Source organism: Copadichromis virginalis, linkage group LG10 (genome assembly GCF_057382275.1).
Source record: "Copadichromis virginalis isolate Kocher_CV1m ecotype Utaka linkage group LG10, C_Virginalis_male_GT1.1, whole genome shotgun sequence".
Taxonomy (NCBI): Eukaryota; Metazoa; Chordata; class Actinopteri; order Cichliformes; family Cichlidae; genus Copadichromis; species Copadichromis virginalis.
In genome coordinates this window covers 31,611,823-31,682,223 of record NC_140627.1, presented here as the reverse complement: position 1 = coordinate 31,682,223, position 70,401 = coordinate 31,611,823, and the positions used below count along the sequence as shown (strand labels likewise).

Below are 70,401 nucleotides of genomic sequence, written 5' to 3'. Positions count from 1 at the left end.
CACAAGACTTAAAAGTATTTAACAAGAGCATTTTTCCCTGGTTTTACTACCACACTGGGGCACATGTTCACCAAAACGCAGCAAACCTTTGCCATCTTATCCAGGAAGGTCACCTTTTTACCCTCACATGGAAGAAGTAATCTGATTGGCATGGTGGTATGTAGCATGTAGTTTGAAGCAGGGATTTCGTAGTGCCCCATGTGTAGTGTTGGAACCCAGTCAGGATTTGTTTCATTCATTTCATAGGCTGGTTTGTTGCAATAATGCCAAATAATTAGCAACTCTATAAATAGAAGGTAGTTCTGCATGTTTGTTCTAAGTTTGTGCTATTGAAAATAAAATTAACAGGCTATAAATAATAATATGAACTTATTTAGAACTTACCTGAATGAAAATACTGGAGCACACCAACAGATATCTGTGGCTGGTAGAGAACTGAATATCAGCTCGTCTCGCAGCTGCTATCCAGGCTAGACGCCTTCTTTTGGTAACATCCAACACATAAGCTCCCTCATGATGTTTCCAGGTGAGGAAACAATGAAAAGAGAGCCTGTTTTCAAGCTTATTCCTTTGTCGGTAGTGCAATCTAACATTACAACCGACCACACAGCAAGCATTTGTTTGGCCTGCTAATATGGTGCCTTGACCAAAAATCCTGGCTACGCCCCATCCCGTAAGATCACGCTCCAGAGCCCTATTAACGTACGGATCTAGAAAGAAGACGCTGCATTTTTAACTCTGAGGGAGATGGAGAATGAGCCTATTTCCAAAACAGTGGAGTGTGTTCCTTTAAGTACTAAATTGTATATATTGTCAAAAACTAAAGTGTACATAGCAGTTGTTGTATCTTGTTTACTGTATCACTGACAGATAATTTCAAAGTCAATGAACGCTACATTATAGTGAGATATTGTGTAATGTGAAATACTGTAAGCAAATGAATAAACAACCTAATTCGTGATAGACCTTTGACTCTGTTTTGTTTGAATCCAACTGTTTTTTGCAGATGTGCATAAAACATGTTACTTTTAGTATTGTTATCATTATCATCATTATTGCACTAAATATATTTTAAATAAAGGATACTTTGATATACATTCTACTGTAAGGTTGGAAATGTATTTTCTTCACCCTAAAATATGTTTTGAAATGTATTTTGGTTTGAAAGAAATATATTTTCAATTTCAAAAATATATTTTTTTGGAGCATCACAAATACAAAATATATTTACCATATATTTGAAATATATTTTGGCCAGGAAAAATGTATTTTATAGCCCGAGCTGCTCAGCGTATCTTTCACAATAACCACAAATTACCACTTTGGATGAAGCTGAATCTCACTGCTTGTATCTGCTGTCTTAATTAGACAACAGTATTGTCTTGTTAACTGAATCTTTAGTCACGTGGGTCTAGAGCAGGGGTGCCCAATCCCGGTCCTCGAGAGCTACCGTCCTGCAGCTTTTAGATGCATCCTTGTTCCCACACACCTGAATCAAATGAATGGCTTGTTATCAGGCCTTTGCCAAACATGATGGCATGCTGAAGAGATCAAACCATTTGATTCAGCTGTGTTGGAGTAGGGATGCATCTAAAAGCTGCAGGATAGTAGCTCTCAAGGACCGGGATTGGGCAGCCCTGGTCTAGAGACTGGCCAGTGAGCCCTGAGGCAACCACCAGGTGCAAAGTCAAACTGTGTATTCTCCAACTGGTCGACAAGTGTCGCTGGGTGAAATCAATCCACCAAACAGGCTGCTGCAAAAAAATCTCCTTGTGATTACTTTGATAAATAGCAAACTGCCACAGTTCAGTTATTAGTTTGTAGGTTGTATAGAAGCAGGTGAATGCTTGCAGGCAAACTTGCACTTTCTATGCAAAATACAATCTGCTAAAAAACAAAACCATACTAAGGAGGTTTTCAGTGCAGCACCTCAGTAGGTTGTGGTCAAGGTCAAGCATCCAGCTAGCACTACTGAAGAGTGTACATTGTTAGGGTTGGCTGTGTGGCCCCAAAATGCAAAACTAGAAAGATGAGAAACAAAAATGAAAAGCAGCTTTATTGCTGAGCTCTTACAAAATACAAAGAAAAGAGGGTTAAGAGCAAATAATCAAACAACTGAGAGTCTTTTAGGAAAACATACTATGAGGATGGACACAGCCATGAGGGAGAATGCAACAATACACACACACACACAAGACAACGAGCGAACAGGCAACAGGTGGGAGGACAGTTGAAACCAATCGCAGATAATGAGACAGAGGAAGCGGAATTTAATACAAAGCACAAGAGACTATCAAAATAAAACAGCAAATTACTAACACTGAGACCAGGATGAGGACATATGCACTTGACACAGAGACAGAAGATAAACAAACACAGAGACAAGGTTGGAGGACAGAAGAGGAATACAAAAGAGAAAAATAAAACATCCATGCAACTAAAGGCACAGATAACAGGAACAGAACCATTACACCAGGCCATCTGAAAACCAAAAGCACAGACTAAACCTAAAGAACTTCAGAGCAGGAGCACAGAGCAGCATTAAATTACACCAGAGGGAACTTGTATAAGATAAGGGGGGGACAAGACATGTAAACCCTAAGAAATAACACAAAGACAAATATGCAGAATGCAGAACCATAATACAGATGTCAAAATAAAAATTAGCAAGTTAGAGAAAATGTAAACATCCTAAAACTCAAAGCCATGGGAACCATGACCTAAACATAGTAATGTTTTTCTTTATTTTAATTTTATTTCTTCTGGAGGGGGTTAAGTGGCAGGTGATTTCAAAAGAAGCAAAGAACAAGAAACAAAGATGCACTGCTTGTATCTGCTGTCTTAATTCTTTGTTCACTAGGAACAGTTTAAAGCTTAGGTGAGAGAATAAGAACGTAGGTGGGCTTGTAAATCCACAGTTCTGCCTTGGTGCTCAGCTTTCTCTTTGCCAGAGCAGATCAGCACAGCGTCCACATTACTGCACCAGTTCATCTTTCAAATTCCTGAATTACTCTTGTTACTCTTGTTCCCAAGACCCACAGATATTTCACCTTCTACACTTTGGAGGGACAGCAACTCATCCATAGCCCAGAGTGGGCACTCCACCCTTTTTCAGCTGAGAACCATGGCCTCAGACTTAAAGGTGCTAATTCTGATTCCTGCCGCTTCAGCTTGTGCTGCACACTATTGAGGTATGAGTTGGAGGATATCACTCAATCAAGCCAGAAATGTGCAGACTACTTCCTTGCACCATCCTCTGATCTTTGGCTGTGTCTCCAAATTCTGTCCTCATAAAAATTATGAGCAGAACTGGTGACAAAGTGCAGCTTTGGTGAAGTTCAAAAACAAGTCTGACTTATTACCAGATGCTCTGAGCACAGTCTGAATAGTACATGGTCTGAATAGCATTTAACAAAAGGCTCAATGCCAAATACCCCATACTCTGAAAGCATCTTCCATTGGACACTGCATATGAATATTCCAATACACAAAACACATCATGTAGATGGGAAAACTCCCACATATCATGAAGTCTCCTCAAGAGGGTAAAGAATCTGCAATATTCCCAGACCAGGATCTATCCAATAAGAGGAAAAATGAGAACCAGTAGCAGACATGCAAATTTCTCCTTCTGTTTGTGACAGTGTTGATGAATTGCCTGTTGCTGTGGAAATACCTTCTTAGACAAGGGTAGATTGGAAGAAAAAGTAAACACATTATGACTCACCACCACGCGTTTATAGCGTTATTATTTTCCACAAGCATTAATTATAGTTTCTGAGACATGTTTCCAAAAGCTCTATCACCAAGATTTCAAATAAATACTGTCATGTTCTGGGGGTCTGTAAATAATCAAACCACTGCATTCCTGTTGTCACCCAGGGACCTCCTGCAAATGACTTGTTTTCATTCCCTTCCATCAGCTATCAAAGCACAGAAAGACAGAAAACACAGCAGATGCACACTTTGACTGTTCTCCTGTAGAGAAAGTCAAATGTTACAAAAAAAACCCCAGCAGAACGACTTCTCATCACATTTTTGCACCAACATTTGACAGATAATTAACACGTTTCACAAGTACAATAGAAAAAGATACAAAAACTGACTGTCGTGCATTAAATGAATCAACAACACTGTGCGTGCATGCCAAGTTCTTGCATGTGGAAATACATGCGAGTTTCTGTTCAGTAAAGGAGAAAACAATGAACTGTAGAGCATCTGTGTGGACATTTGATTAAGTATTGTGGAGCTGTAATGAAATCTTCCAATGCACATGCACACTATTTGAATTACCTCAAGTCAATTTTACTGTAACAGTCTTTAATAGTATGTTCTCTGTCTCTGCCTGATGCTCATCGTCTCTGTATTATACCACTTTGTGCTGAGAGCTGCAGCACGGGTGACAAATTGAAATATTGAAATTCATCTTGATGAATTGAAAGACATGCGGTGCGTACACCCAGTAGGATTCTGTCAGATTGGTTTCTGTGTGTCGCTCGGTGGGTGTGTCATGTGGGATGCGATCGCTCGAAGAAGCCTGAAAACACACGGAGGGAAGCTGTCCTCTGCCCCATGTGAAGCGTGACTCTCAGGCCTTGAGTTGCAATATGCAGGTGAAGTCAGTCATGATGCAACAGTGACACCCAGTGCAAGGAAAATACTGGAGGAAACACATCAAGTATTTACTGATCATTGTGGATTATGGAAATTATTGATAATGTTAAAGTTATCTCATGTTTTAAATCATATAGTAATTTAAACATCCAATGCTTGAGCACTTTAAGCATGAGGGGGGGTGACTAGATTTTATAATGAAAATAAAAAGTGGGCCATACCTTTTATCACCATAATGAATCATTGTAGGGTTATTTTAAAGGGCCGGCTAGCAGAGGGGTTACTTATGTTGGGCCGACTAGGTGTTTAATGATATTCAAACAGTAGATCACTGACACTGTGGACAAAGTTAGAAATCGATGTGATCACTTCTAAAACACTTAAAGAAAAGAGAGGACTGCAATATAGCTCTCATTTGCTGTTCCTTTGCATCATGTGTAAAAACAAATACCTTTGAATAGCCAGAGTGCTTATGCTGAAGGCAGATATAATATGATTTAAACTGGGATCAGACTCATAATAATCCAAATACACATGCTGGCTCAATGGGAGAATAAAGGAGGAAATAGTGATATAGAATAGAACGGGAATGAAGTTTTTGACTGTCCCTGACTCAGGAACACACTGTACTCCCACATCTGCATTATATACTAAACTATTCTATATAGTTCACTATACTGCCAAACTGTTAATATTTCATTTCTCAAAAGCAACAAGTATTGAAGTATTGCAATGACCTCATAATTCATCAGCACAAAATCACTTTATTTAGTACTGTGAACTCAAGTGAGGCACATTTTCCCTGACAAGTGCAAAGACTGAATATAAATGTGTAAGATGAGAAATGTTATGCTGGTTATTTTAGTTATGGAGCCTTTAGCCCAGGGGTGGCCAATCTCAGTCCACGAGGGCCGGTGTCCCTGCAGGTTTTAGATGTGTCCTCGAACCAACACAGCTGATTTAAATGGCTAAATTAGCTCCTCAACATGTCCTGAAGTTCTCCAGAGGCCTGGTAACAAACTAATCATGTGATTCAGGTGTGTTGACCCAAGGTGAGATCTAAAACCTGCAGGGACACCGGCCCTCGTGGACTGAGATTGCCTACTGCTGCTTTAGACCATGATTGCTGTTGGTGTGTGATATGGTTTTATACAGTTTAGCCTGTATGACATTGCAACCACAGATGCATAAGTGCGCTAAACTTGTATTCTCTCCAAGGGTCAGTAGGACAAGACGCAGATATCTGTATAACCAGCAACAGGACAGCTGATTGTACGTATACTAAAATGCCTTCCCTGCAATGTGTTAATTGCAATTAGCAATTTTCCTGCTGACATTATGAGCTTATTCGCTAGTCTCAAGTAACATTGAACATAACACATATTCATTTCGTAAATCATGGTACATTTTAAATGTATAAAACCAGGATATGCTCTACTGTGCAACTGACAAGTCGCTAGCCTTTGATTGTGCATGCTAGCCTTTCACTATTTCACACCTGCCATGTGGTTGTGATGTCTCTCACTGCCATCATTTACATACAGTCTGTGGTACTTATTAAGTAAATCTGTTCACCGTTTATCTTCCACATGGCTGTGAAATGACAAACTCAGAGGCATCACCAATATTATTTTTGTGGATGCAGATTTAATGTATTTCATGTGTTTTTAGAGTAAAAAAGTCTACAGGAACATAAAAAAAACTACAATTAGAAAAAAATGATGGCAGTATACTTTTTCAACGGTGGAAAACACCAGAGTGCGCTCTAGCTGACAAGGATTCAAGGTGACCACACTCACGGTGCAGTTTTTCAGCCCGCTGCTAACCTGCTGGGAATATTTAATGTTCAAAAGATCATAAGATTGTAAGTAGAGTATCCCTCATGTTATTTACCATTCATGTTGAAGAGTGAGGAGACTGTGTTGGTAGCTTCCTATTCATTCCAAAAACAAATAAGCTGTAACAACAGAACAGATGAGGACTTAAGTACTTCACTTTCTGCTTCCTCTCTTTACTCTAAGAACAGATGCGTCCCTGTCACAGAATCACAAAGATAAAGACTATAAGGTAAGGATGTTGTTGCTGTTTTTGTCTTCTTCTTCTAGGGGAAAAGAGGTGAACGTCATTTCATTGGAGGCTGTCCAGAGAGCTAACAAAGTGTTCCATGTCTGGATTTGTTTCTCAAGGGCAAAGCATCCAGCGCCGGCCAGCAGGCAGCCTGCTCTGCCGCTTTTATGCCGAAGATTTCATTTGGGAGCTAACACTATTTTGCGGCTGTCGTTCTCTGCACACTGCCACCGCAGAGAGGCTGGAAAAAAAACATAAAATGGAAAAGTTAAAAGGAAATGAATAACACCCTCAGGCACTCCCCACACAACTGGCTTCTGATTTCTATTTGTTTCTCAATCCGAGCCTCTGCTGAGCCGCCCAGCACACTGACCGACAACAGACATTAAAAACAAATGAAAGAAAGCATCATGGCATCTCATTCTTTCATCAAGGTGTGTGTGTGTGTGTGTGTGTGTGTGTGTGTGTGTGTGTGTGTGTGTGTGTGTGTGTGTGTGTGTGTGTGTGTGAGGTGGTCTGGGTTGTGTAGCGCATATGCCTGTGTACAGAAGTGTTTTCAATGCACAATTTCACCCGTCATGAATAATGAACTCCAGACAACTTAAATCTCTCCTCAACTTAATTCTCAGTGCTGGCAGCACGTTTGCTTGTCTTGTTGCAGGATGAGTTCATGCTTGGAAAGATATGATACATAATTCACCCCATGTAACCACCGAACTCCAACATGGCATCCCTGTGGAGGGGTGACGGGAGAGGTGTTGCTGTATGGAATCATAGTTCCTCATTTTTGATCATTTATTTATGTGACGTGTGAAAACCACAGCACACAAAAAAACCCTCATAAATATTTCATCATATCAGTCACTTTGGACAAAAGGTATTAGGATTCTGGAAACCGTGCATAACTTTTGCATTGACTTACCCTGCGTGCTGTTGTGGTTATTGGAGACTAGTCTGAACTGATTCACATGCAGTTTAGTTCAAACATTATTTAAATCACCAAACCAAGCAGAGTCCACTCACTGCTGTTACTGATGAGCCTGGTATGCTGCGTAATCCTGCACCACCACCTTTCCACACGTTAGTCTTCACGATCATAAATACTGATTAGAAGTTTATTTCTGGGAGCTAGGGGAAGAAATTCTGTCATGCTCGTGGGGAATCTGAAAACTCTATCAGGAATGGGGGGAAAAAAACCCCAAAAAGAAAGACAAACTAAGGCAAACTTCCTGGTTCAATAAAAAAGCTCATTTTTGTATCTTAGCATTTCCTTAATCTCAATCCTACTTGCACATTGACATCAGTAAGATGAATTTTTTATTTCATTTATTTTTTACTTTTTATTTGTATTTTTTGATGACCCTCGCAGTAACATACGCATTTCCCCAGCGTGGGATTAAAAGTCTTTGTCTGTTGGTTTATTTACCCATAGTCTAAATCTAATGTATGTATGGAAGTGTGTATGTTGGAATGAATGTAAGACTGTACGTGTGGCTCATGTGTTTTAAAATCCACCCCAACAATATGGGGGGGGGGGACATTGAAGCTCAAGATTTAACAGTGAGGTAATGGAGCAGATAAAAAATGGCCTGGTTAAATGTGTTTTGTTTTACTGAGTGGTAGAAGCAAATAGCAGTGCCTCACAAATCCTGAAAGAAGTCCACTGCCTGTGCAAACCATTGGTGCAAACACAGTCAGTGGACCAAACCACTGTGAGGTACATGAGAGGGGTGCGGTGCCACCCCAGCTGCACTTTTAGCTCCACCCCTGCAAAGATGTAGCTTTTTATATGTTTTTTTTAAACAGATCTACATTTATATACTATGACTTTGACATAGTGGAAGAAGTATCGTCCCCAGCATCCATTTCCAGAATGTTTAACAGTAACAGAAACAGGATCAGCTGATTCAGTTCTGGTTCACAGGGACCCCAGACAGGTCACCAGTCTGCTGCAAGGCCAACACACAGAAACAGACAAGCATTCCCACTCATATAATAATTATAAGTGATGATATTGCTAAATCCACTTGTTTGTCATGCAAATGAAAGTCACCGGTTGTTACCTGTTACCTCTAATGAGGGATTTATGGTCTACTGTTTGTGTCTGTTTGACTAAGCAAACAGAGGAATTGTGGGAATTCAACAAATCTCCAGAGTCCTGACACCCAACAGCTACTGCATGTAGCTCTGGCCAAGGCACTACCGCACCAGGACACTGAGAAAGCTCAGAAGAACCAGAGGATCTTCTTCGGGTCACCAGGCGAAATCTTATCAAATATTTTGTACTCCTGAAGCGACTCTAATGATCACTGCTTAATTAACTGACTGTGTGGATAAATTCAATTCACCGAACTTTCTTCAGTGTATTTAAAACATAATCATTAAAACAACTCCTTGCTTAGATGGTACTTCTGTTTTGACTCTTTACATTCATGCACTGCTCAGAGGACCAGCTTCTCCAGAGACTGTGATCTGCTCTCCACGCTTTGCATCATCCTTCTGGGTCATTAAAGCCCTCACGTCTCCTCCTCAAATGAAACAGCTTAGCCTCTTTTATGTACTGCTGACCTGGGCTGTAGAACACCTCGCTGGCCTCCTACTTGCAAATGGACAGGTGAATTCCTGAGAGCTAAAATGAGAGCTGCTGATACTGGGAGGTGCTGAAAGGTCTTTGCGGGGCAGTAAATGGTAAACAATGTATTTATCAGCTTATCTAAGAAATGCAAATTTGATTATAACATGTTTAGATGCATTGATGCTGTCTGGGTGTTTGCCACCACCTGGAATAGGCTCCTGTAACCTGTCATAAGATGCATCAGCAGTAAGGTTTATTGATGGATGGATAATGTCATTGATTAGTGTCAAAAATGAATATTGTCTGATATTGTAAAAAATCAAAGATGAATGTTGGTTTCCATCACAAAAACTCAGTATGACTATATTGATAGACTTAAACTAGATGCCTACTTGTTCTAAACTGTAAATAAAATCCAAACATGTATTTCTTGTCTCTCTGTGTGTGTGTGTGTGTGTGTGTGTGTGTGTGTGTGTGTGTGTGTGTGTGTGTGTGTACACTGTAAAAAAAGAACATTCAGGTTGTAACCTCAGCTGAGAGAGAATGAAGAGAAAAAAAAGGAGATAAAGCCTGTTGCTGTTTGCTGAAGTCAGTGCTTTTGTGTATGTGTGCTGTGGGACCAAGACAGCCTCCAACCTGAGATTGAGGGCACTTGTCTGCTGAAATTGGGGCCAGCAAATGGCATTTTATTTGAAAATGTACTCAGAACTGCTCAGACCTGATGTGGGCTTTGGAGGGACGGTGACAGGCAAATACACAAACTCACATCACGGACAGGAACATAAAAGCCAATTAGGAACAGCAGAGACCAAGGCTCTGGGCTTCGACAAAACACTGCGACCTTTCGAAAGTACAAATTCCCAATGAGGAAACACTTTGATGTCTCCTCCTGAGCGTCATTTCCAACGCATTCAATTCAATTTATTTTGGAGAATAACAGACATTAATGACGAGCGTGTCTGAGAAATCCAAAAGAAAAAGGCAAGCAATAAATAGATGAACACATGAAAGACACCGCATTAAGCAAACATAATTGCATTCCTTGGGAGCTTTAGATAAGAAAGCAAAGGCAGCGGAGGAGTGGATTCAAGTAGCAAATTGAGGTTGAACAGTTAACAACGAGGCCGAGCTTTATAAAGACACCTGTTGCTACCTGTGAAATCTCATTGTAAACACTGAATATTTTTCCTCCATTCTTCAGACGAGGCTTCCCAGCCAAGCAACTCACTTTCAGCTTATGGATTCCTGCAGCTCTGATAGTGTCTGCGAGTCAGACTCTCACAGAGCTGGCATCGAAGTGAAGGGATGAAAACCAGCAATGCTGGCAGATTTGCTTCAGGGGAGGAGCCGTAGCAACTGCTGTCACCCAAACATGCTTACCACATACAGAGGAGGAAGGCTGTGACAGGGTGACACTTGGGGTCTGTTTTCACCTGGGCATGCACTGCAGGAACTATGAGATTTTCTTGAGGTGCTGTAGGATGCTTTTTCCACACATGCAGCCATTTTGTGGCAGCAGTGGGATGAAAGGCACAGCTGAGGGAGTGTCACTGCTACATCAGAGGCAAATTGCAGTGTTCATGTCAGACGTTGCTGTGGTGTGTGCAAAGCTGTTAAAAGTAAAAAATCCTCTTTTTTTTTTTCTTACATCTGCTCACAAACTTCCAGGAATGTGCAACTTTTAAATTGGCTGCACAGCTGGTTTTCAGCTCTAGATGGCTACAGCACCAACAGATTATTTCTAACAGATGCTGTGGCACAACACTGCCCCCAACAAACACTGTGAAATCTAAAGCAATATATTTGATGTAGAGCTAACTGCTTCATTATAAAGTAATAATTAGAATATTTAATTTATCCTGTTCAGGGTTGTGGGGTTGGTGAGAGCTAAGTACACTCTGATCAGGTGACCAGCCCAGGGTTAACACACACACACACACACACCCATTTACACTTAAATTTAGAGTCAGCAGTTAATGTAACATGCATGTCTTTGGACTGTGGGAGGAAACCAAACTTCTCAAAGAGAACCCACTCAGGACCAGAGACAACATGCAAACCCCACACTGAAAGGCAATTTCTATAAAATAATAGAAAATAATTCTATAGAAATGATCATATGTGCATCGCTGACAAGCTTCTGATATTTTGTTTTTAAATGTTATTGTGGCATCCTGCAAAACTGCATTTGTATGTCTCCCAGCAGCAAACCTTTAATTCTAAAACAGAGTTTTTATTTATTATGAGGTTGCAGGTGTGGACGAAAAGAAGGTCAATCAAAAACGCACAAAACTTAGTTTGAAATGCGTGTTCAGCTCAGCACAGTTACAGCCGAAACCAATACGAGCACTGGAGTTGGTACTAGCCCTCAAACTGATGTTGATTTGAATTAGCATTTTAATACAGAATATACATTAAAATATATTATTTGGGATGCATATTTGTCATAAGAACGAGACACAAAAATACTTTTATTTACATAAAATATTTGGGGTTAATCAGGTATTTTAGTAATTTAAACCCTACTGGAATATATCATCAATATGTTTGATGTTATATTGAAACTTCTGACTGTATCAGCCCACATTTCACTGAACTCTTTGACTTTATAAGCAGATGTTGAAGAAGTGGGAATTCTTAATGTGTAATGGCAGGAACTGAAATGTACTCCCCTTCAGTTATATAATACACACTTGTATAAATTCAGCCCTTTCTTTCTACAAAATAAAAGCTTGTTTTTCCTGATAATACACTTGATTACTTTAGGCAGATTATGAAACATAATAAAAAAATAAATAATTTAAGTCTTTTCTTATTTCTGCACGCTAATTGTATTTTTCATAAAAAATATTGTTGTAAAAATAAGGCTCAGAAATTCTCATGTATTTATTTACAGAAAAAAATGATACATACACATAAAAATGGTTACAGTGAGATTGAAATGGTGTCAGATGTCTGCTCTACAGACTGTGGATGATGGTTCGGTTCTTCAGGGACTGGACGTACTCTTTGGCCTGGTCAAAGCTAGTCTTCTTCTCAATTTTGGGTGGTGCGCCCTCCACCAGCTTGACGAAGTAGTGGCAATAAACTTTGTCCATTATGCCAAACATACCCCTGCCGTGGTAACGGATCCGTTTCAGGTACTTCCCTTTGCCAGAATACGACTCGGCTGCAGGAGCAAAGAAAGGATGGGAACAGAGTGAAGTTGAAAGAGGGCAAAAGATTTGGAGGAAGAGAAAGAGAAGGGATAAGTTTTAATTTGGAAGAGTGCCCCGCGACGAAAACAGGCCAAAGTAATGAAGGCTGTGCCGGTGGACTTCAGGCTGTTTGCAACTCCACATGAATTACTCTGCACAGCATCTCATCTTAAACAAGGCAACAAGCTACCTGCTTTCCATTACTAAAGGTCATTTGCACACTTTTAAAGGCATCTTCTTGCCTTTGGTGAGAGTGTGTGAATTGATTTGACATTTTCAAGTAGTTTCAGAAAAAAAAAAAAAAAATTTGAAAAATGTCCCAAAAATAATAATAAAATATTTAAACAATATTGCATCTTTAACTTAAAAGCATGCATATTTAGTGCATGTTTTTATTCTTGACAACTTTATGTTAAGACACAAGAGCCTCATAGAGGTTAGCACACTGCATTTACACAGCAGACCATCTACCTAGAGGCTTTGCTCTGGTACTAATGTGCAGATGTTCACACTCACCTACAAACAGGTTGGATTTGTACTCTACATTGTGATTCTTCACTGCCATCTCCTGAGCTTCAAGAAGGACCTGAAACACACAGGCAAACATTTATTCATAAACTTCAAGCTCATAAAGGATGATGTTAGAATGGTGTGTGAACACAGCTCAAACATCTGTAGCATAAGCAGTGAAACCAGGAACGCTTTAATCCAACAGGAATTTGATTAATCTTCACTCTGAGATTGTGTGCACACAAACACACGGTAACAACCAGTTAAAAGGGTGACCATGCAGCTCCAAACCTCTTTCATTATTTTTGCTCCTTTCTTGTCATTAAACTCCAGCTGTGCAATGGCCTCATCGATGCTCATCCCTCTGATCTGGGAAAAAAAAATTAAAAAGAGGCTGGACTAAATAATCAAATCAAAGTTTCTGAACAGCTGTTAGGACGGCAAGATGCTGGACTGCTTTTTAACTCTGGCATTGAGCTTAAGCCTACAAACCAGAGCAAGTCTATGAGAACATGTGCCACAAACACAGTGGAATGTGTGCACATACACAGTCTAGCGTTTTGAGATAGAACATATTTAAAAGAATCCAATTGTCTTGGACTAATGTGAAGTATGAAGAACAAACTGAATATATGATGATCATGACACAAGAAAAGTGATTTTTCAAAATTACAGTGTTTTAAATAAAGAAGCTGAAATAGCTCCTTGAGCATTTCTGATCAGATGACAACTTTAAAATATGATGCTAACTCTAAGTTCACGTCATTACTTATGGCTGTACACTACAGATCAGGATGGAGCTGTTGAATGATTTGAATATATAGTATGTCTTACCATTTTGGCCAAATACCACATTTTGTCTTTGCTGTACTTAATCTGCCTCCTACTGTGGTGAATCTCCTGTGGGAAGAAAAGACTTCTATCAGCTCCTGTTCAGGACATCTTTTCACTCTGCATCACACACTGGCAGAAAGACTCACTGCTGGTCTGCGAGGCTCATCAGGCAGCTGAGGTGGATACACTTTTAGGTTCCTCCTCTCCCAGGTTTTGGATTCCAGGGATGCGCTGGTGTGGAGACATGAGATCTGCTGGGAGCCACCTAGAATCTGTAACCTGGGAACGTGGAGAAAATGTTTCTGAGGTGGGTTCAGTCCAGTAGTGTGAGGCAGGTGTACACCACATCTGTCCATCTGTTATTTTCCACTTATTTAAAGTCAAGTCATTGTGGCAGCAGGCCAAGCAGGGTAGTCCTGACATCATTCTCCCCAGGAAGAGAGATGAGGAGGATAGGAGAGGGGGAAGGAACACTCCACTTATCACTTACTCCCCTGGAGGAACTGGAAAGTGATGCTTTGTAATAAAGACTTTCTGGTGTTGTTAATATTGTTTCCACTATTGAGCCGGTAAGAGATGGATCCTGTCTTTGGTGCTTTGGGGTTTTCTTTTATTAAACTTATGTATGCTATTTACTTTTCTCCCCCCCTTTCCTTCCCTTTGGTAACTGCACTCAACTTCACTCAGATCAAATCCCAGTCAGACAATTATGGAGGCTTAAGAATGGATTTTTTTTTTTTTTTTAAATAAAATAGCCTGCAGTTCATTAGCCTTCACAGTAATTTTTTAACCTCTCCCCGTCTAAGTGCATTATTCCGACATGCTTCAGAAAGACAATAATAGTCCCTGTTCCTAAGAAACCCCAGCCCAGCTGCTTAAATGACTTTTGCCCCATAGCACTGATGTCTGTGGTCATGAAAGGTGCTTAGAAACTGATCATAACTTCCATCACTTCTTCCCTGGCTGCCACTCTGGACCCTCTAAAATATGCACAGATCTGATGTCAAAGAATGACTGCCAGGATGAGATTAACCACCTGTTGACTGCTGTAAGGAGAACAATCTCAAGATTAATGCCGGTAAGACCAATGAGATGATAGTGGACATTAGAGCAGGGTGATATAACCAAAAATATTTATCACGATATACATCTGAAAATACTTTACAACTCAACAACTTTATTAGTGCAAAAAACCCCCAAAAAACAAACCCATCAATGTATTTTTACTTAAACTAGCAGCTTTTTTTTTTTATGTGCATCAAAGTTATATAAAAATGTAACAGTGCAAATGCAAATTCCTCGCTGACAGTTTAACCAAAAGGCATTTCCAGTGGAAACTGGCCGACACATCCTCAGCATAACCATGTATAATATGCACAAAACTTAAAAAGAGGTTATACACACACAATACAGTAATATTATGTTGAAGCACAGTACGTATCACTCCGCCAGGCTCCTGACTACGATAGCCGTAATGCTCCGACAATCCATCAAGCGGTTCAGCTTTGTAGCTTAGCAAAGTCGTACTAAATATTTGACAGATTTTCGAGCACCGTGTACATAAAATAGTTTCGAGGTCAGTAAACACAACTACAATTCATACATAAGGCACACGGGATTATACAGGGCACTGTTGATTTTCAGAAAAATCAAAGGATTGATTGTAAGTGTGCCGTATTTTCCAAAAAACACTGTAACGACAACGGCCCGCTAGCATGCTCTACCAAAAATAGTGCTTTGTTGTGTGTCTGACGGACGAAAGCTAAACCAGTTCCACACCACTGAAGTTGCAGCATTTTTACAAACTGGTTCATCCGTTTCATTCAACGATGCACTTTCGCCCTTCTCATTCTCTGTCGCCGCCATGCGTGTATGAAAACAAAGGCACTGCGCATGCGCATTTTACCCATATTCTATCGCAATATTTCATTTTCTTATCGTTGCCCAACATTACACCGGTATTACCGTGAACGGTATGATATGGCCCAGCCCCAGTGGACATTAACATGAAACAGCAGAAAAGTTTCTACCCTCTAAGCATTAAAGGAGCCCTGGTGGATAACTGGATAACTTCAAATACCTTGATGTTTACATGGTAAATGGTAAATGGCCTGCATTTGTATAGCGCTTTTCTAGTCCATAGGACCCCAAAGCGCTTTACACTACATTCAGTCATTCACCCATTCACACACACATTCACACACTGGCGATAGCAAGCTACATTGTAGCCACAGCTGCCCTGGGGCGCACTGACAGAGGCGAGGCTGCCGGACACAGGTGCCACCGGGCCCTCTGACCACCACCAGTAGTATCTTGCCCAAGGACATTTGGCATGCAGCCAGGATGCAGCCTGGGATCGAACCACCGACCTTCTGATTAGTGGCTGACCTGCTCTGCCACCTGAGCTACAGCCACCCCACATCATCCTAGACACCCCACTGGTAAAGAAAGCCCATCAATGCCTCTACCAACTCAGATGATTAAAGAACTTCAAACTTCCACCCAGGAAAAACTTCAATAGAGAGAATCATTCCCAAGATAGGGAGGTGCACCGAACGGGACATATACATCAAATGCTGCAGATCTGAGCCAATAGGATCTCACCAGATCCCGGCGACCCGAAAAGACTGTCCACTAAACTTGAGATGAGATGCTACCATGTGCTGCTGCCAGGACAGAAGAAACTGAGGTGCTGCTTTAACCCTGAAGCTGAACCATGTTGGGGGGGGGGGGGGGGGGGGTTACCACTATGGAATTCCAAAAAAAAAAATGCAATAATTTATCTATGACTATCAAATATACAATAAACATAACAACATAAAATATAAAATATTAGAAAATATCAGGAGAAAGTAACGGACCCCTGGAGTTGTGTCACTGGTGTTACACTGTAAGAATTTCCTAAAGTTCTATAAGGAATTGCTCGTGAGAAGAACAGAGTCTCTTCATTCATCAGAATTCTTCTTTGTTTCATAATTTCATATGAAGGTTTTAGCTGAACTCGATGGTGTTGCTGTGTGTTTGCCATATTCAGCTTGTTAATAATTTTACATCCATCAAATTTCCAACAAATATTTTAACTGTTAAGCAAATAAATTGTGGCACAAATATCATACAATCACAATTACAACAAACCTGACTGAAAATAATACGTCATAATGAATCCTAATAAAAGATCCTTATTTGTTGCATCATTATTATTATTATTATTATTATTATTATTATTATTATTATTATTATTAATAAGTCAGCACATGCAGTCTGTAAGCAAATGTACAAAAACATTTTTTTTTTCAAATCATTAAGCTGACATTTTTGAACATATAAATTCAATACGCTAATTAAAGGTTTAAAGGTTATTAAGATTTGTTTTCCATATCCTATAAATCAGACATTTCAGTTTAATGACCCTGTTCCACATTAACTGCATTATATTGCACGCTAGAGTTGACTGGGGAGTAAATAGTAAGGGTGTTGCTGGTTCTGAAGAGCACTGGGATGTCCTATTTGTAGAAAATATTTGTGACTTTCTCTGAGACAAAAACTGGTTTATCTCAACTGTCACACAAGCTAAGCCACATAGTGCATGCAGTACAGCAAGGAGTGCTCAGATCTGCACACAGGAGAAACCCAACAGTCGGTTCACAACAGGACAAGACCCAACTGTACATGTGCACCAAAAGCATGAAGGTCACTCTTTCAGTGATGCCAGTGTTCACATAATAGTCATGGTCTCATGATGGGTGATCAAAAATAGATCAACGACCCTCAGGACTACCTTCAAAGGATATAAACCCACCTAGAAAATTAAATAAGCGGGACTATACATCATTTCTTTTCTTTTTTTTTTTTTTTTATAAACTGAAGCAACATCTTGGATGAGAGATGAAACGTCTTTACAAACCTAAAGAAATCCAATAGCCTTCTTTTTCTCCCAAGACTAACTATGCTGAGTTTCTTGGTTACCTAAACTTGAAGAAATAGCGGCTGTAAAATTAAGATAACTTCCTACACTGTCTTCAATTGATACCCGGAATTCCCACTCTAATGATGCAGGTCTGGGTAACATAAAAAGCCAATCTGAGCTGGATTTGTCCTTCTGCAGAGAGCGTTAGCGGTACAGCTAACCTGCCACTCGTATTGATGCACTTACCGTGAGAGTAACACCGAAGGTATACTCCTAATAAAAGAGACACCTGAAAACGAGAAGACATCACTTTACTTAAACTGTAGACGAGGTTTATTATAAATACAACGAAACGGTCAACTATTGGCTAATATATCTGCATTTCTCTCACCACGTCCTGTCATTGCAGCCGCCATGTTGGTTTTTTACGACATTCATGCCTTCGCTTTATGGCAGTGTCAATATTAGTCTATTGCGTTTTCACAACGCATGTAATTCCTTTACTTTAGTTATTTATCGTCATTTAAATGTCGTGTTAAAAGGGAAATTAATAAATAGCTTTTGTTTTTGTTCAAAATAAATTTTGGAAATTATTGCTTTTAACTCGACAACCTGGGATTTTAGATTGTCCCAGCTAGGCTTCCGTCGTAAGCACCGGTAGGATTTACGACACCACGCTGTGTGTACGGTCATAAGTGTTGTAGCTACGATAGTGCAGGTAACATGTGAGAAGTTTGGATTAGGTTTCTAGGACTTTATTAAAGAAAAAAAAATATTTTTAAAGTATCCAGGGCGTCATGCGGGAACGGTCGCTTCCCGCCTCTCCCAACTGGTACTGCTCGCGCTGCAGTGATGTCAGCAGCAGCGGTTTGCTGGGCGTCGGGGCCAAAAACATCATCTACTTGATAGATGTGTCTGTATCTTCGTGCAGAGTGGCAGGTGAGTGAGCAGTCACCGCTGGACACCACACATAGCACAGACTTGATCGTGGCATTCATGTTTTAGTCCCCGCAGCCAGAAACACCGCGTTAAACTCAGGTACAACGTATCTGCCTGACCAAATCGGAGAGATTAGAGGATCTCGGGCTTTGATGGGCTGCAGTAACCAATGAAAGGATTTTACAACATTCGATGGAAATAAAAATGATGAACTTACCAAAAACACCACAAAAGTCAGTGTGAAAAAATGCAGTGACAGGCTAATCGATTGTGGTAGTTTGTATGGCCCTCATGTGCTTGTATTAATTTCTGAGAATGTCAGGGCATGCTCCTAATGAGACGATGGATATCCTTTGGGATCTTTTCTGTGATCTGTACCAGGAGCTTGTCCTGGTGCTAGTCTGTACACCCAGGTGGCGTCAGGTTGAAGAAAACACAATGGCAAAAATGTGTTTTATTGGATTTAGGTGCGGGCCAGTCAGTGTGGTTTCTTCATTCTCCAGGAACTGCCTGTATACTCTTACCACAAGAGGCCGAGCATTGTGTCCAGCTCTCCTACAGTATCTTTGTGTGTCCTATAATCTCCTCCACGTTCTTGAGACTGTGCTGGGAGACACTACAAACCTCCTGGCAGTGAAACTTAGTGATGTGCCATCCTGGAGAAGTTGGAGTACTTGCCCAGGTTCTATAGGGTCCACTGTTTTCTACTGACACTGACCCCAGCCAAATGCAATGCTAGTAAAAAAAAAAAAAAAACCAAAACAGTCAAAAAAGATGAAGCGGGAAAAATGTAATTGGCCTCCACTTGTACAACCACTCCTGTTTTGAGTTTGTCTCATTGTTGCCTCACCTTTTGTTGTTGTTAAATGAGGGTGGGCAGGATGATGAAGGACACAGGGTGGTCAGGCAGGCTCAGAATACTGGCTGTTTTTCACCACAAAGCCCTCACTAAAATAGACCTATTGTATATTTTATTTTCTTATTGAAATACCAGTAAAAGTCCTTCATCAAATCATCTATTTGGATCACTTAAATGTGAAGAAAATCAATCTTTTCCACTTCTCCCACTCACCACTGATTTACGAAAGTGCCTGCACAACTAAATTAAGAAGAAGCCAAAAATAAAGGCACGTGTATGCAGATGGACTGTTTATTTAGATTGGCACTTTAAATCCAGCACAAGTCTGTGCTCTCTTTCTAGCAGTGATACTTTTAGCATGCAGGGGTGAGTCTAAAGGGGGCACAGAGGGCATCAAGTTCAGAGCTTTAGTAGCTGTACTCTATTTTATACATTTCTAATGTAAAGTTTGTATCTAGTAAAACCTCATGATTTACTATTATAGATTAAGTTAGAAGCTGAAAGCAAAAAAGTAATAATTATTAGTATATTTTCTCCAGTTTGTCTTGGGTTTATAACTGTTGGAAGCTAAAATCATAATTGAAATTAAACAGATTAATCCTCCAGTCGCAGTGAAATCAGTGTCCTTTTCTGTGTGTTTTTTCAGGTGAGCTCGTGGGCCATAAGGACTTGGTGTCCGGCTTCTCGTTTTGCCAGCATGCAGGGCAGAGTCACATCTGTGTCAGCTCCTCCAGCGATGGCAGTGTCCGTTTCTGGGACTCCAGCAGCAAGACTCTTATTAGGGAGCACACAGCTCATCAGGTGAGTGTCGTGTCCTGTCCTGTGTCCACTAACACAGAAAGAGGTTTTGTGTCGTGCTTGCGCCCCCTACAGGATGTTGTGTGCTCTACACCAACTTGGAAGCAGCTTGTATGTGTGTTGTGCCGTCTCACGTTGTTTTTTTCACATTTATATGAAATGGTCCAATCTCCTTGATGAGACTGGACCCCTGACCAGGTCTGGAGAAAGAAAGTTAAGCATCAGAGCTCGACAGGACTCAGTGGGATGCGCAGCAAAAACATCGTCTGCAGCAGCTCTGTGATTCTCTCTCGAGGGCATTTTTAAAACAGTCGTCAAGGTTACTGAGGGCATTGCATATTTATTTTCCATTCTTTGCTTGAGCAGATGCCTTAAAGCAGTATTTTGTCTGTGGATTCATCTGAATAATAAACTGCATGTAATGACATGTTGGTTAAATATCATTGGGAAGATGTTTAAACCCAGAAAGGATATTTATTTGACAAATCATGAAACGCATAAAAAAACATTAGTATATTGATTCATCATGCCAAAATGTTAACAAAGGGTTTTACATTTAGATAATAGTATCTGGTGTTTAGTATTTGCTATAAATGTCTTTGGAAGCAGCTCACTGCCCGTCAGCACACACCTGACTAAGAAGAACTTGTGACACGCACTCACTCGGGTCTCTTTTTGTCCACAGAGCTCCGTATCAGCGCTGCACTGGTCCCCTGTGGATAAAAACCTGGTGGTGTCCGGGGATGAGAAAGGCGTGGTGGTCTGTCACTGGTACCACACGGGTGACACGACCAGCTTCTTCCCTGAGCCCAGAACCATCTTCTGCCTCACCTGCTCTCCTCATACCTGGAACTATGTGGCTGTTGGGTAAGGATACCAAGAAAGACGACCGCTGGACAGATTAGTCTGCTGGATCATGAACATTAAAGCACTTTGCATGAACGAGGGTAGTTTTTCTGCATTTTACCAAACTGACTGTCAAAGGTTACATTAACATTATAAAGTGAGTGAAGTGGGTCTACTACTAAGTGTTTCAAAGTAGTTTTTATCCATAAAAGAGAGAACTCGCTTTAAATTTTACTCGTGTGAAGGGCAACTTTCTGAGCTCAGGTTTGTTTGAGGAAAAAAATGTCTGAAGAAACATTTTTGATCAGTCGAGCATCTAGATTACAGTTCTTTTAAAGTCTTTCACAAAGCTGTAGGTAACAGACAAAAATCTCAATAAACATGTTTTCATGATCATTTGAAGTCTTGATTGTAAATGAATCAAAATTTAAATTCAGTGAACATGATGTCGGTAACTGTGACAATGCTGCTGTAGGTACAAAGATGGGATGATCGTGCTGATTGATGTGAGTAAGAAAGGCGAGGTGATTCACCGTCTCCGTGGACACGACGATGAGATCCATGCGCTGGCGTGGTCACCTTTGGCCCATGAAGATGCCCTCTACACCAGACCTGAAGACGGTGAAGGTAACGTTGTGTTTCTTTGTATTATTGTCGGGTCTTTAGCTTACAATATAAAGCACCCTGAGGCAACCGCTGTTGTGATTTGGGCAGTATTTAAATTATCCTCTTTATTTTTCTTTTTAAAATATGTTCGTTGTGCACGAAGAAGCCAATTCAACACAAGTATATGAGACTTTTTTTTTTCCTCTCATGTAATAGCAACCAATGGAGTGTCTGGAGGAGGTGGCTGCTATCTCGCATCTGGGAGCAAAGACCAGACTGTAAGGCTCTGGAGTACAGCCAAGGGAAAAGGTGGATTCATGTTCATTTTTAAGATTTATTTTTTAATTGATGCTGCAGAAATCAGCCTTGAAGAAGAAAATGTTTCATTCACTATGAGTGTTTAAAATTTCACTTAAACACGAGGGTTAGAGTTTAGGAAAAAAAGCACAGTGTATACAAATTCTGATCACCTCTGAAGCTCGTGTTAGATTTTATTTCCCTCCCCACACGCAGCATAAAAAGCTTTTTTTTTTTTTTTTTTTGATAACTCCATGATATGACAAAGGTTTACCGCAGGTGATTAGATCATACCTGGTGTAAGACGTAATCCTTTTAGCATCTTCACCTTCACCTTGCAGGTGTCATGACTCTGAAGCTGCCCTACCTGAAGAGGAGAGGCACCGCAGTCGACCCCGGGGTGAAAGAGCGTCTCTGGCTCAGCGTTCATTGGCCGAAGGGACGGCCGACGCAGCTCGTGTCCAGTTGCTTCAGGTACAGTGTGTGTGCAATCAGTCAAACGGTTTAAAGAAGATTTTTTTGGTTGTTGACTGAGTAACAAAATGATCACGACAAGAAGTGATTGTAAAACTGTGGCCCGTTTTGAATTTTTCCTCATCACTTTAACATTTACATAACTTGCCTGCTTTAATATTTTTTCCTTCAGTATAAAAAACACAGACTTTTTTTTTCTCTCTGTTTCAATGAAACTGTGATGTAGCTGCAAGCAGCAGAAATTGAAGATTGTTATTTCAGGATTGTAACAATTGGGAGCAAAATCACTTGTAATTGCTTTTTAGACCTTTTTATTTGGCCTCTAATTTTCAGGATATTGTCTGGAGGTGTGTTTGTCGAAAGTCTCTTGGCAAAATGTCAGGAACAAAGCAAAATAGAACATAAAACAGACCCATTAAAATGTAAAACGGTAAAGTGCTTTGTCAATGCTGGATTTAGTTTCCTTTTTTTGGGCTTCTTCATTAGCTGTATCCAAGAGCTTGGCTGATAATTGAGTTGATAGGCTTAATTTGGTGTCTCCCCAGTGGTGAGTTGGTCATGTGGGATTTAACCAAGACAGGGAAGCAGAGGTGGACCCTGTTCGGCACATCCTCAGAGGGTCAGAACCACAGCAGGATCGTCTTTAACATGAGTTCGGTTCACCTGCAGGATGGCAGAGAGCTGCTCATCAGCACCTCCATGGACAGAGAGGTGAGTGACCTTTGAACTTACAGTACATGGCCTGTGCCAGTATGGAATTCAGTACAGGCCAGTGGGTGTTTTTTAACTGTAAAGCTCTTGCGAGGACAGCTGTTGCTGCCAGCCCGTATCCTCCTCTGTGGAAAGTAATCGAGCAACAAAACCCAATTGGCAGTGGGCTCACGCGAATCAGGAGACCTCCTTGGTGGCCAGAGGGAGAACGAAAGCCAAAGGCAACAACCGTCTGACACCACGGTCTGATTAATCTCCCAGCACTAGTTAAGATTCACTCGAAGAAGCTTTTTTAGCCATGAGTGCACTGCTGTGTTCCAGCGTTCATCTGGCCTGTTTTTTAAAGTGGGAATTTTGCATGAAAGCAAATAAGGATTTCTGTCATTTATTATTAAACTGCCTTTAAAGAGGGAAGTTCATTGAAAGCTGGTTCATTCTTCCAGGTTAAGTGCTGGGACCTGGCCTCTCTGGAGTGCTGCTGGACTCTGCCCACCCTGGGCGGTTTCGTCTACGCCCTGACCTTCTCCCCCGTGGGTACTGGATGTCTGGCGCTCGGTGTCGGTGACAACATGATCCGGGTGTGGAACACGCTGACCACTCAGAACAAGTACGACGTCAGGTCCTTCTGGCAGGGGATCAAGTCCAAAGTCACAGCGGTAAGGAGTTTCTTTTTGCAAAGCACAGCTGATTTATGGTTAACTATTAGGGACAATAAGAGACATGATCAGTTTATACCCAGGAAGAATATAAATGGTTTACTTCACTTTAAAGTCTGTGTGTGTGAGGAAGTTTTCTGAAAGACGTTAAAGGATGAGATCTCAGATCAGTAAAGAAACAACTTCTCGGATGAAAAAACAATTTGTCGGCTGTCCGAGTGTCTGCTTTAAAAAATGATCCAGCGGAGCTGCTGATGAGACTTTGAGAGGACATTAAAGTCAGACTTATGTTATCGGCTTTAAGCAGCCTTTAAATTTTATTTTGTTCTTCAAGCTTCCATCATGATAGTGGCTAAATTATTACAAGCTTGTTGCTGTTCGCTGACACAAAAGATGAAGTGCATAAAAAAAGGGTTTCATTTGTTGTAGCTGGCGTGGCATCCGACAAAAGAGGGATCTTTGTCTTTTGGAACAGATGATGGGAAAGTTGGTATCTATGACGTCTTCTCCAACAAGTAAGGTTCATTTCTCTAAGATTAGCTGTCTGACCCCGCCCCATGCTTATCGTGTTTATTGCTTGTGCTTGTTTCATGCTGTTGCCTTGATAGACGATCGGTGACAGCACGTACAGAAGCATATATCAGTGTGTGTCGGTGGTATTCAAAACACTTTCATTGTTTATGAAGAAGCGTATGTGTTAAACTTTGGTGATCCATGCTGTGTTTTTCCACAGAGGATCATTTATGTTCATTTGTAAAATATGATCTTTGCTTGATTCCCTTTTCAAAACATCATTATGTATCTCACTTTCTTTTAATTGGCTGCCCCTCGTCTGGCTTCCACAACCGGAACTGAGGGCTTGTATGGAACACCACCTCCCCTTCCCTTTTCCGAGATTCCCAAAACAAACTTCAAGCCTTTCCTTTGAAAGCAAAACAAAATAAAACTGATACTGTGATCTACAAACTGCATCAGACTTGCCTAATTGTTAATCAAATTTGCACATATTAAAGAGCTTATACTCCTAAGAAGTAATTTCAGAAGTGTTTTGATTTTGGCACTGGTACCAATCTTTGGGGCATCATTTAGTGGATTACAGGGCTTTACCAGTGTCTGAAATGACCATACAGTGAAATCCCATCAACCAAAAGACCCAAAGCATAAGTAAAACACCTATTTAAAATGTGGCAGCTGTAGTTCAGGAGGTACAGCAGGTTGTCTGCTGATCCGAAGGTCAGTCTGGCTCCTCCGACCTGCATCTCAGAGTGTCTGCGGGCAAAAAGCCGAACTCCAAACGTTTCCTGTGATGCATCTCTCCAAGAGCAAGTGCATGAATGCTATGCTTAGAAAAAAGCACCTGTAAAAATGAATGTGAAAGAGGTTTGTGGTGATCTCATTATTTGAATCTGTGGTGTTGCTAACTTTCATCCACCAGTATTATACCAGCATTTGACAGAAAAAAAAGGAAATGCAGAATAAATCAACTTGAAGAAACAAACAGAACTTTAAATAATTTGTAAGAAAATTGCTTTCTTATTTATTTATTTTTATGCAAAACGTCAGAACTGTTGTGATTTCAGTTGGAGTTTGACTTTGTGACTTTCAGAAAACTTTTCAAAGTCCATCTTTTGCTTGTTTTCTGGTGCGAGTCTTGTGGTTTCTTCTTATACTCCCTTGAGGCCTGTTTTCCTGCAGCTATACACATCACACATCCCTAACCGAGCGTTTGTTCTGCTTCATCTCCTCCCAGGCCTCCTCAGATATCGAGCTCCTATCACAGAAAAACGGTGTACACGTTGGCCTGGGGGCCCCCGGTCCCCCCAATGTCATTTGGTAAGTTCTTAATGAACTCTTAGCAACTGCTGTTGTTTGCTCTGAATGCTCTGACCCAGCAAAAAGCCTGGCAGTGGGACACCAAATAAGCAGAGAGTCAGCGAAAAAGCCCGACCATCTCTGCACGCCTTTTCGTAATCGACCCTGTAATTGAGTGAGCTGAGAAAACACTTACTCCTCACCTCCTTCCTCTTGAGCCGCATGTGGGGAAATCAAGACGTAGGAAGTTAATTTTACCAGCTGTCAGCAGATGACATTTTGATTAGCGTATCAGTCACTGGGCTTCAAAGCCATAAATGTAATTGTTGCACTGCCAAAAATTCTGCTGATGGCTCCTAAACAAACAAAAGTAGCTGCTAATTAGTTTACCCACAGCATTGGCACCAGTTCAGCTCCATTCGTGGACTTGTGATTGGTTCAAATTGTCAGGATGACTTACAATAGGTGTGCAGAGTAGATCAGGACCAGCTGCTTCTCAGGGCTGTCAGCCGCCATGCTTCCTTTGCTCTTTACATTAAGGCTTCTACATACCTGGTGTTCACAGATTAGTCTATCTTATCTATATTACCTATAATAATGCCTGTGTATATATTGAATGGGTAGTTATAGTAACCAAGTCTTTAATTCATTTATATCTTTGAGACTTGTGGTCCTTAAAATGTTTAAGTTCGGCTCTCCTGTGTGAAGATTGCAGTCGTGAAGTCATTTCAAGTTAAAGATGCCATTACAAATTTACGATTTGCTCGAATTAATGAGGTGTCCAATTAACTAATCATTTAAGTTCTAGTTAAAAACTAAAAGTATTTACTGTAATGCAGTAAAATGTCTTTAAGCAATTGGCTTTAACACACTGTTATGTAGCGGTAAACGCTATCAAAAAACACTTGAAACCCACAGTTTGTCCACAGTAGACCTCCGTCATGAAGACACTGAGTTTTATGTTCTGTGTGGCGTTCAGGGACAGCAGGAGGAAAACCTTCCTTTAGTCTGTACAGCTGTGCCGGCGAGGGCGTCATACTCCAGCACGATCCATACAAGCTGAACGGAGAGGCGTCGGACATCGACAAGCTCATCAGAGATACTAATGACATCAAGGTGGGAGGGGCTTTGATGTGATGATGATGATGTAATTATGCAGTCCCTTTATCCTCAGATAAATAACTCAGAAGTATTACTCACTGATCCTTTTTGATCCTAACGATTCTTTCTTTAACACGTAGTTACCCATAATGCAGTGGTGGAAACCACTGTCACGCACATGAACGGATCATATTTGTAAGGGGTGGGGTAAAAAAATTGATATAGGATTATGTGGTGATATTGTATGGATCCAGGGATGACAAATACCAATATTTTATTAATTAAATTAAAATATTCTGGAAATATTATGCACATGAGGGCTCATCTCATTCGCCACCTCCCTGAGATAATGCTAGCTTGTAACACTGGTTAACACTGGACACACTTAGAGCTAATTGCAGGATCGTAGCACATTCCTGGTTCTACAAACTTGTTTAATCTGTTTTTATATGCACAACATTGCTCACCTCTCTCTCCTCCACTCTTTGTCGTGTGCTCCCAATACGATGAAATCCTTCACTGACAAACGTGGACGCCCTGTGAAACAAAAACTAGCCTTTCTGCAAAAGCGCCGTTAATTTAACCTCTAGTTTTAAATCAGGATGATAAATCAGGATGATTTAAAACTAGAATTTCCCTCTTTCTTTTTTTTTTTTCTTTTTTTTTTTCATGTTTCGAGAGGATGGTGAATAAGTGCTGCTGAGATTAAAATATAATAAAGCAAATCTTCAGCAATCTATTGCTAATCACTTTGGTGGTCACTGATTCCTGATGTAATTCCCAACAACCTAACTTTGTACTGAAATAAGATCAGTTATCAAACAGGACTCTGTTATAGGCTACATTGCAGATAAAGGCACAAATAACCCAGCCTGACACCCTCCTCACCATCATCTCACTTCCAGCACCAAGCAAAGAGAGCTTTGTGTGCAGTTGGTAAGATGGACAGTAAAGCAGTCACATGTATAGAGACGTGTTTTTGTTGCTTTGTAGTCTGTTAGCAGGACTTTTATCTGTGCAGAGATTTCATTAAGCCCTCAGTGAACCAACAACATGTCAGGCAAAATAAAACCTGACACACTAAGAAAGCTGACAGCACAAGTTCACTCTGCAGGTCCTTCGTGCCTGCAACAGTTTGTTTCATGTCTGCTGCTGAATGTAAATAAAGGAGATTTGAATAAGTTACAAAGGTAAAATTTGCTTCCCAACAGCACAAGCTGTCTCCACACACTGACCTCAGCTGGAAGCCAGATGGGAAAGTTGTTGCCATCGGCAACGAGGATGGGTGAGTGAACGGTCTGGCGTGACCCATCTTGTAACACACCATCAGCAGCCGGCGGGAGTCCTCTGAGGGTCCAACTGTCTGCTGACAGTGTCTGGACTCGAGGCTACAGAATAATGAATTTTGTTCTGTTTGAACTGTTGCCCCCTCTTATCTAGGTCGCTCTCAGGGATTATGATTGGGTGCCACACTGACACATGTAGATGTCTACACTTCCTGAACCAGCCAGGTTCAAAGCAAACCACATTTGATTTATTAGATGCAATAGAAAATGGCTTGCAGCTTGTTTGTTTCACTTTGTGGCTCATCATACGTCTTCACAAGCAACTGGATTCATGAACCTACAGAGTTATTGCACAACTCTGCACAAAGTTCTCACAGGTCATTAAAAAGTCCAAAGGATGAGGTCATAAAATGTGTTTTCTGTAGGTGTTAGAATGTATGGATGGTGTGTTTAAGATAATAAAAATTCAGGAGGGCACTCCTGAAGTCAGGAGATGCACTTTAGCATTTTTTCAATAGCTGTAATGTAACTAATAATGGTCAATATTCAGCTGTAAAAATGTAATTTTTTGCAGATATCTTGGCTACGTTGAAGTAGCTGATGTCTAAAAAAGCATATCAACAGCTGGTAAACCCACTGTACACAACCTGCCAATAGATGAAAAGCACAGCTGGTAGCTGGTTGGTGAACAAAGTCAGATATTTCTTCTGTAATCTCATACGTTGCATCCCGTACTGCCTTCTTTGTTTGCTTGTCGTCTCGGGACTACAGTTGCTTTTCATTTCTGCTTGAAGTGTTTTTGTGCTTTTTGCGACCAGCTGACCAGCTGCTCTGTGCTGCAGGTGTATCGACGTATATCAGGCTCCCAGTCTGAAGTTGCTGTGCAGCATCCAGCAGCACCACAAGATCATTAACACGTTACGGTGGCATCACGACCACAGCTCTGCACTTGAGCTGCACTGCCTCCTGGCCTCGGGCTCCAGCAACGCCATCGTTTACGTGCACGATCTCTGCTCTGTTATAGGTGAGTCCTCTTTAACATGTAGTATGTCAACCGAACTGTACTGCAATCCTCATTATGTCAATTTGGAAGAAGCTAAACTGTCAGTAAAGAGCGAGTAAAAAGGTAAATGACATATTTAAGGCTTTGATGGCTGTGGTTGTATTTACATCAGTGTTTTGTTTGTTGTGCAGAAAATCCTCCAGAAAGCCCCGTGGTGCTGACGGAGCCCTATCGGAGGTTGTGTGGCCATACGGCTAAAATCACCAGCATGGCCTGGAGTCCGCATCACAACGCTCGGCTCGTCACTGTCTCATATGATGGCACAGCGCAGGTCAGTGGATGGGTGTAAACCTGTAAATGATGGTGGTAGATGCATAAGAATCTCTACCTCAACACGTTGGCTTTTCAGTTGGTAGACGTGTTTTTATGTTGCTCTCAGCATGTCGACACATCTTTGGGTTTTATTGTTGAATATTCTTGTTCTTTAGGTGTGGGATGTTCTGGAGGAAGCAGCTGTCTCTAACTACAGAGGACACGTTGGTTATCTGCTGTGTGTGGACTGGTCCCCTGTGGATCCAGATGTGATCTGGACTGGAGGGAAGGACTTCACCTTGCAGGAGTGGAGCGTCTCCAAACAAGAGTTCACAAAGCCGCCTAAAGGTAACGCCAGAACCGTAACCAGCACAAAACGGCCTTTCTGTCTGACCAGCAGGCCGTGACACGCATATGCTTTCAGGGAAAAAGATGGTCGACCTGAAAGAGAAGATGAAGGCCAATACGAAGCAGAAGAAGAAGAACAAGAAGGCTGGGCCATCGGGGGCTGAGGGAGCTGCACAGCCAGAGGTCAATGGAGCGCCGGTGACAATCGGAGAGAGGGCAGTGACGGGACAAGGGGTGTCAGGTGAAGATGACGAAGATGAAGCCAGCTCAACAAGCAGCCCAGCACCTTCACCAGGTAGCAGTTCAGAAAACAGCAGTTGCCATTTCAAGATTTTCTGCTACTTTTGCGTTGAAGCTCCAAATATTTTCTGTCTTTCAGCCACATTTGAGATGCAGAGAAAATCCTCGGCTGCTGTAAAGAGTAAAGACAAGCCAGGTATGCACAGATGTCCTTTTGAAACGGGTGTTTGGCACATTTCTGTATGTAACCGTGCGTGTGTCTATCTTAAGACTTAACTGGGCTGAAGAAGAAAAAGCCTCGCTCCATGTTGCCTCTCAGTACATCCATGGACCACCGGCCCAAAGATGAGCTGCTGCAGGACTGCATCACTCTGGCTTCTGTCAGACACGACAACAGTAAGACCACCATGCAGTTTATCGTTTTAGACAGTGATTACTGTAAAGACTATACTTTTAATAACGTTTTATTTAAAAATGTAACCCTTTTAACCTTTTTTTTTCTGCTTGCATGAAAGCAAAATGAAGCTGATAAGCAAATATCATCTGGACTGTTCAATGAGCGTGTGCATTTATATTCCAGCACCTCCCACAGGCTGTGTCCCAGGCCAGGGAGATCATATCCATCTGGGCCTGTTTGCTGACAGACAGGCTCTGTACCGCATGTTTGATGCAGAAGGTGCGCTTTAGTTTTTCGTCTGAGTCTTTAAAGTTAAAGTGGTGAATGCGTGTTCAGCTCTCGGAACAAGCTTTAAATGGAGAGGAGTTCTTTTACATGATGTGTTGGATGACTCATCCGTTGTGACGTTGATGTTGCCCTTCAGAGGAGGGCCACGTGGAGGCGGGTCACTTCGACTCCGTAGTGTACCTGCGGCTGTGGAGTGGCGACCTGGAGGGGGCGCTGCAGCTCGCCACAGAGAAAGGAGAGCTGAACGACCACCTGCTCTCCATCGCTCCCATGGGTAAATGCAAGAATATTGACTTAACCTGAGACTGAGCCTTTGCAGAGTGTGTGACACTGGCACAGATGTAGGCAGAGAAAAAAATGTATTGGTCCTCAGGTGTATCATCAAAGTGTTTATACTATATCTGGGACCCATAACGTCGTAACAAAAGGACTAACATATTTTATTATTTTATGTTTGTTCATTTATATATTTTTAACCTTCTCTATTCTTTTCAACTGTGACCACTTCCACAGTGTCAGTGACTTTGATCAACAGAAGCCCACTAAAAGAAAAATGTTAAAAATGGAGAGTGTCCTCTTCATGCCACCTGCAGCTGGGCCCTCTCTGTGCTGTGTTTTATTTATTTATTTATTTATTTATTTTGGGGGGGGGGGGGAGTAATTTTCTTATTTTAGACTCTGAGGAAAGTCTTCATTCTTCATTCCCACCATCGTTTGTTTGCTTTCTTGACTCTGGTAGTTGTTCCCTGGTTCCTCCTTCCTACTGAAGGCTCAGTGACTCGTATGTAGTCTCAGTTATACAACTGATGCTAATATTTATTTCAGTCTTATTTTTCTTTTGTTTTTATTTTTCTGAAGAAACTAAGAAAAAAATTCATTTCAAGTCTGTTTTATTTATATAGCGCCAGTTCACAACAATAGTCACCTCAAGGCGATGTAGTATAATACAGTAATACAGGGCAAACCCAACAATCCAATAACTCTTTATGAGCAAGAACTTGGTGGCAATAGGAAGGAAAAACTCCCTTTTAGCGGGAGAGAAATATAATAATAACTAAAGATTAAAAGCAGAGCGGGGTATAAACACAGAGTGAGTGAAAAGGGTGAGTGCAGAATAAACAGTGCATTATGGGATGCCCCCAGCAGCCTAGACCCTATTGCAGCATAACTAAATGAGAATTCTGGGTCACCTGATCCAGCCCTAACTGTATACTATATTAAAAAGGAAAGTTTTTAAGCCTAATTTTAAAAGTAGAGATGGTGTCTGTCTCCTGAATCCCAGCTGGGAGCTGGTTTAAGATAAGATAAGATAAGATAAGATAGAACTTTATTAATCCCTCGGGTGGGTTCCTCTGGGAAATTCGATTTCCAAAAAAGCACAGCACCGACAGAAGTTACAGAGTTATACACACACACATATATATATATATATAAATACAGAGACAATATAAATAAAATATACGAAGGGGATAAATAGAATAAATAGGAATAAAAATAAAAATACAAGTGAATTGCACATTTCAAGTATTGAGTCTATTGCACCGTTGACTATTTACAAAAGTATTGCACAAAAGGTATTGCACAGTGAGGTAAAGAGGCACTACAGCTTAGTTGTTCCCTCCTTTGTCCTCCTGTTCACAGACGAGGGGCCTGAAAGCTGAAGGCTCTGCCTCCCATTCTACTTTTAAATACTCTGGGAACCACAAGTAAACCCGTAGTCTGAGAGCGAAGTGTTCTGTTAGGATCGTACGGTACTATGAGGTCTTTTACATATGACACGGTTTGATTATAAGATTTTGTATGTGAGGAGAAGCATTTGATTTGACATAAATTTGATTGTGACTTCCAGAGGGAGGAAGAGAAGCCAGTGTGGGGGGAAATATGCTTTCTCTTTGTTGTCCCTGTTAACGCACTCGCTGCAGCTTTCTGGATCAGCTGAAGGGTTCGTTTTTGAACATTTAGTCAGTGCAAAATGTATGTAAGCCAAGGGATAAATATCAGCTGCTGACAGGGTAAATGTCATCTTATGGCCATGTCAACAAATGGGGTCGATATTTGCTAAAAATATAAACGGCTCGGTTTCTTTACTCAGCTCTTGATCCACTTTCTCTGCTTTTGGTGTAATGGGAAGTGTTTTATTTGCTCCTCCAGCTGGGTTCGTGGTGTGGAGCCGGACAGTGGAGGCCTTCGTCAAGCAGCTGTGTCTGCAGGAGCAGTACCTGAAAGCGGCGTCCCACCTGCTGTCCATCAACAAACTCTACGAGGCAGTCGACTTGCTGCGCTCCCACAAGCTTTACAGGTTTGCTTTATTTACTGTTGCTTTGTTTTGTTCCTCTAAATAAAAAAGTTCTGTTCCAGGTTTGTTTGCTACATATTCTGGTGATATGTTTTGTTCATCTGTTATTATCAGGGAGGCCATAGCGCTGGTTAAAGCCCGGCTGCCAGCAGACGAACCTCTCCTGAAGGAGCTGTACACGTGTTGGGCTGCAGTGCTGGAGAAAGATGGGCATTTTTCTGCAGCAGCTAAGTGGTGAGAAGTGTTTAGAAAGTTTAAAGTTGCTCTTAATGATTATTTAAATTGCTTTGCAAACATTGTTAAATGGGTCCTCTCTCATTGGTTTGACATCATCTCCCAGCTACCTCGCTGCCGATGCCAGCTTTGACGCCGCCAAGGTCATCGCCAGGAAGAATGACGTCTTGTCACTGAGGACCGCGGCCAGTCTAGCAAGAATCTCAGGAGACTCCTCTCTGGCTCAGTCTCTGTCGCTGAGATGTGCCAAAGATCTGGCAGCCGCTCGAGACTGGGTCGGAGCACAGGAGGTTCTGAGTTTGCAAGACAGCCTCCTGGTTAGTAGTCGGAGTGTGAATTTGGGTTTAGAAGATGAACTGAAAGTCTGTGAAACCTGTTCCAACCCTCTGCAGGTCCACAGGCTGCATCTCTGTGTGGCTGAGCTGCTCTCTGAGATGCTGGGAGACTCTGAAGTTAGTCCTGCAGCATCCTGCGCCTCCCGTCACCCGTGGGCGTCACCGGGTGAGCGTCACATTAGCATCATGGATCGAGTGAGAGATGTGTGGGAGGAGCAGTTTGCTGTTTCACATCAGAGCGTTGGGGCTCTTCTGCAGGAGCTCAAGTCTGCAGAGAGCCCAATGCCCACTGCTAACAGTCCTCTCAGACAGGTACAGACACAAACTAGGTACATAATTGATGATACGGCTGGAAACAAATGTATTATGTATAGAAGAACTGAAGCATGCACAACAGAAGATATAAAAAACAGCTTAAATATGACGTAGAAGCATATTTGAAGCAGAGAACTGAAAGAAAACTAAAGGAAGTCTTTTAATGAATTTAGACTAAAATCTTGTCCATGTACCTTTCCATCTGCAGGTCCTGCTGCATTCATCCCTCCACCTGACCTGTGCTGTGCTCAGCTGGTTACTGGCTGATGATGATCAGCTGGTGACAGAGCTGTGGCACGCAGTGGCTTGGCCGAGAGAGGCCGGACACTTCTGTGTCTCTGCAGAGCTCTGCAGGCTGCTGTTCCCAGATGGTACGTCCTATTAACAGAACAGTGAAGTCATCTGTCCATCAGGGTACATCATATCAATCCTAAATGTGGTGGCTGCACTACTGAGACAGAATAAGGGCAAACTGACATTTTAGCCAGAAGATGAGCATTTCTTAAGTTCTGTCGCAGTCGTTTTGGCGACACCTTGTGGTGATAAGTGTTGTAACATCTGAGCTTAGATTCATGAGACTTTTATGCATGAATTTAAATGTTAGGACAATGTAAAATAACTGTGTTTGACAGGCATTAGCAGCTTTACCTTGCAGTGTCTCTCACAGGAGTAGACTGTATTTTTGGTGGTAGCAGAGGGAGGAGCCTCTGTATATATGTGAACAGGGTGACCACACTGAGCTCAGCGGCCTTTCTGGGCATGTAGCAGTGGTAGCCTTTTGCATTGCTCTGTAGCTGTTGCAGATACTGCAAAGCCACCCAGTTCAATTTTATTTATATAGCACTAAATCGTAGCAGTCACCTCAGGGCACTTAAATATTGTAATGTTAAAAGACCCTGAAAGAATACAGAGAAACAATCAGACGAGCCCCTGTGAGCAGTTTGTATGTTGTACTCTTTTCTGCTTTTAAGTAAATAAATAAATAAAAGGAATAAACAGGTTAATCTGCATTAATAATGAATACATTTCCTGAAAATTGCTTTTCTCTCTGTTGGTCAGGCGATGTCAGTGTTAGTTTTCGGAAACATCCCAAAGTGCTTCATCACACGGAAGAAGCAGCCAAAGCTGCTGCCAGCAGTCTTCAGGCTTTTGTCCTTTACCACCGCCTGTATGAATGCTGGTGGAGGACCTCGGGAGGCAGCCAGGAGATCCAGAACGGCCTCTCCCTGTCGTTGGCTGACTCGTCTCCTGAAGATGAAATGAAGGATGAGGTGTCAAACGGAGGGCTGTTGGAGTCGGCAGAGACCCACCGTCCTGTGAGTGGGAGTTTTCATAAACTGGGCTTAGATCCATCACTCCTTCTGTGTGAGCCTCACGCTGCCTGCCAGGCCACACAGAGAGCTGTGAGACAGATCCAGCAGCAGCTCGCCGCCATGGTGCAGCAGCACAGCCAGACCCAGGGAGGGCAGCTCGACTCTGGGGAGAAACGGGATGACAGCCCTGCAGTGATTTCCACCACCAGGGAATCCTCAGACAGTCAGGACTCTGCTGAGGCTGAGCAGGGGTGAGAGCTTTGTGCCAGCTTCTTATGTTTTTATTGTTTATATGTGATTATCAGACCCATGATCATAGCACTATAGCCATGATTATAAAACTAGATTTACTGCGCATCACTTTTTCTTTGAAATCTGGCAGGGCCATGTCTAAAACTAACCTCATTCCCATCAGTCTCAGCCATCTCGTGGTCTTATTTTCTTTGTGATTAACTTTGATTGCTGAATCAGGCGGCTGTTTCTTCTCCCCAGTTCTGAGGACCCGGAGACTCTGCTGTCATTATCCTCGAAGATGTCCAAGCATCAGAAAGAGCTGGCTGAGCTGCCAAACACACTCAAGGTACAACCAAAGCTTACAAGAGAGAGTCGTCTCTCCCAAAGTATCCTGAAGGCAGTCGTGGAAGTAAACCTTTCAGAGAGGATGTTAATGTTGATTCTGTGCGTGCAGTATTTGTCATTTCAACATGACAGTCAAGTAGTAAGATATACCAAGGACCTTTGTGCTCCCTCTATGATCTCCCACCTACAGAGAGAGATCACAGATCCATTTCTGATTAGCACAACCAGACAGTTTGACATCTTAACAGCAAGAAGTGCTTAGTATGAAGAGTTTAAGTTGCACAAATAGTTCACTATGTTGCAGATTTCTCTTCACATGTCACAGGAACTCTTTATTGTGATGTAAGATGCTCTTCAGTTTTTATATGTATTATTATATTTGCAATTTAATATATTATTAGGATGAAACACTGATCCCCAGGGCTACAGAATGAATGTTTTTGTCTTTCAGGTGTACCCTCACCCAGATGTTGTGGAATGCTGTCTGGTTCTTCTGCATCTCAGCAAATCTTCAATGTCTTTCTCGGACTCGCTCCTACAAGAAGCTAAAGATCTGCTTCGTAAATATGGGACAAGTCCCTCTGTCCTGAAAGCCTCGCAGCGATTCCTCATCTGATTCATTTGCTGGCAGTTTGGGGACCCGTCTGATGGTCTGACTTCATGTCTCCGCTGCTACACTGACTGTTTACCTGCATCCACACAAAGCATGCTCAGATGTGTTCAGTCAGACACCTCAAAAAGCACGTGGTTCCAAACTGCAGACTTTACACACTCTGATATGTTTCTTTGAGTTTTCTGATACACTCAAAGCAGCATTTCTGCAGTTTTTTTCTACAATAAAAACAAACTTAATAAAAAGTCCTGAGTCAGCTTGATTCCACATTTAAAAGTGCCTGAAGGAGTCTCACCAATTCTGAAGCCGGACAAGGTCAAATTATTTCTATAATAGTTACAATCACAGATTGATGGATCTACTGTATATTGATAAGAACTGGGCTGGATGGAGTAATATCTATTACCTTTGAAAGCATAAGAACATAAATGTCCAGCCGGACTGAACAAGAGCCCTGAGTTTAAACCCAGTGGAGAATTCACCAAAAGAGATGATGGCAGAGGTGACTGTGTGGGGAAAGTTTTTAAAGCCTTATTTTGGAGCAAAATAACCAAACACTGTTTTCACTGGTGTTTCTACATATTTAGTCCTAACTGTAAAAACCGATGCATAAAATATCTGCCGCTTCTAGAGACTGAAGTCTTAAAAAAAGAAACTGATTTAAAATGATCATGAAAAGCTTTTAGAACTGTGTGTGCATCAGAAGGTAGTGAAGGTGGTCTCTCACTACACAGCTTCCCTTAGAAAAACTCATACTAATGGTCGTCTTAGCACACCTTTGATATACACACTGACATGTCAAATTTCGTTTTCAATGAACATCTTCAAAAGAACATCACAGAAGTCTTTGTTGTATCGTACAGGCTGCTTGGACGTATTTCTTAATTTTGCCTGTAAAATTAAAGCTCACCTTTCAAAAACCATCAGAATTTTCTCTGTAGCACCAAATGGTTTAGGAGTTGAAGCAAAATTTAGGAGGAGATGATTTTCCTGTTTTCAGAAAGCTGTACATTTGTGCAAAATGCTCATCTTCTCTCTCCAAAATTATCAGAATTTTCTCTATGAGCACAAACTGTGATGGAGTCCATCTATATATCATTAACCCTTCTACACACAGACACACACTGTGTTTCTGTAAATCTACTTAAGAAAAGAGCAAATGCTTTTTGCTTGCATTGAAAATACAAAACAATTTAATGTACAACTGTTTAAAACAATGAAGAATGTAAAAAAAGAAAAGTGACCACAACACCTGCACAAGTGACCGTGGACAGTTTGATCTGAGGGTGAATGTACAGAAGGACAGCAGTTTGGCCAATGAAGCATGTGAGTACCCAAGCACAATTATACACTCCAACTCCCACTGTTAAAAGTTTCTCAAAGTGGAAAAGAGCTAAAACATTTATTTGCATCAAAATTATACATTTTAATTTACAGGCCCTTCCAGCATTAACTTAAAAAGAAAGAAGGAAAGAAAAAAAAAATCCCTGCAACAAGAGAAGAGTCCGGCTGATGAAAAAGACCCGACCTTTCGTGTCAATGTTTGGTCTAAAAATCACAGTAAGATCGAGCAGCTGGTCCCATGCTGTAAAGAAAGATGTCACTGATGCTGTGAGAGAGAAGAAAACAAAAAAAGCTTTTTTAAAAAAGTCTTATGAATATATGGCCATATACTCATAAAAGTGACTAAAAAGAAAGCGGTGAAGGAGCCACTGTCACTTGGCAGGGCGACGCTCAAACAAATATGCATTTAGTAAAGTCTTGCCGAGGGACGTCTGAGAGCATGTGGTGGGGGGTCTGCTGGTTGGGTTTTAAAACAAGTGCATGTTCCACTTGGAGGGTCGAGCGCTCAGTCAGTGCTTGTTGTTGGTCTCCTCCTGGCCCGAGCTGGAGATGGCGTTCTGGGGTTGGGTGGAGCCCGAGCCCAGGCCGTACAATCTCCCACAATACTTTGCGTCGTCGATGTTGTCTTCGAAGAAAAGCTGCAGACAAAATATAAAGTTTCACTGACATGACTCAAACACTGTCTCAGGTGTGCAAACAGGAATGTTGTTTGATCAAAACTTGCTTAATTTGTATCTGATTTCCATTAGTTTAAATTCATATTTATTTTCAAAGAAAGGACGTTTGGATTCACAAACATGCTAAATAAGTCCAGTTTGAGTTTAGTGAATAACATTAAATATTTAAAGTGGTAAATTACATTAAACTACTGTAATATCTGATCTTTTGACTCAGATCTCCAAAGTAACTCAAAGTTCGGATAAAGAGCAAACATGAGCATTTAATAATGCTGCAGATGCCATCGTGAGTTCTACCAGAGATCAAACCGGTATCTGTGAGAGCATACCTCCTTCATCCTGAAGAACGCCATGCCTGTAAGCAGTGAGTCGGACCCAGCCTGATGTTGCCGTCCAATCCTCTTCAGCTCCAGTTGGTCTGCCACTTCCTGTAGCCCTCCCTGCAAACACACCACGGTCAGATATCTGTCAAAACTCATCCTGATCTGATCTGACAGATGTCTTCTATTTAAAAGCGAAGCCATTAACAGCTTCAAGTCTAGCCGAAGCACCAACTCAGATGTAGTGACTCAATTATCCAGGTTTACCTTCAGGTTCTTGCAGCTTTTCATCAAGTACTTGACGTCATAGATCGCTGGGAAAAACAAGTTGAGGATCTGAAAGAAGTCGTGCTCCTCCTCGGGAAGGCGTGCATCCGTCAGGAGCTTCACCAAGTAGCCAAAGTCATACCCACTGAGGACCAAAGGACAAGAGGACAGCTGGGTTACACTGATGATGTCTAAAGAATTACTTACAGTCTTCTCTGCAGGAACGAGACTTATTTAAAATTATTTCCCGAAATGAAATTGAGAAATTAGGTGGACTGTGTCTTGGAGAATGTAACAGATGTCTAAACTGATCAGGTTCAGCCTTTTCATTTCCACCAGTATCCACAACTTTTAGTCCCAGGAGCTTTAAAGGAAGTCAAATGTTCCCTTCTTTCAGCTTATTGCTTCTTTGGGACACTAAAATTATTTCTCAGAGTTTAATTTAGATCCCGGTGGCCATGGAATCCATTTCCTTCAAACCTCCTACTCTTTGGTTAAAGTTCCTGGGATAGAAACAACGCTAAAAGAAACAGAGATTCAGAAACTCGTTGAACACCTCACAGATGCAGAAATATCACAGAAATACCTCTAAGAAAACGGTTCAGTTTGCTTTAACACTACACATGCTGAGCTTCATTCATGGTTTTAGAAAGGTCTGCAGAGAGCAACGTTACACCATTTATTTATTGTTAAAATCATTTTTTTATTGTATACAACTAAAAGGTGGTGTAGGGTGCAAACACATGACTGACCTGTGGAAGGAGAGCCACTTGACGTTTTCACACAGCACCAGGCCGGACGTCATGAGGAGCTCAGCAAAGTAGAGCGTGTCGATTCCCTCCTCTTCGTGTTTTTTAAACTGGAGGCCAGAGTTCTGAAGCAGGTCTATGGAGTCTTGCGAGTACATGTCTTCTCTGGAAGGAGAACCGGAGAAAAACACATTTAGTAAATTCACACTGTTTAAAAAAGCTTCACGCTTTGAAATGTGCCTTTTTAAACAGCCAGCAGGTGGCGAATCCCGCAGCTGCAAAAAGACCTGCGGTTGTATAGACATCTACGGGGAAAAAAACAACCCTTTGGCTCTTTTGATCTCATCAGGAAGTCACAGAGCAAATTGTCAGTTACTATTTCAAAACTTACCAAATATGACATAATGCTCATTTTGTATTGTCAAAGAGGGCAGCAAAGCAGGGTATGTCTGAAACTGTCAGTGTGCAGTTTGACCCTTAACTACAGGACTTTAACCAGAAGGTGCTGTAAAAGCCAGCTGTGTCCATCTTTTACATACAGTCTGAGTGCAACAATCAATTTACAATTGCTCTAACATGATTTCAACTTAGTTCCAAAGACATGTAGACATATGGTGGAGATGAAGTTATAATGCAGCAGGTGGTTAAGTCAACCCTTCTTCTCTACATTCAGTACACTAAAACGTTCAGATGGTTGCAACACAATGAAAAGAACAAGGATTTAAAAAGAGTCCACTCACGTAAGGTTAAACTTGAAGTTAAACTGCCACGTTGTTGTGCCAGGGGGATAATCTCCTTCCTCATTCATGAACGTGAGCCCAAGCTGGATGATCTTCAGGAGGTCGACATTGCACCTCAGCAGCTGGTACTGGTAATCCACTGTGCTCCGAAACTCTCCAATCGGTCTGACAACAACTCCGGGGAACTCTGTGTCCTGGTGAACAATATCAACAAGTGTTTGTTTACAGTTTTTCTTCACTCAGAAATCTGTCATTACTCACTGAAATAAGAGCCTGAGAGCAGTGAAAGCTAAGGAAATGAGTAGCCATGAGTCTTTTAAGGACATTTAGGTAAATTTTACGATTAAATATGAAAATAATATTTGAGATCAACTGCCCCCCCCCCCACAGAAAACATCAATAAACAGAGATTTTAAAAATAAATAAATGGGAGCAGGAAAAAAAGATACCAATAGGGCAGGTATCTAGAGACAAATGTCATTTGTAAAACCACAGCTACTAAATTAAAAAAAAGACTATATCACAAAATTCACCTCAAATTCAACTGTGTAAAAACATTGGACAAAGAAATTAGGCCATCACGCCAGAGACTCACCATTGCAATGTAATTGTAGCTTTGAATAATCTGCCGAATCTTCCTCATTTCGTCCTCAACATTGCTCGCCCAGACCTCACAGATTATCTGACTGGAATCTGTAAGTGCGGCTGGCATGTTGGCAGGTCAGGTGAAAAAAGCCCAACAAAAGCACTCGTTACCGAGGCGGCGGGCGGCAGTACACCGAAAAAGGAAAAAAAAAAGAAAAAAGAAAAAAAACACAACTCTGGGGGAAGATGAAAAGAAAACTGGTATCAGAAGAGAAGGCCAATTAATGCTTGTAACACGAGAAAAGAACACACACATATGGGAATACTTTTCATTTTCACATTAATAGAGAGGTTTGCAGTCAAGTCACTTAATTATCTGTATTCTGGTAAATTTTATTCATCAATTTGTACATCAGTTCATGATCGTAGGGTTGCCAGACAGTCAGACACCTGAGGTCGGTCTTATAAAGCAGGATTGGGTCTTATTAACACAACTTCAGGGTTAACTCTTTCCAGTGTTATGAGGCTAGTCCAGTGCTAAAGAACTCACGGCCAAATTTGTTCAACAGGGTATGTTTGAGATATGAAATCCACACCTACTGACAGTTCAACCAATTCAATCAATTCTCTGGAAAAATCTTTGGGAAAACCAAAATAAACAAACAGAAAAAAAAGGTTTAAAGATCCACCAGACCTCAGTGCATGAAGAGTCAAGTTTTTGTGTTTCCGTGATGAGAAATTTGGGTTCTCTTGATTTTTCCTTGACAGCTTTGCAAAATTTTGACACAACTTTATTGCAAATTACAAATTTGCACATAGGTTTAAGTCTACGTGTGAACTCTGTTTTCATAATTATCATTTACCTATAAAAACCAGAAGTGAAACAATGAAACTGTCGCTTTCAGCTTGTAGTAAGTTTTTACGGTGTTCACATTTTCTAATAGTATAGTTATGACCTCCACTGGAAAATTAGTTGTTCTCTTGCTTATTCATCAGTATGATTGGTTATATGCTGCCTCCACCAGCTTTTTTATGTAAACATGCTTTTAACTAGATAGAGAAACCCTGGGTAAACTTGTCGGGTTGATAACTACCTCCGACCACTTACCGTAATTGTCGGGCTATAAGCCGCTACTTTTTGCACAAGCTTTGAACCCTGCGGCTTTTAGTCAGGTGCGGCTTTTCTATGGATTATCCATGATTTTTGTCATATCGTAAGACGATTTGTTTTGTTTGTTCCGCTGTTGTACGGCACTACGTTGCCTGGCGGAAGGGCATGTGATCAGACACACAGTATCGGGGTTCAAGAGTGGTGTGTTGGTCACGTGTCCATCCGCCAGACAACATAGTGCCGTACAAGTAGCGCGAAAAACAAACTTCAAAGTAGCGCTACACGTTCAGCGGGAGTCGTGGATGATGTGCGGCGATAAACTTGCGAAAAGCAAGTTATGCTCAACTCCACCGGTGGATTCTGACAGCGTGGAAAAGTGTGAAAACATCAATGATCACCAACGGATTTCGAAGGGCTGGACTGCTGCATGATGGAGAGGAGGACCCCGCCACGGCCCTTCTGAGGGTGTTCGACTCTGACACTGACAACGAGGATTTCTTTGGTTTTGAAAGTGACAACGAAGGAAAGAAGCTGAGAGTGGATGATGAAGCCACCCTGAGCCTGTTCGTATCTGACACTGGAGAAGAGGACTTTGGTGGTTTTAGTGGGCAGGAAGATGATGGTGAATGACTGACTTTTCTTCTTGTTAAAGCCGTGTCACTGCACCTGAGCCTAAAAGGTAGTCTGAATCTATTTTTCTGGTGTGCTGTAGGTTATTGTTATGTACTACATTTGTTACTCATTTATGAAGCACAGTACATGTTTCCTACTTGTAATTACTGCTACTTGTACATATACCTAAAAGGTTATGCAAATATGTACTCATAACTTGTTTTTCAAAATATTAATAAAAGGGGTGTCTCCAAACAGCCATCTCTTTCCTGACAATTCCCTTTGTGCATATTCTCTTACATATGATAAGTCAACATTGAAACACCTGCGGCTTTTAGTCAGGTGCGGCTAATGTATGTACAAAACAGGATTTTCCCCTGATTTTAGCTTGTGCGGCTAATATTCAGGTGCGCTTTGTAGTCCGGGAAATACGGTAGTTAGATTGCTTATATTAGATAAATTAATCCACACAAAAGAGATAAAATGGGTACGATGGTTATACCATATCCGATGAAGCCAGTACAAATTTTTGTGTGATAAAAACATTGTGACATCAAGCACAGGATGATCCCATGCGTTTAGTGCGCATACGCTGTTGTATACAACCAGGATATGAAGGTACATGAGAGAAACTAGCAGCTGGAAATGTGTGACCCAAAAATAAACAAATGACTTCTTCATCAAGCACAGCTTGAGCTCTCCGTAGTAACAATCCATATGACAGGAAGAGCAAACAGTGGATGGAAATTAGTGATACGGTTGCATGGTGACAGAGGGGCACCTATTCCTCTATTTTTCAAGTTGCAAGTGGATCTCTAAAAACATTGTGCAACTCCTGAAAAAATATGGTTACTTTACTTTAGTAAAAAACTGTTCAGCAGTTATACTTCCTCTTACAATTTAAATAGTGAAATAAATACTATAAACGGTGCTTCAGCTAGTCATATGTCATCACAAACTTCGTTTTGAAATATGTAAAACGTTAGTAAATTAAACCCACTTTTAAAAAAAATGTTTAAAATCAGTGGGGTTTTTTTGTTTGTTTGTTTGTTTGTAGCAAATTCCTGGTCAAAATCTCACTGGTGGACATAAAGAGAATAAATACATACATATATAGATAAGTACGTAAATAAAATCCTGAACTTTACTACAAAGACTACGGTATACAACGTAACGTAAAAAAATTAATATAACCACTAAAAACAGTAATCAGTACTATAGTCATATGGGTGTGAAACACGAAAAAACAACCGAGGATGTGCCGTTTAAACACGCAGCACTAAGAACAAATCAAAGGTATTTTAATTGAAGGCTCTTTCAGCCTTCTACCCGTTTTAAGTGTGGGTTATTCTACACATCCAGTTTTTAGAAGTATCGAGCTCATGAACTTAGACAATGCTCCAAAATAACTACCCATATAAGTACCCTGTGCTGACCACCGAGCGGCGACACTTTGTTCTTGAAGGACTTTAACCTGTTACTGAAAGGTGTCCCATTATAGTGATGCCTGCTGTTACAGTGACCGGTATAAAGCGCCTTTGTGTTACCATGACATCATGAAGAACTCACATTGGCTTTTGTTTACGATACTAGACTAGCTAACCCAAATGCTAAATGCTAAAATGAAAAAAGCACAAGGGTCTTTTTTGGGGGGAAATTGTTGCTAAAAGTTTGAGAGCTTTTAATAACGTGCAGCTTAATTTTTTTTTAATAAAACTGACGACACTGCAAAAAAAAAAATATTGAAGCTAGCACGGCGTTTAGCACGAATGGCTAACGTTTACGAGCTAAGCCTCGCGTTGTCGGGAAAGCTACCATCACGGAAACGGAGATTACATAAAAGCAGCTCTGCTTTTCTACATCTCATAGTCTCACTATAGTTGAACGCACTTCAACTACACCACAGCGCTGCTGTGGAAGAATAAAGAAAATAATTTACCTGAAAATTTCTTCAACGTACCCTTCCAAGCTAGGTGATAGCACCCCTATCTTCTTCTTCGCTTTCTTTCTGCTGTTGCTGCTTCTTCCTCTTTGCGTTTATTAGGTGAGAACCTTCAAATGGGCACTGCGCCACCCATCGAACCGGAGAATATAAAGTGATAAGATGACATGCTGGGGTACATTTGTTTCCATTTTTGGATATTTTCATCTTTATTTATTTTTTGCTTTCAAATATATTTTTACTTTGAATTCCCTAACGTCTAGATGGTTTCACTTCAGACACTTCAGGATTACCTTTAAATTTTTTTGTTGTGCTTTAACTCAGATATTCATATATCTACTTCTTATAACATATACATTAATAAATTTCACTGGTAATCTAATTGTAATGTTGTAAACTGTGAAAGAGGTGCTTTTACATTGATCTGGATAATCCCTCCACCATAAGAACTATTTTCTACCAAAGACACAACCACAGTGAAAACAGTCAATTAGCCAGACTGAAAAATTGAAATGATAATTTCTATAAAGGATTAACAAAAAACATGTCTGGTTTCTCATCAGACCAAGGATTCTGTCACGAGATTAATTTAGTCACGAGAAGCCAAAGAAAGTATGTGCGCACACAAAAAGTCAAAAACCACTGACAACATGTAACCCTGCAATTTAAACACAAAAAGCTTGAAGGAAGCACATTTATTTGAACCTCATCTCAGTAATATGCCATAGCGTACAGTATATTGCTCCATATTACTCCGAAACCATAAATTTACATGCCCACAACACTCAGCTGTTAGCAGTCCTCTATCTTCTTGGCAGACAGAAGTTTTCATGTTGGATAGATGACAAAAGGGGAAAGCAGGCTTATAACACTGACACTTACAATCATCATGTTTGTATACCTCACTAATGAGTTTTATTTTGCTGTGCACTGCTTTTTTATTTCATTGATGGAAAAATTGATGAAACAATGGTTTTCTACATGGTACCTACAGGCTTTGGGGATGGACAGTAAGGACAAAGCAGACATGGAGTAAATTATAAGCTGTGGCAGGACAGGATGTTCAAACTTTTTTGATTGTCAACATTTGAGCTTGTACATTTTTGTACAAGAGGTAACCAATCAATATAAAGTTGGTTCAACGGGAGTTTCAAGTTAAATGATAAACTGTACAGTATAAGAAAAATGAGGTTCATTTTGAATTTGTGAACAAAGCTGCTTAAAAAGAGACCAAAAGTATAGAGCAGGAAATGAAAATAATACGTCCCTTTCAAGATTTATTATTCTATTTCTCCTAAACAAACTGCAACTCTGAATCTCAACTCAGCATCGCTTAAACATTTAGACGATTTCTTAAAGGTTTATTTAAAATGCTCTTACAGAATGCAAGGGCATTAATGTAAACTATTGAAGCTATGTGACCAGCTTGTTGGTCTTTTTTTTAAATGATCCACGACTTTTCTATCAAATCTAGTAAAAGTGGTGCAGTCGTAAAAGAAATGTTGGCTCAAAGTCTTCTTTAAATCTGAGGCTGTCTATAGAGAAAAAGAGACGTTGGCTAGAACGAGTGCTGACATGCAATGGTGCAAAATTTAAAATTGATATTGGATGTAAACCTAGAAGGATGTGGGTTTAAAACAAAGGGAAAGAAAACTCCAAATATCATCCTTCAGTTAGCCAAAAAGCAACAGAACTGTAGGCTTATCACATTCAGTCTGCCCCTGATTTAAGGACAAGTTGCCAAAAACTAAAATTATTGTGTCTTGAAGATTTTAGCAAACACACTTAGAGTCCAGCTGCTCCAGGACCAGCAATGATTTGCTTTGCAGTAAGAGTGAAGCCTCATGTCTACATCTTACCATTTATTTTGTTAAGATGTTCTTTTGGAAACAAGTTATCACTGGTTGGTATCCTGTATGAGATGCCTGAACTAAGTGAATGAATAACACCCAAGAAAAGGTAGTGTATTTTGTGCAATGAAAGTAAAAATTGTTCTGCGTTCATTATAAAGCCACACTGTTCTTCTTCTTCTGTACACCAATGACTTCATATAACATACAGTCCAAATAAACCAGCAATGCGCAGAAAGGTAACACTGTTTGACAAGAAAACATTTTCTCTCCTAATCTCAAAGTAGATTTTGTCTTGAGCTGAAAAACCAGACAACTTAAACATTTTAAAGATATGTCAGTTCTCTGCTGAGACTCTGAGCCCCAGCTTAGTGGCTGTAGTGGAGTGCAGAGGTCAGGTTAGCGGGTCACTGCTGCGTAAGCTGAACTCTCCTCTCGATGTGAGATATCTCCAGTATTGGCATAAGGAGCTGGAAGGCATCCTGGATGTAAGATGCACTGTTGGATGCCTGTGTGGGATTTAAAAAACAAAGAACACGTTAGTATGAAATATCAATCTCCAAATGTCCATACTAATGTCTGTTAATCTATATGGGGTTTTAAAACTCAAACTTCTACAAGCAGAGATCCTGATGAAGCAGGATGAAGTGGTGTGGAGGAACTAGCCAACCAATTTTAAATCAGCTTTTGCTTTTGGCCACACTTTGTATAAAACACCATAAAATCAAGTCTCAGCACAGTTTTCTCTGACTATTAGAACGTAGCTTTCGTGTTGAATAGCTGTAAATCTTCTCCTGACATCTAGTCATGTTTCAGTCATGAGCTGAAATAATATTTCTTTGACAAAAGTCTTAATTTACTCTAATATCATTGTAGCACAGTCCTTGTCAAGACAACCAAAAGTTAAAGTGCTCTGAGCAGCAGATAAATAAATTGTTTTGTTTATTTTAGCTATAGTAAATATTTTTGATATACTTTTCTTGCAATTAAGTAACAACGACAGTCAGATAACTGATTCTGTTCTGTTCTTCTGCTGAAGCAATGAGCTGATACGACTTCTTAGTTTTAAATTACAGCAAATGATTATATTGAGGTTTCTCCAGAACCCTACTGGCTGGAAAAATCTGACATCTAAAGTAAGTCATCAGGAATTTTACAGACAAGACAACTAAGGAAATACAGACTAAATGAAGAAGGTTCGAGAATTGACCCCTGTGGGACACCAAATCAAATTTAAAAGGAAAGACGAGAACGCTTCTTGTTTTACACGAACGGACCTTTAACTGACATACTGAACTGCAAAGAATCCCAAAAGATGAGGATCTCTATAAAGTAGACAGTGCCAGAACCCCTGGTGTGTTGTATGTATTCGAAAAACAAAAACATTTTGGACAATTCATTAATGAACATATGTTGGCTGCAGTAATATGACAAACCTCTAAAAATACTCCTGTTATCAGGGGGTTGAGGACTTCTCCCTTCTCGTTTGACTGTAAAACAGAAAAAAATTAAATTAAAATGATCTCTCTGTGGAACAAAGAATTAGTGGTTTGGAAGAGAAAACACTGCAAAGAGAAGCATAAATTAGGGTTTGACATAAAAACAGAAAAATGTGGATGGAAACAAAATGATGAAGTTTGTGGCTAACGCAGATCTCCTTCTAAAATGATATTTATAATATAATAACTGTGAGACATCAGCTGAACTGCTTACTATGATTCCTTATCAACAGTGTGATAATATGAAGAAATAATAAACACGTGGAGGTCAGATTAACAATAAATGACATCAGTGGAAAATAAAACATCTGTTACTTTTAAGACTTTAAATTTACATAGTAAATATGAAAATCTAAGTGTGGTGGGACAAATGCTTTACAAGCATCAGGTATCAGTGACGCCCTGACGTTAAAACAGATGGATAGGATCTTGAAACTTACCCCTGCTGCTGTCAGGCAGGAAGTAAACTTCTTGGACAGCAGTGAGATTTCTTTACACAGGACAACAGTTAACCTGAGAACAGACAGCATGACAAAAGGTATACAGTTAATTAAAGTGCACAGAAAAAGTGAAATATCCCCACCCCTGAGTCCCCCGCTCATGCTGTCTTACTGTGACAGGACGCTGGCCTCTGCACTGCCATTGGAGAAAAGGATCATCTCAGCCAGTTTGTGGAAAAGCTCGATGGATCTGGCCGTCAGCTCGGCCAGACTCCTGATAGCTGCAGCATGAACCTCCTGACAAGATTCAACACACACACCATTGCTACTTGGTCAAATCCTGCAGTCAAGTATTACCCTCAAACGTCCAATACTTGCAATGTTGGACACTGAAAAAATATATATATGTTGATGATGTCAGTAAGACATACCTCCACACTATGCTTCTTCACATCCTCCTCATTTACATCTGTTTCCACATGCTGTTTGGTCAGCTCACTAATCAGGCTGGCGGAGCTCTTACAGGCCTGTTGGATGTTAGCAATCATACTTTAACAGGAAATTGGCGAGTTGAGAATTAGCAGTTACTGTAAATCAGAAAGAGACCAGTCTAATAGATTTAAAAGCTATGAGTGTATCTGACATATTTCTGTTACTTTTCCCATCAAATTAACGACAAGGGAGACAAGTTAAGGTCCTTGTAACATTTCGAATAATGAGTCAGAAACTGGCAGGAATATGATTCTGCACAGTGAATTGTTTGAGCTGTACCTTGCTCAGTTTGTCTGCAGTTGCAGAAACACTGAGGCCCTCCATGGCCTCCTTTAACTCCCTCTCAAACTCTAATCCGTCTTCATCTGCAATTAGAAATGCACCATCATTTATTTCAGGTTCTTCTTGCAGCTGTGAAACTTTTATAGCTGATTTAAAAGACATTACCTTTACTCTCATCAACTTCCTCATCATCGAACTCCACCAGGGAGAAGGAGCTTTTGATTTGGTCGAGCTCATCTCTGAGCTCAACCAGCTCGTCTCCTGATAGAGTCAAGAGCACCGACTTCACCTACAGCACACACAAGAGAAAATACTTTACTAGATTCCCCAGAAATGTAAAGCATAGAAACAGTGTCTTTGTATGTTTTTAGCTACAGCAGAAGTGATATTTTGGCAGAGACTTTCATTGTACCTTTGACTCACTCTCTCGAGATAGAATCTCCAGAGCTTCAAGGTGTGACAGACCCTGAAATTCATCAAACAGCATCCCGTAGTGAGCGACCACCTTCTTGTCTGAATTTGCCGAGTCTTTGTCTGCTGACTGCAGCTCCTCTCGCTCCTTCGCCTCCCTCAGCACCTGAGAAACAAAGAGTGACAGAGTTGAGAGAGTGTGACACATGATAAGGGACACGGCTCCAGAAATCTATGTCATCCACTAAGCTTTAAAGTCTTCATATATATATGTTCCCTCTTGTCCATTAAGTTTGAGTGAGATTTTAGGATTTTAGCTTGGTTTTGTATTTACTACCTACCTGAGAGAGAGTGGCGTTCCGTCTCATCAGTCCTTTGGTCTTTTTAAAGCCAGGATCACCTTCTGCTATCACGTCCATCGTCTTCTTCCCAATGAACTCAAGAGCATCTAGACCTCCTGTTATCACGGTCTTACCCTGTGAGGAAGCCCAGTTTAAACTTTTCTTTAAAATATGAGCTAAAATAAATTCCTAACTTTTGTCAAGTGAGAACAGTCGCACCAACACACAAGTGCTCTCTAGTTTTAAGCATCAGCTTACCGTGCTCTGGACGACGCTACTGAGTGACGACAACATTCCCATCGCACTTCCCACTGCTGACGATTCATCTACTGCTTTGTCGGGCTCCATGCTAGTGCCATCTACAGGAGAAGACACTAACGACATAAAAATCAATGTCCAAGGATTACACGAGAGAAAACAATAATAATTTAAATGGGTCAATTCAATTAATTTCATTTTCATTTGGACAAATCTTTCCTTCACAAAGCTATGGGACTTGAAGGAACTCAGTAGCCTAAAGATGTTTAAATCAAAATGAAAGTAAAACTCTATTAATTTGCTGCTGTAACATCAGAAACGGAGTACTAAAGCAAATATATCCACTTAGCAATCTACAGGATCAACAATTTTCTGCCACACTCTGCCAGCTCCCGTCTTATCTGAAGTACCGGTGTTGCATTTTGCTTTTATATTAATTTTGAATTCTTGGCAGATCTCCATCAGCCAGTCCTCTCTGACTGAAGTGATCAACATCTGATTGGTTCATTAGCAGCAGATGAAAAGTCAAATCAAATGTGCCCATTAAAGTGTTTTGATACATCTTGATCATCTTGACTGGAGAGCCTGGCTTTATTGATCCTCCAGGTTCTAACAAACATTTTTCATATTCACAATAATGCGGCCTTACCCTTCTGTTTCTCTTCTTCCTCCACCTGAGCTGACAGTTCGGTTGGACTGGGGATTCCCAGTGATGTCTCAGCCTTCTCGATCACCTGAGTGATACCTTGGCCTAAACAGACAGAAGACATCAGTACATATAGCAGAGAAGCTTTAACAGTAACAGAATGAAAAAGGCCAAAGCAAGACTACGTTTAACAACAAATGACTTGGTGTTGTACTATTTTTCAGAGGAGCCAACTGTGTACTTGTAAAGACTGAGTGATGTGTTGGATACTCACCCACAGTGGTCACAGTAGCTGTTGCTGTGGATAAGATGGATTTGCCCCAGCTGCCCCAGTAACCCCAGCCACCCTGAGACACGGTCGACTGATTGGATGTCTGAGAATGAGGACAGAAGGAGAAAGAAGAAAAGACACAAAACAGATGTTGTGAATGAGTAAAACAGAAAGATGACTTCAACAAGTGCCTTTTAGTGGTTTCACAGAAAACCATTAAAGATTATGACAAACGCAGCTTGTTTAAAACTCACATTTCACACAAGAATAACTATCCAACACATCAGACCATTTAGTCTAAGCCCATTAGGTTGTTAAATCATCCAATAGATAATTAGATGACATCGCACATCAGCAGGGTCATTAAGAATCTCATGTGAAAGTGTTATTGCACCCACGCTCATCAGGTATCACACTTCCCTGTGAGATAGCTTTACAGTGTCAACGACCAAACACACAAGCTTCTTTTGAAGATGTTTATGTGACATGATATGTTGCAGGATGAAAAAGAAGTCATGATGGAAATTATGGCTTCAGCTCTTCTCTTTTTGCAATCATCTTTAGTTCTTCGAGTATGAGCAGTACTTCAATTTCTACTACCTCTGCTGGCTGCTCATCCTCTTTTGGAGTCTCCTGAACTTTGGCCGCAGGCTGGGTTTCTGGCCTCCTCCTGGCTTTTCTCGTCGGAGCTACATCAGTGGAGATGTCAGGTGTGGATGGAGAGGAGCTGTCAGGGGTTCGAGCGGGAGAGACATTCTGCTTTTCCGGCGCTGCCTCTGCACCCTTGGCTGCTGCACAAGAAGCTTCACTGTCTGACATGTTACCAAATGTCTCAGTGCATACCTGGAAAGAAAGAGGAGGAAAAAAAGGCACTGCATAAACTCTGGCAATAAACAAAATGATTTGCTTGTTGCTTTGGATAGTAGCGGAAATGCCAGGTACTGGTTTGTAGTTAACTCTCTTGTGCACTTCTCACCTCATCACGTGTCAGTCGACCTTTCAACTGAGTCAGTCAACTTCACTTGTGAGTTTAATTTTTTTGTTTAATTATTATTATTATTATTATTATTATTATTAATAGTAGTAGTAGTGATAGCAGTAGTAGTATTCAGTTTCAATCATGAGTAAATTCAGTTCACCTCCCAGAGGAGTCCGGGTTCCTTTTTTTTTTTCCACACTAACACACATTAAAAAAGTACTGAAAATTTTACCTTCATATTATGAATATTTTCAAATTAAAAGTCCCTTGATGTACATGGGCTGGGATTTCAATTTGTGTTACTTTTTCAGAATTTTTAAACCTTCATAACTTTATAAGTACATTTATAACTTTATAAGTTTTTACAGTTAAAAAGAAAAAAAAACAAAAAACCCAACGACACTTAAACTTGGATAAGATCTGCAATCGAAACATTTCAACAAAATCACAGCTTCAAAATCAGGATTTTATCAAAATGTACGTACAAAAGAAATGAAAAAAGAAAAGAAAGGTAGAAAAAAAAGAGACCTTTTATATGAAATTAACTGTTTTAAGGGGGGGGGGGGGGGGGGTGATACATTCTAATGTCAGGGAGATAATCACTAATTTCAAAAGACTTACTCTTGTAACAGTGACTCCAGTAAATCAAACTTGTGAGGGAATCTCTGCGTCTTTTCATAAAAACAGAAATATTTTGACCGGGGCTTCACAAGAGGAAGAAACACTACATACTGCTCTGTTCATAAGCTGTTCTACTCATAAAAACGAGGTGCACTAAATGTTTCTTTAGCTTGGCCCTTAACCAAGGCTTTAACCAACTCTAAGGAGATGTATTTTCTTATGGGTTTGAAGCAGAAGCTTTTCACATCTCCAAGCGTTAAATCGTGGAGCTGTCAGGACAAATCTAATTATTCTTACAATATGAGATTAATGCATTAATCCGACTTTGCATTGCTTTTAGCTATCCATGGGAGCTGGAGGTAGTGATGCTGAATCATATATAAGTACATAGAAAGTCCAAAGTGACAAAGAAAACAATCATCACACAGAAGAAAAAGTAGGAGTTTGTACAAGTATAAAGATAATCCATAAAAATGTGTGTGTCACGTTTTCTTGTAGTCCGTGGTAATAGTTTAGCGCTGGGATCAATACGTACTGGATGTTTACTGGATTTACTGTTAAGTTCTCCCTTTCAAAACGCTTGCTAACAGTTTAGGAGAACATCGAGTTCGTGTCTTGCAAGTATCCTTTACACGAGCGTCAGCTGTTTTTCTAGCATCGACTGCTGGTTCAACTATAATAAACTAATAATTTAATGAGAAAAAACAAGCTAACTTAAGTTCCTTGCTATTAACTCACCTTTTCTCCTGCTCAGCTGTCAAAGTCGTAATGTTAGCAGGTGACGTTAGCTCAATCAGCTAATAGTTGTAGTAGTTTCCGCTTCCAAATTAAAAATTAAGATCCGCCTTTTATTGTTTCGGTTTGCACTTTAGTATCTACACCTTTAGCAACTTCTAGTTTTCTGACAAACACTTTAATGGCTCAGATTTTCGTGCTGTGGTTTTTCCACCCGGATTAGCCACGTCATATTTTGTTTTCAAAGTCTAGCTGTTAGCCACAATGAAAAACACGAATTCCTGTTATTCTCTTCAAAATAAAAGTATGTAGCACATTGATGCTCACAAATTGACTGTAACGTCAAACGTATTAATCTTTATAGAAGAGAAAAAAACAAATGTGCTCAAAGTTTAATTTACAAAAAGTACAAACTCGAACCGAAAAGTTAGGTTAGTAGTTTAGGGTTCAGTTTTTGCAATATTATTTTGAAATGAATCAGTCCCATTAGGGGGGTCTGTCGTCCTGGATTAAAAAAAGAAAACAAGACTTCCGGAAACGTCAAAATAAAATGCGCTTAGTTAATATATTGCTACTTTAATAATAATAATAATAATAATAATAATAATAATAATAATAATAATAATAATAATAATAATAATAATAATAATGTTTAATTCTAACAACAATATACAAATACAAATGACTATTAAATCCCTTGTTATTACTTATTGAAAAAAAATAGAGAAACACGATTAAAGATAAAAACTGCTAATGAATCATTGAATAAATAACAAAACGTTCAGTACATAAACTGTTTGACTTAGATTATTTCTTATAAATCGTGTAAAAATGTAAAATAAATAAATAGGCGACAGTGACGTGATCTCACCTACCTGCATGGAAGAGTTGACAGAAAACCACGCCCATTCACTCATACCTGTACTAGGAAGCGAATGGATCGGATGGATTGTGCTTCCTTGGCTGGCACACTCAAGGTAAATTACTAAAATAATTGTAAAACTTCACACTGCAGGCGAAAGCGCATCAAATCCGACTTTTTTGACCCTATGCGACCCATATCCGATCATGGTATGACGGTGTGAACAGCACAAATCCGACATCCGAACTGGGTCACTTTCGTACGTGGTACTGAATCCTATACATATCTGATGTTTTTTGCCACTTGCTGATGGTGGATTTGGCTGCCTTGGTTTCTGTGGGCAACAGGTGGGAATTTGAATGGTTTTAGTTCGAAAACCATTATCGTGCCTGGGACGCTAGTGCGGTAACAAGAACCAGTTTGTTATTTAATCAAGCTGTGTCTGACCTATGTTATATTTCTGTTTAAAACTCGGTGTATTATAGCACCACAGTACCTTTTACTGATACTTTCAGTCTGTAAACGAATTAAGGAATTGCCCACTTTTCCGATAATTTATTCTGAATTGTTAGTTTAGCGCACTCATTAAGCATCACTGTAAATGTGCCTCACGCCTGTCCCGTTCGCCGTATACTTAATGTTATAACCGAGATTTCTTTTCAGTACACTTACACAGGGTTCAGAAAAGATAGATTAAAAAAAAATGAGCTAAAAGTGACTTCAGAGCAAAATTATAATGTTATTCAAATAAAAGGGTGATGATTTTGTAACTTAAATGTTGGGACATGGAGAAAAATGAGATCAAGAATTCAACAAAGTGCTCTGAAAAAAATAAAGATTAAAAAACAAACAAACAAGCAAAAAAAAAAAAACCTCACTGGAAGAAGAGCTTAAACACAACATTTAAACTCAAGTGATTTCCTTTTAATTAAAATTGTCCTGTAAAGGTTTTATGTCCTGATGATTACTGCATAAAATACTAATATACTAAACATTCAAATTTGTGAAATGCAGACGTACATATTATAAAGACACTAAAGAGCTAAGGGCCTGTTGTCATATGACGCTACATCAGATTTGACCGTTGACTTTTCCTGTTTTGCAGGTTTGTCTCGTCCCAATGTGAGCTGAACCTGTGGCTCTTTTCAACATGTTTTTGCCTCATAATCCTCACCTCTCTCACTGGCTCGCCACATTCTTACTGCTCAATTGCTGGAAAGCAGGTGGAGCTCACAATGGGTCAGAGGTGGTGACCTCAATGCAGCGGGCTAGCATCCCACCCATCGTGGTGAAGGAGGGGTCGAGCATGCTGATTACGTGTAACGTGACCGGGACCTATGATAACATCAGCTGGTACAACTCTAAAGGACCCCTGCAGGGTGACGACGCAGGTAGGACGAGGAAATGAAGCAGCGAGATTTTGATCAGCTTCGAGTTCTTTTCGTCCTGCATGGCTTTTTTTTTTTTATCTGAAAGCAATCAAATGAACTGAAAAACATACTTTCAGAGTTAGTGCTCGTGCTGATATTTCAGTGGCATTTAATTCTGAAAGTGACAAAAAGGTTTTATGTAAAGTAAGACACATAAGCACTGCCTTTCAACCAGCATATCAATCACTTAGTCAATCATTGTTACTGTTTTTACCATGAATAATACTTTAGTCACAAACAGTATGTGGAAAAAGGAAGTATGCTTCATTTCATATATAAAATTTTGTGTGTTCAGACACTGAAAACTACGGAAGAGGATTAGGGCCACTGGAAAAAAAATCTGAGATTAAAGTCAGAATTCTGACTTTTTTCTCAGAATTCAGGAAAAGAAGAAAAAAAAAAAGACGTACCCACTTAGTGGCCCTAATCCTCTTCCGTAGAAAACCCCCTGCTGGCCTACACTATGTGACACACTGCATCATTATTTATCTAACACAAACTGCAGAAGCAGTGTGTGATGAATTAAGTACATCTCATGATTCAGTAGTTTGCTGAACCACCTTTAACAGAAATAAATTGAAGGTCCGTTCATAGCAGTTTAGTCCGGTTGAGGTCCGGACTTTGGCTGGGCCTGTGCAACTTGTGGATTTGCTGCTGTGCTTAGGATCATTGTCCTGTTGCATGAGCCAGTTTTGGCCTAGTTTTAGCTGTCAAACAGTTGGCCTTTAGCAAACAGTTAGTGTGAGGTGTTTAACAAAAATCAAATACAGCTTATCAGCACAAACATGATGCTGGGTATTATTGCCAAACACATCCACGTTGGCCTTGTCTGTCTAAAGGACATTGTTCCCGAAGTCTTTGAGTCTGTTCAGATGTAACTTTGCAAACCTAACTCATGCTGCCATTTTAATAATTGGACTTCCATGAATTTTAACATAATATCCCGATGTGCTATAATGTGTTACACGATGTTGTATTTAAATAATTGTAGACCCAGGACACTGGCATTGAATAAAACCACCTTCTGTATTTGTACACTTGTTACCATGTCACCAAAAGGTCTCTGTAGGTATTTTAATTTTCAAATACTAAAGAAATCCAGAAATTGTCATTCTGGTTGACTTGCTGAACTATTTGTCAGCAGGTGACAGAGATGTGTACTGATTAGAGTTTGGAGAAAAAGAATGACTGCCTTCTATTTCTTGTCTTTGACAAATTGCCTTAGGTAATGCTGCTGATTAAGGAGATGAAGGAGATTTGAACGTTTTAATGAGAAACTTTGTGGTAAAAGTAAAAATATGTTGTGCGTTATTGCCGCAGGTGGAAGGTGGCAGATTCAAGAGGAAGGCATCCTGAACATCACCGAGGTCTTGTTTGAGGACCGCGGCAGCTACACCTGTGTTGCCTCGAGCGCCAGCGGCGGCACCCAAAACTACACGGTGACTCTTCGCGTTGCCTACTCTGACAGTGGCTTGGGGCTGCATTTCGTCGTTGTGTGCCTGGTGGCCTTCACCATCACCATGATCCTCAACGTGGCCCGCCTGTGCATGGTCAGCAGCCACCTCAAGGAGATGGAGAGGGTCATCAATGAGTTCTTCCGGACAGAGGGCACAGAGAAGCTGCAGAAGGCATTCGAGGTTGCCAAGAGCATCCCCATTGTCACTTCAGCCAAGACGGTGGAGCTCGCCAAGGTCACGCAGTTCAAAACTATGGAGTTTGCCCGTCACATCGAGGAGCTGGCCCGCAGCGTGCCTTTGCCGCCACTCATCCTAAACTGCCGGGCGGTGGTAGAGGAGACGGGGGAGACCGGGAACCCTGCGTCAGAACACATAGAGTCGACTGTGGCGAGAGGGAACAGACAGATTACTGCCCCCCCCAACCCCGACAAGGATGCAGAGGAGCAGGCACTGCTTTCAAGCAAAGGGCAAAGGAATGATGGAGGTGGTGACTACGTCAAAGTGTCTGTCCATACAACTTCTGAGAAGACCGTCAGTGAGGATAGAGGACCCGCTCATGTGCTCCCACCAGGCACACGAACATCTGTGTGATATAAGTAATGTGAATCCCATCAAAAACTAATTTCTGATTGCAAATTAGTGATCAAGAAATTGTTAAATTGTGCAGCTGATTATTAGATAACATTCTTATCTCCTCCCTTTCTTATTTAATTGTGTCACCAAGTCTTGTATTGAAACATCTTGTTTATGATAAGTTATGAATTCATCTGTGGACATTAAAATACTGTTTTCCTTCCTGCTTAAAACTGAATTTCCTTCATTTTGCACATCTATTCCTACGTTATGCTTGCAGTAATCTCCCTTTTTGCACATAATGCAACACACACAAACACACACTAACGTTTGTTTAATTAGTGATGATGAGGAAAGTGCAAAAGGTCCAGCTTTGTTCTCAAGAATCAAAAGCTGTTCCCTAACAGTTCCTCGGTCTCATTTTGCCTCAGTTTGATACAGCAGAGAATAGTAATTTTTTTTTCCTCCTTTACCCTCTTGAATATATTGTATTCCTATTTTTTTTTTTTCAACCCTGCGTGTTGGCTCACCTTTAACTTTGCCTTCTTTGAGTTTTTCTGCACACAGCCGATGAAGCAGCAAGCGCTCATTATCCTCTTTCAGATATCATTTGCTACTCTTCACTTGCGTTCGCTTTGACAGTCAGTGAGCTTCCACAGAGCAAAATGCTGCAATGAAATGTTCTCGTATCGCCGTGTCGATTGTTTTCATGTCAGCGCTTCCTGTCACTCACTTGAAACTCGAAGGCAGATGTAAAAGCCGGAGAAATAATCATCCCAAGACTTATTCCTGTGTCACATATGTGTTTGTGTAGTCATTTGTGAGTAAGGATAGCGGCTAATTGCAGGTTGGGTTTTTTTCAAAATTGAATAAGTAATATGAAGCATTAAAGGGAAAGTAGCATAAATGTGATTCTTTAAATAAGCTGCAAATCTAGGATGCAATCATCGTGGCTGTGATGAAAAATTCCTGATTGTTTAATGGTCATATATATAAATCATTTCCCGATCTCTCTATGCCAGCAAAAACATTTTTATTATGAAGTCAGTTTATATTTATTATAACTTTCTGTGGCATAGTGACATTCAGCATCTGCAGAGTCATTTATTTCATTGTGAAACTTCAGATTAATCAAGTATAGAAGGGAAGCACTGATATGTCTGGTACAAGATGTTCACTGACATACATAGCCCGTGTATGTAGAAATATGTATATATTTTTTCCATTTGAAAAACAATTTAACTTAAGGATGTTTTCAGTATTTTAGCCTTTTCCATAGAATCTGTTTTATAGTTCTGAGATTTCACACCCTGAAACTAAATCAGCTGTTAAGAAAATGTTGAAAACCCTTCACATAGAGCTTCTTACATGTCTGTAACACACGTCTGTGTCGTGTGAGTAAATAGTGAGTCATAGTGGCACCCATACTGATTTAAGGAGTGTGACATGTTGACAGATTAATGAAGTACAAAAGGTAAATAATGACTCCTGGCACAATTCATTGTTTTCATTAAAACTTTATTAACAGCACAGAAATGTGTTTGGCAGTGTGCCTCCAACACCAGTATTGGTATTTGTTTCCATGGTATCTGTGAAAATATTTACAGCTTTGCAGGCTTCTTTACTGTGCATGTTAAAAAAAAAAAAAAGGAAATAAAAGCCTGTATTATATAGTATGAATCAGCACTGAGTCAGTGGCAGAACCTGAATTGTGTTTGCACATAATTCTACTGCAGTTCATAAAGGGAAAGCAAAAGCCTGTAATTCACAATTAAAATGTGTAAATGTCTGGTAGTTATTTACAGGCAATGCTCCAAATGAGCCACACAGTGGAGCTGTTGGGTTAAGCATCTCCAACCCTGCTACTTTCACAAGCTGTAACACTCCTGAAGGAAGCTTGTGCTTGCTAACAGATGTCAATGAAGACTTGATACCAGCAGAGAGAGATTTAGTGCTGGTAGCTGAACTGTCACATCTCATGGGCAAAGTGTTGATTTGAGGCCCATATGTCAGTGTCTTGCTTGGATTAAACACCGGATCCAGTTTAGAAAGCTGTTGTTCTTGTTGCAGACGCTGTCATTTTGCAGGAACTTTAGGTGAAAGTCTTTACATCTGGGTGAAGCTGGAAGATCTGGTAAAATCATCCAGACACATGTAAATTAATAAGGCTGGATTGTTATCCATTTTTATTTAAATGGAGCTGATCTGGTGTGTTAGCTTGACTTAAGGCCTTGAATTCAAATGTTCCCCAGGCAGTGATGCCTACTTTAATCTCACTATTTTAAAATCTTTAGAATAACTGGAATATCCTCAGACTTTGAAATAAATGAGACTGTACAGGGGTGTGCAGGTTAACAAGGGAAGACGTATGAACATTTATCCATGCTCGTTTTTGAAATCCACCCAGATACATCATGGACAGATGAATGGATCTGTAAAACATGGTGGAGGCCCTGTCATCAGCTGGATTTCAGCCAGTGGTCTTGGGATCTTTCAAAATTGTAATAATTTTGAATACAGAAAAAGTACCATAACTTTTTTATGAACCATCTGGAAAGCATCTGATTGGCAACAGCTTCATTTTTCAGCATCACAATGATCCCGAACACACTCCCAATGCAGTAAAATAATGCCAGAATGGAAGTGCTATCAAATGGCCTGTATTTATATAGCGCTTTACTAGTCCCTAAGGACCCCAAAGCGCTTTACATATCCAGTCATCCACAGTCATCCTATCAGCCGTGGACTGGCCTCTCCAGAGCCCACACCTCAACATTACTGAGGCGATGTGGGAGTATTGTTACAGAGTACTGACTTTCAAGTTCACTAGAACTACACAAACTCTGTTTTTGCTTCATATGCTGTATTTCCATGTTTCATGTTCCTAGCAACATATAAAGAAATAATGGATGGCTCAAAACTTTTGCATTGAACTCTATATTTTGTGGAGGTGCACAGTCAAGTACAGTTTTAAAGCAATTATCACAGCTTATATAAAAGACTAACATATATGTGGGTAAAGGGGAAGTAAAGAAATATGTTTTTTTGCCATATAAAGTACTTTTGCAAATTATTTGAATAAACTTTTTATTCTTTTAAGAACAAATGTGTATAAAGATAAAGGTGTAGGTGTTCTCAGGTCACATAAAAACACAATGACACCCCTACGTTAATCAAATCCTCACAAACACATAATTAGAATGGGTCTGGTAATGACAACTTTTCTAGGACAGACAGGCCACTGAATTCAGAGAGTGGCCTGAAAACAAAAAAGCCATCAGAGGATCTGCAGATTCTTCAGGTACAAAGAGATCTGACATACATTTGACCTGCATGAGCTGCAGGTCCAGGAAAAAGCTTTAGAATTCCAGAAAGAACATTTAAAGAAAACTAAGGTTGGCCAGTTTCGTGACAGTTGTTTGACCACAATAACAGCAGGCATATCTGGCACCTACCAAAGACAGCTTTTCGGGAAATGAACCTCACACCGGCCATGAAGCATGACAGGGGAAATGCTGCCTGAGGGACTGGGCAGCTTGCAGTCACTGATTCAGCTATGAGTTCTGTCTCATATCAAAAAACCTGATTGAAGGAAATGTGAGGCCATCTGTCCAAAGGTTGCATTTGAACCATAGGTTTGTGTTTTCAATAGTAAAATGATGATGATGATGATGAAGCATATCTACCGATGAATGGCTCAGGAAAACAATTTGCAGGAAAACCTAACTTTTTGCAGTAACTTTGGAAAAGTGGTTAAAGGTTTTGGAAAGCCAACATCAGAGTGGACAGTTGTGAAAATTAAAGATTGTTAAGACAAAGACAACACCAAGTCTATTCTTTTAGATCCGCCGTCCGGTTATCACAGAAAAGCAAACGACATTTTTCTGCACCTCGATCATCTTTGTGAGACTCCTCAAGCTCGTACAGTTACCAAGTCCGCCCTACCCGTGAAATATCAGTTTGGCGGACATCCCAAATAACAATAACCTTGGGCCTCCGTGTTGAATAACTCAAAAAAATCCATCCTTCTTCCTTTTCCTGTCCTATCTGGAGGCGAGCTTATCTAAATAGAATTGATTGGCCCGAGCGATCATTCATCATGTCGGGCCAAAGCAGACGTTTAAGGAGGGGGGAAGGAAGATTTTAAGGACAGGATATTTCCAGCAGGCTCCGGTGTCATTGAGGTAAACTAAATGAATCGATTGGACCAAAAAGGATGGCACTTTCTGCGTGTGCGCGTGTGTGTGAGGGAAATACAAAAGAAAAAAAAATCCTCCACATACTTGAGCATGTGTGTTTGATTATGTATACATACTTAAACGAATGAAGCCGGTGCATGCAGTAAATCTGGGTCTCTTGAAATTAAATTGCTCATTAAATCGGGTTAGAAGAAAATGATTGCTAATTCTATTTTATTTGCAATCAGCCTGAAGGAGCTTGACAGAAAAAAGGAGCGCAGGACAATAGCTGATAAATTAGATGACACAATGAGAGAAGTGCTTGTTATATCTGTTCATTAGATGCAGCAGGCATGATTATCTCTACTATTTGCTCTGTGTATGTGTGCTTTCCCTTCATCTTGCATCCTCTCAGATTTGAGCTGCTTGTACACTGAAGGACAAAGGATACTCAAAACTTTTTTGCTCTGCTGTACTTTTATAACAGCATGTTAAGGATATCTGCCATTCCAGATCTGCCTCAATCAAAGCTTCACTACCTGCATTACACCCGTTAATATTAATGGCTGGTGAGGTAAGGGTTCTGTGGATCCCAGTCAAGTTAATTGTTACCAACATGGATAAAAAAAATATTTGTAATGCTTCATGCTGTGAGGATATCGCCGTGTTTAAAAGCTCTGTTCTCTAAAATGTCACCGTGTGCTTTTGCATTTGTGTTTTTCAGCAGATTAGATGGAGTAGAACAGACCTTTAAAAGCAAAATATTAACCACATTTGTGTGGTCTATAGCATCGTTTTTGGCCATGTGGTGCTAATTTATAGTAGCTGGTATAAATGATCTATTATATATCTGTATATTATTATAAAAAATGTGACCTCATTGACCTGAAAATGAGAGCGTAAAGCAAAATCCAGAGATTTCTTTTTAAAGTTTTATTAAACATGAGCAGATGATCTTTGTAGATTATCTGCAGTATAGTGGCACACTGTTGGGTGGTTCTAATAAACATAGTCAAAGTTTTAAATGATGAGGTAAACATATGAAAAAGTGATCCTTGTGTAGCAAAGATGTGGCTTCAGAGTGTTCTGAATGTAAGACAGAAACAGTTTTTCCAATGAATGGATGGATAATGAACACAGCAGGATGCTGGGCTGGAAAGACAGAGAAATGTAAGCCAGGAACACTGTAGGAGTCTCTCTCCAGTTTGCACATTTGGTAAATACTGCACATTTGTGGAAATAAATGTGGCTTCTCTATTGTTACTAAGGTGATGCTACCACGGTATTTGTAATTAATTCATGTGGCAGAGATTCAATAAGGTGCTGGAAACATTCCTCACAGTTTTTGGTGTGTATTGGCATGACAGTATCACACAGTTGTAGATTTACTGGCTGCACATCTATGATTTAACTCACTTGTTCTATCACATCCCAAAAGTGAACTCCTTGCCATGTTGAAGAAACCAGCTTTGAGATCTCTTAATGCTGTTCTCATTAAGAGATGGACAACAGAACTAGAGCAGGCTGTGGTGTTTGAACGATGCCCAGTTGGTACTAAAGGAGCCCAAAGTGTGCCAAGAAGCATCCCCTACATGATCACACCCCCACCAACTATTGACACAAGGCAGGATGGATCCATGTTTTCATGTTGTTTACACCAAGTCCTAGGCAACGTTTTTCTAGTCTTCTATTTCCCAATTTTAGCTGTCTGGAGTGGCAGCATGTGTAGTATTCTGATGCCCATCTGCTTCAAGCCTTGACCTGTTGTGTGTTTAGAGATGCTCTTGTGCATACCTTGGTTGTATTGAGTGGTTTTTTCAGTTACAGTTGAATTCCTATCAGCTCGAAGAAGTCTGGCTATTCTCTGCTGACCTCTGGCATCAACAAAGCCTTTTCTCCCAGGGAACAGCTGCTCATTGGATGTTTTTCTTTTTCTTTTTGTCCCATCCTTTGTAAACCCTAGAGATGTGTGGGAAATTCCCAGTAGACCAGCAGTTTATAATACCCAGAATAGCCTACTGCTAAAAAAACACAACATGTTAAAAGTCACTAAAATCACCTTTGTCCCCCTTTCTGATGCTCGGCTTGAACTTCAGCAGGTCATCCTGACCTTTTCTAAATGACTAAATCCAACAAACCCCTGCCAATCGGATTGGCTGATTAGATATTTGAACGGGTGCAACTACATGTATAAAGTTTTACTGTGTAAATTTTGAACGACAAAGGTTGCTAACAATTTATGAACATTTGCATTTTATTGAATTTCTGACCACAGTGATTCAAGATCATTCAACAGACATGAATGGCAACAAAATTAAATAAGACCCCAACATATCATGTCAATGCCTAAATCAATCAATCAAACAAACAAACAACACTGTCAGCTAAACTTAAATGTCTTTCTCCCTATAACATCATCATTTCCAATACCAATGTTAGCTGCATGATGATGTTATAGGGAGAAAGACATTTAAGTTTGGTTATTTGGTGAGTTTCCAAATAACCAAACATGCCATAAGATTATTATTCAAACACTATTCCAATTCCAGTCCATTTACCTCCTACCATTGCTTTGGTGGCACCTTGCATGACCAATGAGGGTGAGAAGTGTGCATCACTCCACACTCAGACTGTTTTGCACCATGGAGAAAGCTATTTCTTGTACTTTCTGTCAGTCCTGCTTTTTTATTTATTTATTTTAACAAAGGGCTGCATAAAGGAAGCTTTTATACTTAGGCTACTTTTAAACTGTATTTCTGTTTTTGCATTTACACAAAGCATCCCAAATGCAGGTTAGACATCCTTATTTTCAGATAATAATAAAAAAAAAAAGCCAGCGTGTCGAAGCCTGGCAATGGAGCCAAGCAAACGTGGTAACAAAGTGAAGGGGAACTGATATCTGACCCGAATCTCTGCAGGGTCTCACTGCAACAAACCACACAGCTGTCAAGGGCTAATGGGAAATAATGGCAGAAGCAACATCATAGCAGCTCAATGGGGACTGGGGTGAAGGTATTGGGGTCACGTCTTCCAATGTCTCCTTGTATTCTTTGACAGATACAATCTGCAGAAAGTGAAAACATCTCGAGGGAAAACATGAAAGTGGCGAGTGATGACGTTGGCCAAATGAAGGTCACACTGAGAGAAGTCAGTGGGAGTGATTGTGTGCGCATGAAACTTTTAGGGAGTTGTAGGTCAGTCTGGGCTACACACACTGCGCCTTAAGACTGTCACAGTAGAAACTTCTGGGCTTGTCCGAGAGGTCATTTCTCTGATATTTTTCCTTCCTTGATCCAAAACTAAATGTCCCAAGGAATGGATAGAAAGTAGCGCACCTTTATTTGAGCTATAATTTCCAAAGCATTTTCTAGAAACTTGCAAAAAGAATGAAAGAAACAAATACAATCACCCACTTTCGTAATGAGGGGTTGTATATAAGTACACTTGCTAAACATTGTATCCATTTTCTCTGTTTGAAGTACAAAACTTTATCAAATGGTTGGTGCATAAGGAAATGATGCAAAAAGAAAACCAAACATATATTCTGACCTCACTTGTGCTTTTTAGGTATTAATAATGACACATACTGTAACTTGAAAAAGAGCAATGAAAAAAACTAAACAGAACAAAAGCCAAGAAATTTGCTTGTTTTTTTCCGCTCCTTTTGCACCGAGAGCAATTTGATTCCCAAAAGTAGCAAACATGGCTGCTTGCAGGCTATAATTTCTTGCATTATGTGAGTTTTACCAAGTCAGTACTTAAGAGCATTAAATCACAGCTCTGGTGTAGAGAAATCACCACAGAGGCCCGTTCCTTTCCATTATCATTCTTCAAATCAGCAAAGGTAATTTTAGTAATTTTTGTAACGTCTGTTCAAGCCTACAATTTAAAGCCTAAAAGCAGCCAACGGCGATACTTTATGCATCATGTGGCTATTTTTGCATTCATCCAGCAGGCAAAAATCAACAGGCTTCACGTCCACAAAGTTGCAGTTTTAAGTGTATTCATATTTCATACTTATTCGATCTTTGCTTCCATTCACGTCGACATTATTTTTCTTTTTTGAATGAAAAAAATCCCAATAAAATTCCAGATTGTTTAGAAATGCAAAGACGTTGTTTCAGCACAAATACATTTTATTGTAGTACAGTGGTTGTAGAGTTAGCCATCAGTGAGCTGTCACTGTTGGAGAACACATGTTTGTTATGTATTTTTTTCTTTTTGAGTACTCTTGACCCAAAACAAAAAAGACCTGGATTAGGTTTAGTCTGTCACATACCAGTCCTTCATTTCCTGGAAAATCACCCACCAAATGGGCTTCTATGTTGTTTTTCATGCTTTTATCATCACACACACAAATATATATATGTGTGAACGGTGTCTGACACATAAACTGAATTTCACAAGACATTTCAACATTTTCACACAGACATTACATAGCTTTTTAAAATTCTTTAGTAGTAAATTCTAGTTTTGAATAACTTTGTACTGATAACTGACATGTGTAGCCGACTGAGACGAACTATTGTCCTTCAAGTGACAGCTGTGATGTTAATGGCTAGATTTTTATTTTAGTTTCATTTAGCAAACAACCTCTGGCGTGTAATTTGGAATTTAGACAGTCGGTTTTGTGTTGCAGCTTTTGTTGTTGCAGCTTTTGTTGTTGCTTTTGCACATATTGTGCTCTCACGTACAAACTTCACACCACACTAGCTCAGCTAACAACATTCTGGCCTTGTAGTTATCAGGCCTGCAGTGACGACTCTCTGGGCTTCACTTGGCAGGGCAGGTAAATTAGATGACTCGGCCTTCCTCGCTCCGCACGTCTCGACTATGTGGCTGATGGGCTAAAGATCGTTCCTCGGCACAGACTCAGGCAGATTTACTGAGTGCCACACACTCTATAAATATGCAATAATGAAACTTATGAAATATTTATTGACCATCTTTTTGTCAGACAGGTGGGATATGCTCCTCTGTGAAATAAGACTCTGGAATCTACTGGATAACATTACTGAATGACTGCAAGTTACTATTCAAGCCACTGTTCAAATGGAGGGTTTTAGCTTGGGTTATATTAGCATAAATCTGCCTAAACCAAGCCTTCAGAGGCAGTCTCAGGCTGCAGAGTGTTCATTCAGGGCTTGCCAACATGGGCTCCATATGAGCTGCATGGCAATATCGTTCTGTCATATTTAGGTCATAATAAATGGCAAGTCAATTATACAGCCTGTGCTCAGTCTTCAAAGACATCACACATTACTATTACAATATACGGTGTGATGTTTCATGATTTCAGTAGGCTCTAAGGGAGTGATGGAGAAGTAAAGTCAGTAAAGTTTTTGAACAGTAATGTGTTTTGTTTCCTTTCTGTAATGTAGAGAAGTCTATCATATATTATTACACAATTTAAACTGACCAAAACAATGAAAAAAACAAATGCATTTATGCTTTGATTTCATTTGCCTTTATTTTAGTTACATTATATATTATAGTTACTCTTTCTCTTTTATTCTCTTTAGTTACTTTCTCCCTGTATTCTTTTTAAACTTTGCATTTCCCCACTATGATCTTTCACTAAACTTTTCTTTATGCATTTCTATTCTATGCAGTCTGTCATTCACAGTGTGTCAGGGTGAAATTAATGTGGATAAAGACAAAGGCAAACTGATTTGAATTAATTCATTTCTCCCTTTATTTTATTTATTTTTTAAATAAATTGTATTTTTCTTGTAGTTTCAGTGCTCCACAGTACTGCAGCATATTACAGTTTAAAATAAACAATAGCTTTGAGATTTAAGGGGCTGATTTTGTGTTTTAGTTTGCTTTGATTTAGATAAACTGTGATTAAAAAATATCCTAAACATACAGACTAGGCAAATAGTGGGACTTGGTTTCCTGGCCAAATAAGTCACATGATCGTAATCGCATCACGTGTTTCATGGCAACAGACCAAACTGAAGGCGGAGCCAGTGAAACAAGCACAACACATGAATATGCCTGTTACAACAAGCCTGATGGAGCTACAGCAGGGAAGATATTCTGTGTCTGCTGATATGTGTGTGTCACTGAATTCACATGTTGACTACAAAAGATCTCACACTGAAGCTCTACATTTATAATTTCATCAGCAACTGTTTTTTCTTTGTCTCTTATGCTTTGGTCCCCTGTGGCTGTTTACTACATTTCTACTCAGGTCATATTTGCTCAGGTACATCTGAGCTGAACATAAACAAATAAATTGCAGCTAATGGTCAACACATAATTACTTTCATTTTGTTGTAATCTGAAGGGCTGTGGGTGCTTAAACGAGACAAAAATGTCAAAAATAATCACTACTATAATTACTACCACATGTGTGAAATTAAATCATACTTAGTTTAAGAAATCTTGAGTTATGGCAAAAAAAACCAAGTGTTGGGAAGTTTTTAACATCTAAAATCTAATCAGTCCATCATGCACTTCTATCCTTGGCTTTTGCTTAATCTTTGAAATCTTTGCTCTGAAGGATTTAAGCCATTTCTGAAGTTTGTAGTTTTTATGCTTTCTTTTTATGAATCCTTTTTTCTCCGGTTTCCTTCTTTGTTGTTTATTTGGCCTTGGGTTTTCAGACAGACAGCAAACAGAAACATGGAGAGTTTACTTCCTGTCTGAAAAGCCAGGCTTCACTGACTGACTGGTCAGGCTGATAATGACAGTGATTGATTTCTCCTGCATATAGCAGTTTTGTCCCTTTCCTCTCTGTAGCGCCACAATGAGATGCACCAGAGAAAGGCTGCTGATACTAAGGCCAACTTGTGTTTTGTACTCTGACGATGAGAAACAGCCATGTCTTTTGTTTTGTGAAAAAAATGCAAAGAGAGGGGTATCTGATGAATTTCATTGTATCTAAACACTGGATCTAAGGGACCGACACTAGTCTAGTCCATTTCCATTAAACATAAAAAATATGCCATTTCCCCCAAAACCTTGCGTTGCAGAAATCTGTCAAAGAAATCTCTTTCTTTATAAAGGAAAGGCTTTCTGTAGCCTTTCAGGACCATTAGAGTGGATTCATGCAGTGAAGATGGCTGCAGATGAGGAGGAAACGAAGGTTGAGTTTTTAGGATTAAAGGAGCGTGCCCTTGCGTCATTCAGCGAGCACAAAGAAAGCCGTCTTGTCCTCGTCATTCCCACGAGAAGTCCTATCGCTTTAATGGCCCATTTCTCCACCCTCCACAGCCTCATGCTTATTTCTCTGATGTTCTTATTAAGCTCCCCTGAGTGGCTGCTCTTGTATGACACTGACAATTTATGTAACGTCTTATTTCATGTCCAACTGCAAACCTAGGAGGCCACTGTCTGTTAGTGTCAATTAATTTATGTGGCAGAAGTCAGAACTGATTCACATGAATCATGCTGAAAAGACCAGAACCGCTCGCTTGTGCAGAAAAATATCAGCCCATTTTTCTTTCACGCGGCGTGTCGGATTTCTAGCAGTTAGGACGTCATTTTTTTTCTCGAGGTTTTCGTGTGACTCAGAGCTCCATTGACTCCCCGAATGAGGAAAAATCATACCCTCAAAACTCAAATGGATCTTGGCAAGGATGGAACGACCATCTCATCTGCTGTAATGGTTTTATTTTATCGTTTTGCGTCTCGCAGCTGAATGGTGCCGCAGACAAATGCTGTCAGTGTGTGTTTGTTCATTTGGCAGCACTTTTAACACATTGAGTTTTTCAGGAAGCTTTTATACGAGAAGAAACGCCACATGGGAGCAACAGCTTGTGTAAACAAAATCTTAAGCAAAACTACCCACCCGTAAACAACAGACAGCCTCAAACTCATTCACATGCACACACACACACACACACACACACACAAACCCATGCATATTCCCAACACAAACACGTCTCCTTTGCCCTCCACCTCCCACGGCGCTTCACAAGAAAAGCACTTTCTTAAAAAAAACCCTCCTACAGGAGGTCTCTTGCATCTTCACACCACAGGTTTCGATATCATTAACAGACGACTAAGCTGCTGAGACAGGAAAACCAATTAGGAGTCTGGATATGCCAGTGTAATGGAGAGACAAGACAAGTTACTTCAAGCTGTGAAAGCCTGGTGATAGTAGAGTGGAGTAATTTTAACAGTAACACCTAGAGAAATCTGCCACCACAAAATGTGCACAGAGATACTGACGTATCTTAATGCTGTAGACATCCAAGACAACTTTGTATAGTTAGTTGAGGAAGATTTCTGACATTTGAAAAATGACATAAAAGCTGCACTTTAAGTGTGAATAGTAGGTATTTTACAAACTGATAAAAAGGCGGCTCATGGGCACATGAGGCTGCCCTTAGAAATGAATTCATCCCTACAGATGAG

At 40.3% G+C, this 70,401-nt stretch overlaps 5 protein-coding genes and 1 long non-coding RNA gene across 7 annotated transcripts in view; 3 read left to right on the top strand and 3 right to left on the bottom strand.

Moving 5' to 3' along the window:
• LOC146700810 (uncharacterized) overlaps positions 1–966 on the top strand; it is a 2,922-nt gene extending 1,956 nt beyond the window's left edge. The window contains exon 2 of the long non-coding RNA XR_014922612.1: positions 1–966. This exon is cut by the window's left edge and continues 723 nt beyond it. This is a non-coding gene — a long non-coding RNA (uncharacterized LOC146700810).
• Positions 967–12,118: 11,152 nt separating this feature from the next.
• On the bottom strand, positions 12,119–18,185 carry mrpl22 (mitochondrial ribosomal protein L22). The gene is made up of 7 exons (XM_085471055.1): positions 18,096–18,185; positions 17,951–17,993; positions 13,944–14,076; positions 13,798–13,863; positions 13,255–13,332; positions 12,970–13,039; positions 12,119–12,425 (listed from the first exon to the last, which is right to left on the bottom strand). The coding sequence occupies exons 1-7, from the start codon at positions 18,118–18,120 to the stop codon at positions 12,217–12,219; spliced, it is 624 nt and encodes a 207-aa protein (XP_085327181.1). The 5' UTR covers positions 18,121–18,185; the 3' UTR covers positions 12,119–12,216.
• A 191-nt stretch (positions 18,186–18,376) lies between these two features.
• gemin5 (gem (nuclear organelle) associated protein 5) lies at positions 18,377–36,607 on the top strand. The gene is made up of 28 exons (XM_085471053.1): positions 18,377–18,643; positions 20,149–20,303; positions 20,986–21,167; positions 21,622–21,773; positions 21,969–22,061; positions 22,391–22,523; positions 23,069–23,234; positions 23,678–23,890; positions 24,320–24,405; positions 25,641–25,723; positions 26,682–26,818; positions 28,015–28,088; positions 28,932–29,113; positions 29,284–29,423; positions 29,581–29,752; positions 29,829–30,047; positions 30,132–30,188; positions 30,263–30,388; positions 30,573–30,668; positions 30,814–30,951; positions 32,829–32,976; positions 33,088–33,207; positions 33,314–33,524; positions 33,600–33,854; positions 34,066–34,228; positions 34,917–35,421; positions 35,663–35,750; positions 36,201–36,607. The coding sequence occupies exons 1-28, from the start codon at positions 18,502–18,504 to the stop codon at positions 36,363–36,365; spliced, it is 4,401 nt and encodes a 1,466-aa protein (XP_085327179.1). The 5' UTR covers positions 18,377–18,501; the 3' UTR covers positions 36,366–36,607.
• Positions 36,608–37,537: 930 nt separating this feature from the next.
• Positions 37,538–44,790, bottom strand: cnot8 (CCR4-NOT transcription complex, subunit 8). Its single transcript, XM_085471054.1, has 7 exons — positions 44,707–44,790; positions 41,055–41,280; positions 40,460–40,653; positions 39,723–39,884; positions 38,971–39,115; positions 38,713–38,823; positions 37,538–38,344 (listed from the first exon to the last, which is right to left on the bottom strand). Exons 2-7 carry the CDS (start codon positions 41,169–41,171, stop codon positions 38,216–38,218), a joined length of 858 nt encoding a protein of 285 aa, XP_085327180.1. The 5' UTR covers positions 41,172–41,280; positions 44,707–44,790; the 3' UTR covers positions 37,538–38,215.
• Positions 44,791–45,389: 599 nt separating this feature from the next.
• fam114a2 (family with sequence similarity 114 member A2) lies at positions 45,390–53,834 on the bottom strand. Of its 2 annotated transcripts, none has more exons than XM_085471051.1 (14): positions 53,538–53,834; positions 51,800–52,042; positions 51,203–51,302; positions 50,932–51,033; positions 50,283–50,398; positions 50,025–50,159; positions 49,685–49,849; positions 49,438–49,561; positions 49,270–49,355; positions 48,930–49,025; positions 48,671–48,795; positions 48,499–48,571; positions 47,996–48,049; positions 45,390–47,068 (listed from the first exon to the last, which is right to left on the bottom strand). In XM_085471051.1, exons 2-14 carry the CDS (start codon positions 52,016–52,018, stop codon positions 46,967–46,969), a joined length of 1,497 nt encoding a protein of 498 aa, XP_085327177.1. In that variant the 5' UTR covers positions 52,019–52,042; positions 53,538–53,834; the 3' UTR covers positions 45,390–46,966. The 2 variants fall into 2 exon arrangements, with proteins under 2 accessions (XP_085327177.1, XP_085327178.1); XM_085471052.1 differs by having other exon boundaries at positions 50,283–50,383.
• Positions 53,835–54,450: 616 nt separating this feature from the next.
• On the top strand, positions 54,451–58,082 carry LOC146700805 (microfibrillar-associated protein 3-like). The gene is made up of 3 exons (XM_085471050.1): positions 54,451–54,511; positions 55,502–55,787; positions 57,147–58,082. The coding sequence occupies exons 2-3, from the start codon at positions 55,547–55,549 to the stop codon at positions 57,872–57,874; spliced, it is 969 nt and encodes a 322-aa protein (XP_085327176.1). The 5' UTR covers positions 54,451–54,511; positions 55,502–55,546; the 3' UTR covers positions 57,875–58,082.
• The last annotated feature ends 12,319 nt before the right edge of the window (positions 58,083–70,401 follow it).

Coding starts and splice junctions, on each gene's coding strand:
- mrpl22 (XM_085471055.1), bottom strand. CDS start 18,120: ATGGCGGCTGCAATGACAGGACGTG. Junction 13,333..13,797: donor TGTGGTATTTGGCCAAAATG/GTAAGACATACT, acceptor TTTTTTTCCCAG/ATCAGAGGGATGAGCATCGA. Junction 13,040..13,254: donor GAGCAAAAATAATGAAAGAG/GTTTGGAGCTGC, acceptor TGTGTGTTTCAG/GTCCTTCTTGAAGCTCAGGA.
- gemin5 (XM_085471053.1), top strand. CDS start 18,502: ATGCGGGAACGGTCGCTTCCCGCCTCTCCCAACTGGTACTGCTCGCGC. Junction 20,304..20,985: donor GGGAGCACACAGCTCATCAG/GTGAGTGTCGTG, acceptor TTTTGTCCACAG/AGCTCCGTATCAGCGCTGCA. Junction 28,089..28,931: donor GCCATCGGCAACGAGGATGG/GTGAGTGAACGG, acceptor TCTGTGCTGCAG/GTGTATCGACGTATATCAGG.
- fam114a2 (XM_085471051.1), bottom strand. CDS start 52,018: ATGTCAGACAGTGAAGCTTCTTGTGCAGCAGCCAAGGGTGCAGAGGCA. Junction 49,562..49,684: donor CTCGAGAGAGTGAGTCAAAG/GTACAATGAAAG, acceptor TGTGTGCTGTAG/GTGAAGTCGGTGCTCTTGAC. Junction 48,796..48,929: donor TGAAGAAGCATAGTGTGGAG/GTATGTCTTACT, acceptor GAATCTTGTCAG/GAGGTTCATGCTGCAGCTAT.
- cnot8 (XM_085471054.1), bottom strand. CDS start 41,171: ATGCCAGCCGCACTTACAGATTCCAGTCAGATAATCTGTGAGGTCTGG. Junction 39,116..39,722: donor AAGTGGCTCTCCTTCCACAG/GTCAGTCATGTG, acceptor TTTGGTCCTCAG/TGGGTATGACTTTGGCTACT. Junction 38,345..38,712: donor CGTTCTTCAGGATGAAGGAG/GTATGCTCTCAC, acceptor TTTTGTCTGCAG/CTTTTCTTCGAAGACAACAT.
- LOC146700805 (XM_085471050.1), top strand. CDS start 55,547: ATGTTTTTGCCTCATAATCCTCACCTCTCTCACTGGCTCGCCACATTC. Junction 55,788..57,146: donor CCTGCAGGGTGACGACGCAG/GTAGGACGAGGA, acceptor TTATTGCCGCAG/GTGGAAGGTGGCAGATTCAA.